Raw genomic sequence first — 72,089 nt, 5'->3', positions numbered from 1 at the left:
TTTAACTTTACTAATGCTTACTTAATTGAATTATTGACGTTTATCTAATGATACTTGAAATCACCACCTATTTTAAGACTTCATCAACATTTATTTGTGGATATTAGCATGTTAAAGTTACTGGCTCCTATGAAAATCACCTAATTCTTCTATGGAATCATTAACTTTTGGCTAAGTTGGTTACTAATAATTATTCAATCGTTATGCATCTACTAACAATTCCAATGATTTATCGACGCTTATTTGTGCAACTTACCAATTAATAAAGGTCAAAAGCTACTAAAACCTTACACAGAATTACTAACTTTTATTTGAGTTTAATTGCCAATGTTTATATGATTTATTTCAAAAGTTGTTATTGTTCAATTGTCAATGTTTATATGATTTATTTCAAAAGTAGTAATTGTTTCAATATTTAATAGATCCATGGAGAGAAAATTGCAAATCAGTTTCAGACTCCCACCATTCTCTAAATCCCTTTCTTTTCTTTCCCATGACTATTCAATTCTCCAAGTCCTGCACTCATGTTTGGCATCAATGAAGGCAACTGGATTCAAGATGAACTTTTTTCTTACGGGATGTGTGCCCATTAAGAAATACTTTTTGTTGTTGGTGAAAAAAAAGAGCTATTTCCAAAGTTGACTTGATGCAGTAATTGAAAAAACGAGATCAGCGTATGAGATGGCACAACAATATCATAAATAAGATCTGATTTTGATATGAGAATGGGATGATCGGTTCATGTGAATAATCCATGAATGCCATCTCTTTGACTCCAAAACCAAACAATGAATTAAATACAATAGATGCCATTAGCTTTTCAAGTCATTGAACCTTTTTACACTCCACGCTAGAATATTTTACTCGCAAAGACTCAATCAGTTCACATCTCTTTAACTTTCTTGTGACATCTCATAAATATCCTGCTGATCTCGCTTAACTTGTCAAGCAATACTTAAAACAAACTAGTCCCAAGTTACTAGTCCTTGCACCGCTACCTTCAGTTTTACATCTTTTGATCAAGATGGCGAGAGATTCATCCCTCTACATTATACTAGTCTCTATCTCCATTTTAGCATGGCTATCGGCTTGTGATGGCAATATCCCCGCTAGGAATTGCTCAGAGTCTGATAAAGAAGCTCTAATTGACTTCAAAAATGGCCTTCAAGATCCTCATTATCTCCTGTCCTCATGGCAAGGAAACGATTGTTGCCGGTGGCAAGGAATAGGCTGCGATGAGAGGACCGGAGGGATAACAAGCATTGATCTTCACGGCGACTCTGGTACGTACGATGGTAGGCTGAGTGGAGAAATTAGACCTTCATTAGCGCGACTCAAGTCTTTGAGATTCTTGGACTTGAGCTCAAATAACTTTGATGGTGTACCAATTCCTGAATTTATTGGTTCTCTAGAGAATCTGCGGTATCTGAACTTGTCAATTGCCGGATTTCATGGTGCAATTCCTCCAAGTCTAGGAAATTTGTCAAACTTGCAGTATCTTGGTCTTTCTTCTGAATTTTCTACCTCAAAGGCTAACAATCTTGGGTGGATATTTGGTCTTGGTTCTCTAAAATATCTTGCGCTTGATGGAGTGGACCTTTCAATGGTCAATTCCATGTGGATCAGTGTGCTAAATGGGTTTCCGTCGTTGTCCATGTTGCATCTGTCCAATTGTCACCTATCTGGTCTGATATCATCACCTGGTTTGGTGAACTTCACTTCACTCGCTGTTCTGGACCTCAGCTCCAACAATTTCAATTCAGAGTTCCCTCAATGGCTTCTGAATGTAAGCAGCCTTGTTAGTGTTGACATGAGTAACAATGGTCTATATGGAAGGATCCCTCTTGGTCTAGGCGAGCTACCACGTTTGCAAATCCTAATTTTATCTGGAAACCATAATCTCTCGGCCAGTTGCACTCAGTTGTTCCAAGGATCATGGAAAAGGATAGAAGTTATGGATTTGGCTTCTAACAAAATACACGGACGACTTCCCACTTCCATTGGGAAAATGACCACTCTTATTAACTTTGACCTTTCTTGGAATTTGGTTGGGGGAGGAATACCGAGCGCCATCGGTTCACTTTGTAGTTTAGTTAAATTCGATTTATCCAGCAATAACTTGACAGGTACTTTGCCAGAAATCTTGCAAAGGGGATCCGAAACTTGTGATTCCCTGAGTTCTCTGCCCAATTTGAGGTACTTGACATTGACCGGCAATCGGCTAAGGGGTTATCTGCCAAGTTGGGTGGGCCAACTTAAACACCTTGAGGAACTTACCCTTGACTATAATTTTCTTGAAGGGCCGATTCCTTCTTCTCTTGGGACTTTGAAGAACCTCACCGTTCTAAAACTTGGTGGGAACCAATTGAATGGGACTCTTCCCCTTGATCTGGGACAGCTTTCTGAGTTGGATGTTCTCGACGTGTCTTTCAATCATTTATCAGGTACACTATCTGAAGAACATTTTGCAAATCTACGCAAAATGAAGACCTTAGATCTCCAATCCAACTCTTTCACTTTAAATGTCAGTGTTGACTGGATGCCTCCATTCCAAGTCTGGGAGCTTGGCATGGGATCGTGCCAAATCGGTCCGTCTTTTCCCGCCTGGCTTAGACATGAAAATGAGATCACCTATCTTGATTTTTCAAATGCCAGCATTTCGGGGCCTGTGCCAAACTGGTTTTGGGACATTTCTTCGAATTTCTCTGTCCTCAACATGTCTCTAAATCTGTTGCAAGGCCAATTACCTAATCCATTGCCAGTAGGTTTTTTTGCACGTGTTGATCTCAGCTCTAACCTTTTTCAGGGACCGCTCCCTCGTCCCATTTCTGAGATTCAATTGTTAGACCTCTCTAAGAACCAATTTTCAGGTGGCATTCCGCAAAGTTTAAGCAAATACATGCCGAATTTGATCTTCCTCTCCCTTTCATCCAACAAAATGACTGGTGGGCTCCCAGAATCTATAGGAAAAATGCTATGGCTTCAGGTCATTGACTTAGCAAACAACAATTTGAGTGGACGCATTCCTCCAAGCATAGGGAACTGCTTATTCCTACAAGTACTCGACCTGCAAAACAATTCTTTATCTGGGTTGATACCCGCATCTTTGGGCCAATTACAATTGCTTCAGTCTCTGCACCTTAGCAATAATAAGCTCTCAGGAGACCTTCCATCTTCATTCAAGAGTCTGTCCAGCTTAGAAATGCTAGATATTGGCAACAACCAATTGAACGGCACCATACCTCGATGGATGGCCGAGGGTTTCATCAAGTTAAGAATTTTAAGTTTGAGGTCCAATGCACTTTCTGGAGAAATTCCTCATGAGCTCTCAAGTTTAAGCTCATTGCAAGTGCTAGATCTTGCAGAAAACAATTTGACAGGTAAAATTCCTTCAAGCTTTGGAGATTTTAAAGAAATGGTGGAAGGGCAAGCTAGAATCAAGTACCTATTTTACGGGAGGATGTTCGCAGACAATTACTATGAAGAGAACTTCCCAGTGACCACGAAAAGCCAGCGCCAATCGTACACCAAGACTCTTTCCCTTGTCACTTGCATAGACATCTCTGGGAATAGTTTAGATGGAGAATTTCCAGAAGAAATGGCAAAGCTGGGTGGATTGCTCATTCTAAACTTATCAAGGAACAGCATTGGTGGTCAGATTCCTAAAGGCATTTCAGGCATGAGCCAACTGTTATCCCTTGATCTTTCAAGCAACAAGCTTTCTGGTGCAATCCCTCAAAGTATGTCGTCGCTGTCGTTTTTGAGTTATTTAAACTTATCCGATAATAATTTCTTGGGCAAGATTCCTTACACACAACAGATGACGACATTCGACCCTTCCTCGTACTATGGAAACCCAGGTCTTTGTGGTGCTCCCCTTAATGTGACATGTCCAGCTGATGAACCGGACAAACCAGGGACAACTGAGGATGGTGGTGGTGTCGATGAGTTCATCGATCAATGGTTTTACTTAAGTGTCGGCCTTGGATATGCTGCCGGTATCTTAGTTCCAGCCGTGGTCTTGCACATCAAAAGTTCTTGGGCAGATGCATACTTTGATTTTATAGATAGAATTGTCCGAAGGTGGTTGCCGATAGGAAACAAGAGGGCGAAGCTTCAGAGAAATAGGCGACGAGGGTGGAGGTAACTGGCTTTCAATCCTTGTGCTGGAAAACACGAACCCTTGATCAGGTCAAGCATCCACTTTAAGGGTCATGCCAAGAAATAATGAACTCGATCACTTGCTGCATTACTATATTTTTTGTAGTTGTCTATACAATTGCATCCGAAGCAATGAAGGTGTGTATGCCAAATATCAACAAAAAGTGCATTTTTGCTTACCTAGTCACATGTTAAAAGAATTAGCAAGCAAGCTTTTGCGCATCTAAGATTCATTCATGAAGTGATAAATTGTCAATCTACGAACATTTATATATATATAGTTTAATAACGTTACGGAAGTCACTGGACCTAATAAAGAAATTATTGACTTTGATTTGATTGGTGCACCAAAGATATATCTATTAAGATTCCAATTAATTTCAGTCATTTACTAAAAGAATTTTATACTTCCAAGATTAGTTTCCTAAATATTGTAAAGATGTTAGTGATTTTGTTCGATTATGATTTACCAAAGCCTTGAAGTCAATGACTTTCGTTCAATATTACTAATCTTAATATGACCGATTTACGGACATTCGTCTCATTAGATATTGACGAATTTTAGTTATATAGATTCAGAAAAGTATCGATATCTCTTTACATTTCGGTGCAATTCACACGTAAGTAAGTTTATAAAGGGCGCGGTAAATTTATTTAACAATCGGATGAGAAGCCGGCTGCAACTAATTTTGATAGGCACCTATAAATGTCTGCAGACTCCAGTTGCACTTGCACTTTGCCAGTAAAAGCGCAGTGCGCATCCTGATGCGATCTCCAGCGTTGATAAATTAACGGTTACCCGCCACAATGAATGAAAAATATCTGTCTCTCTGTCTCTGTGTCTGATCGTGCGTCTTTGTCCGATGGCTCTCTTTCCCTGGGTCTCTGCATCCCGTGTCTCTGTCCGTACGACTGCAAACTCATGGCCGCCCGCCATGGAAACGACGTGGCCTTCTCCATCCCGACTGGGACCGTCTTGTCTTCCGCCAGAGCACCGGACTATGCACCCGCTGGTCCAAACAGCACTCCCTCGTCGGTTTCGTTCAGGCGGCCGAATAGAACATTGAAAAGTGAGCCGAACCGACCCAGTTCCTTAGCTTGTCCGCTAGCTCGATCGTTTGCTCTTCCTTTGAACAATTGTTGCTCCTGAGTTGTTGGAAGTTTGTTTATTGCTCAGCTACGGAGAATTAGAAAGAGCTTCGGTGATTTGGGTTTGGTGGGTTTGGATGTTTGAGAGCCTGTTTTACATACTGAGTGTATATGCTCATTACTGGAGGGTCCTGATGGATCTAAGGTTGTATTTTCAACTGCAAAAGCTATTGCAATGGACTTGTAATGAGCTGTGCTTGATTTTAATTCCTTATTGGACGTGGCTCTTTATTTTCTGCTTTCATGACCGGTGTGTTCTTTCGTATTGATTGCCTTTATTAGTGCATCTATGTTCAAAGAGTAGTCCTCCATTGCTGAGCAGGTGATCTTTGACTTCTGCTTCAGCGCTTTCGGCTAATGGAAGTTCATTGGCTGGTTCGGTTTCGTGCTTCCTAAATGTAAGCCCTCCTGCTACTTTTAATGCCCGTGTTGGTTAAATGTTTTGAACCTTAAAATCACGAATTACCAAATCCTAATACACGTTGTCAGCGATAGTTTTCATTAGAGGTGGCAAATGGGTCATGGACCCATTTTGCACTCATATTTTCATATATGGGTCGAATATGGGTTAATAGCCCATTACAACTATTAACCCACGTTTAACCTGTTTTTAGTTTAATTTTATATGGGTCAAAAATGGGTCAGAGAGTGTGACCCATTTTTGACCCATTTTAAACCCAAAAAACGTCGAGTCTTCATCTTTGGCCTTCACCTTCGAGCGAGTCTTCGACCTTCATCTTCGTCACTCGTCAGTGACTCAGTGACCCATTTTCGACCCACCTATGCTGCTCACCTTCAAGCTGCCTCCGCCACTCATCGCCGCGGCTTGCCTCCGAGTTGCCTCCACCGCCCGCTTCTGAGGCTCGCCTCCGCTGCTCCCTGAAGGTCGACGAGCTTCGTCACCCACCTCCGTCGCCGCCTCCGCAGCTTGCCCACGAAATCGGAGGTGTCCGGCCGACGCCCTGCGGTTCGGCCTCCATGGCGTCAGGCGCGAGATCGTCGGATCTCACCCTCTCGAATCCGCCTACCAATCGGTAACCCCTTTTTTCTCCCTTTCCGTTGGTGCGGGCGAGGGACTTTCTATTCGCTCTTTGTACTGCCCTCTCGTCTCGGGGATGTTGGAATTAAGCGGCATTGGGTTCGCGTAGATGTTGGTATCCTGAATCGTTGCTCATCAAGAAGATGTAGCGACCGATCATCGAGACGAAATGAGGCGTTTTCAGCTGTGTGCGTAGCTGGTTTTTTTTTTTTTTTTTTATCATCATGACTTAGCATGATTTTATCATCATGACTCAGCAAGCGTGCATTAATTATTTTTGTTTGCTATTCTAACGCAGGCAGTAATTGCGGATGGTAATCCAGTAGTTCCCATAGGCAGATGTTATTTGGTTTCTGAAATTTGTTTCCAGTTGCGGTGCCCCTTGAGGCGTCTCCTGTGGTTGCCCTCTTGGTCTTTTTGTATTGCCGTTGCCATTGTTGATATTGATATCACTAATTGGCAAGCTATTTCAAAATTCAAAGGTTAGTCATCGGTACCATAAAGCCACAATCTATGTTAGTTTTGTTACCGAATCAATTCCTGCAAATGTACTTGTCTATGAACAAATAGAGCTTTGACTAATATCGACTGTCATTTAAAGGTGGAATTTCCTAAATTAGCAGTGATACTTTCAGAGTAGTTCTGGTTATTTTTGAAGATCAACATTCTAAATATCATTGCTATAGTCAGAGACTCTAGGATTAGACAGCAAGTAAGTTCGTTGTTTATCTCTTGAAATAATAAATCAGTAGTGGTTGTTGCTTGTGGAAGAATTTCTCCGAGTAGCATCCATAATCTTCTTTGGCTTATCTGAAATGGAGCCATTATTAGACATATGCTACTAATTTCCAGAAGAAGAAACATCATCTCATATGTATTCTACCAAATCAGTAAATGTTTTTGACAATGACAGATTTTTTAAGTATATTTGCCACTTGAGAAAGAGGTTGTGTTACGAGTCTGTTCCTTTGTTCTTGACTAAGTGGTTCTGATTTAGATGATACATTTCTCAGACCCTCAACTGACCGGAGGAATATATCTTTGAACAGAGATGATAATGAAGTGTGCTTGAGTTCCCATGGTGGATGTTGATAAGAATACAGGCATTAGAGATGGCAACACAATCTAGGTAGCCATTCTTAGAGACAGAAAAGATCGTTTTTGACCCAGATTATGATCAGAGTTATGAAGGTATGGTCTTTTCTGTTCCATTAGTATTCTTCTTTTGAGCGTGAGATCCCAATGTGACTGAGTTGATCTCAACCTCGATTTAATCCTTTGATCAGCTGTTTTACTTCTCATTCAAAACAATTTTATCATGAGAAGCACAGCAAAAGTGGTGACATATTTTAGTATTCATCACTTTGTTGTGAAAAGTTGTTAAAGTTATTTACAGGCATATGTTGTCAATTTTCTGTGTAACTGTTACAATGACACTTGTTTTGCTTAGCCTTCTCCCTCGTCCCAAAAGTATGTTTTTGTGTAGCTGCAACATGGCATTATGCAATGCCATCTCAATATTAAAGTTTTGTTTGATGAATTCCTTACTGGAACAGGAATGTTAGGAATGTCCCTGCTGTTCAAAGTTTTGGTTTAGTGCCCTTCAACATGCAAAAGATTCAACATCCTTTTGGGCATTTTGATGCTGGATTTACTCCACTTGGTCAGATGCCGAGGCCTCAAGCTTCACTTAACTATGTGCCTCCTTCTGGTGCTGTTATGAACTCTTTTGAGTGACGGATTTAATCAAAACACAAGTGATGCTGGGTACATGCAGTGGCCTACTGCTGCAATGATGTATGCGTACTCATATGACTCAACTCCGGCATGGTGTTTTCCAGGTGAAAATATCCTGTTAATCTATTTATTTTAGTAGCCATGTAAAGGAAGCTTAGACTGCAAATGAATTTACTGTTTCATAGTCATATAATCGGGATTGAGTTTTGTTTTCAGAGCTTTATCTTTATTTTTATTTTTGGGTTCTCTTGGCAATCTTTCATTTCCTGCATTGATGTTGTTCAACGTCATATTTGTCACTCGGTTGAGTTGGAGATTTTTATGTTGCTGTCTGGATCTTAGCCTATGATTTATGGATTTTCCGTCATGCGACCCAATCTTCAAGATGATGTCTCTTTTGTTCTTGCTTGAATTTGCCTTTTTGAAGACAAGTCTTTTGCTGCATTGGCCTGAAGTTGGCTTCTTACTACTTTTTCTCTTATGTGGCCAACCATTCTTTTTACCAAGGCGTGTTTCCTCCCCTTTCGTTTATGATGTATTCCCCTTATTTTGCAGGCCCGATGCAGCCGTTAGCCACCGAGGAGATTCCCCAAGAGGAGATTCTTTGTTGGTTTAGTTTTTTGTTGTAATTGAAGGTGGATAAAGCAGGGGCGACCATGCTGTTTGAGGAGCCAAAGCCCAAGGGAGCAACAATGTGGGAATGGTGGTGAGTCCATTTCGCCTTGCCAGCCTTGGTAAATTCGGGAGTCCTCGGTTTCGCGGACAAGCTCATACCTGCTGAAAAGTGCAAAGTAGGTGCTACTTCAATCGATTGCTTGGTTTTGTCAGGGAATGTCTTACCAATACTGAATGTCTGAAGCCTCTTATGTTTTGGGGCACCGATTATTTGGTAGATAATTTGGTTCTTGGTAGAGTTGAGAATTGTGTCTTGGAGCTGTCTTATTGAGGGAAACATTGAAGTGAAGTATCTTTTTTGTAGTGCTGAAGAATTATTCCTTCGTATGGTCACATACGAATTTTTACTCAAAAGGCTGAAAATGTTAGCTTCATATCTTAATCAAGATGATGAACTCATTTGTGAGTAAATAATTTGACCTCAATAGTATGCTCACTTTAAATAAGAGAAGCATGCATAGTCTAACTCTTCATAAATATTTCATTTATAGATTTTTTTAATAATTTTTATTTTATTTACTATTTTTTAATTTAATTTGAGGTTTTTATCCAATGAGCATATGTATAAAGTGAGCGTGGTTTTTTTTTTTTTTCAGAATATTAGTAGGTTTTAGCAATACGGGTCGGCCGGGTATGGGTCTGATATGGGTCGGGTCGGTATGGGTCATTATATTTATATATTACAATAATATGGGTCAAAACGGGTTAAATGGGTTTAATATGGGTCGACCCATTGAATTCAATTCACCCATTTGCCAATTTAGTTATGTTGTTCGGAATGAATATCACTGAGGCTGCAAACTAAATACTCACGAAGACTTTGATCCGCCAACCTCTTAACACAGCTGTCCCACTGACAAGTTGGAACAAGAGAGGCAATTCAACACTGAGATAAATATTTAATCACTTTGTGATGTATTAATGTCCATATGCTAGTGCCGTGCTACATGAACAACAAAGAATAACATGAAGTTTTCTTGACTAAATCATACTTCTAATGGGCCTAAGATTAGCGAGGACTTGTAAATTCTGCTTTCAAGCTACTGAAGTATCCTTGGACTTTGCCAAACTGCTGCTGCTCTTACCTGGTGAAGAATTATTTTAAATTTCTTGCAGCTCCCAGGACTGTACAATTAATGTCTGAGAAACTCCCAGGGGAAGCTGATAAAGGAATTGAAGGTAACATCTTTTTTAAAGTTTGTTATACAGATTGCAGGGTCATTGCATGCCTGTCTTCTTCTTCGCCACAAGAGCTTTATATTTATTTGCGCCTTTGGAGTAGCTGCATTCACTCAATCTCTTTGGTTCCAGGAGGCAGTTTGGCACCTAGTGACCTACCCCATACTAATTGGGCATATTATTTAGCCCTGCTATTAGCGATATCATGTCCTTGAATGTTTTCATTGTATAGTTCTTGGGAGATATTGACGTTAAGAATGAAATACCACCATTTTTTGATGTCTCTGAGATATGAATTGCATATTTAGGTTAGAGTTCAGTTTTCATGGCTAGCGTGTTTATGTCTTTTCTTAGTTTCTACTGCCAAGTCTGCATTCTTAATCTAAGTTGCTGCTAGATCCCTCCTTTTTTTCACAGTCATCCTTATTTCTGTAAAATTTTTGTTGTAGGATCATGGACACTGGGTTAACTCCCTGCTCTGAGCACTGAGTATGTTCTTCAAACTGTAGCTTTTGATCACACTGGAAAACACTATTCATCTTCTGAAGAAATGAAGCAAGTAGGTAACTGTTATTATGTGGAATCATCTTTATATCACGAGGCAATAAAATCACACATTTATTTTCTCTGCACATTGATTTGCTCATGCAACTTAGTATGCATTGGTTATTTCTCTCTGGACATTATTTTCTTACAACCTAGTATGCATTAGTCAGCACATGTCTTTTGGCTCTGTGCATGTTCTGCCCTGTGGTGATTCTCTGCCTTTGGGTCTGTGCACATTTGTATTTCTACTTTCTGGTAACTGTTATATGAACTTCTGTATTTTGTTGATGAACATAGGTTGCATTAGAAAGTTATAAGAAAATGAAAGGCAATGCTCCCAAAAAATTGGTCTCTGGATCTGATGATTTTACTATGTTTTTGTGGGAACCTTCGGTCGGTAAGCATACTAAAACACGAATGACCGATCCCCAACTGGTATGTGTGCGCGCGTGTGTGAGGGGAGAGGGAGGAGGGAGGAGGGAGGGAGGGAGGGAGATTGATTTGATAGCTACCTGCTTTTGCTGTGTGATTGATTCCCTAAGTCTTTACTGTAATTAGAAGACTGTTTGTGTACCATTATATACTATCAATTGCCATAATGATGCTAAATAAGGACGTACTCCACATTGTGGTCCTGGTGGCACTGGTTCAATGGATGAGACATCCTCCTAATATTTTCTTGAGGCTAGTACTTTAGATCCTTGTTGAACTGTCTTAGGTGTAAATGCGGGAAATTATGCTTTTTGTTTGCAGCTTGTGGATCGTATCTACTTTTCACTGGATGGGCAATAGGTGGCTAGTGCTTCGTTTGATAGATCTGTGAAGTTGTGGAATGGTATTATTGGGAAGATTGTTGCTGCATTCAGTGGACATGTCCGGCCTGTATATCAGATAAGGTTTGAGATATTTTCAAAATTTGCTCGTCTTATCCATTCAAGAATGATTTCTAATCCTGATTTACATAATGCACAGTTGTTCTGCGGATGGTAGACTCTTTTAAGTGGGAGCAAAGACTACCCTGAAGGTCAATTGCACAACGCATATAGCGTTTGAATGATTTCCATAAAGTACTTACGTGTGTCATGGGCCAGCTTTAAGAGAGATCAAGTGTGGTCACTTAGAATTGTAACAGGAGAGCTTGTAATATTATCAAAAATAATAAGTGTTACAGGAAATTAGTTTATTTATGGTGCAAGCAATAAGGATTTTTCCCCTGGTTGCTGAGTTCTAGTGCAACTTGTTTTCATTGAGATCTCAATGGCCTATTTAAAGTTATTTTTTGAACCATTGGACCATGTTAGGTCTGCTTATTTATGGTAGAGGATATTGATGAGGATATTGTAAAGTGAGTACGTTGCTTGTTATTTCTTACTTGCTTCTGTTGTTTTAACTATTTGTAAATGTCAATAGCATGTGGAGTCCGCCTTTACCCGGTTATGATTATTATGAATTTTTGCTGATTTGAATGCTTAAATGTTTGCTCAATATTTGGCTTACTTTTAGATCTCAGGATATTCGCACGAAGAAGTTGAAACAAGATCTTCCGGGTCATGCGGATGAGGTTTGTTCCCTTAACATGGTCATCACAAGTTTTAAGTTTGTATGTCTATCATGGACTACCACTTGCTTACTTTAGCACATGTTCTCGTGAGAAGGGTTTTGCGGTCGATTGGAATTCGATGGTGAGAATGTTGCCCGATAAGGTGTTGCTATGGATGGGATAATGCATTGGGAGTTATACAAAGGCTCGCTGCACCATTGCATATGCGGATGAAATGAGATGGCTACGCCCGATCCCAGCACGTCCATCCCTATCACTGGCAATAATAATTTGCGACTTCCCAAGATGAGTCGCCCTCTTCCATTTTATTGCACATGCGAAAAGAAACGACAGTAATCATCTCTGAAAAGCGAATAATAGATTCATACACAAACATGCTTTTATATATACACTGAGTCATGAACACAGTCTACCAAAGACTACAAAAGATGTTCCTTTCAAAAGACGGTCCTAATCGACCTATGCTCGATCACATCCTCTCTTCACAGCCTCACTCGACACCACGAAAATGTTGTTGTCTCACAAGGTGAGATATCATCTCACACTAAGCTCTAAACCCCACCTAGGGAAATACGCCAAGAAGCATCCTAAGCACGCAATACACAATCAAGGAGACTTACCTTGTCTCGATCCAGTAGGTCTGCACAATTTATCTCACAGCACAACACGAGAGCATGAGCAACAAATAAGCTCCAATAATTGAAACGCCACACTCAATTAATCATGCGTTCCTAGATTTGATCTCGGCATATAGCACGGCCTACTCTTAGTTCGGCGGTCTTCGCATTACTGCACTGCCTCACCCCATTAAGCACGGCACGTCTCTTTATCGACTGCTTCCGAAGGAGCATGTGTCCGTAATCAATCATGACGGCTCTCTGTCCGCTGCAGGGGTATCCACATTGGGATAACGTCTAGCTCAACAAACCCGGGACGATTTCTCATAACCATCACACGATCACTCAAATATGGCTCAGGACACCGTGCATTGCACTCAAATGCTTCAATTAAACAGAGCCTCGACCTTTTCTTCATATTAGAAATTCACATGAAATTACTCGTGTGTGGGACACGGTCAACTTGATCCAAAAATTGATATTCCTCCTTTTGAAATCCCACTATTTCATATAACTAAAACCATTTTCGGTATCAAAACCCGACACTGGGATTTTGAATAAATATTGGAAATTCACAATTTTGGAATTAAATACAAAAATCCAATCAAGCACTCAATTTGCATAACTTAGCACTCATTGGAAATTAACCACACCATTGCAATCGCACGAAATTCCGGTCACCGGCTATTCCGGCCTAATTTCCTAAAATAATTAATAATTAAATAATTACTGAAATTAATTAAATAAATCAATTTAAATTCTAGAAATAATACCCTAGGCCAAAATCATTAAATTAATAACCAATACGGACCCGGAAAATTTCCGAACCCTTCTAGATAAATAGTACAATTTATTTAGGCCTTAGCTAAACCACGCTAACCACCTAACATGCTCAATTAAATAATTTAATTTCTAATTTAATCTAACTAACCACCTAATTCCTAATAAAATAAATCTAACACCCTTAAACGTCATTAACCTACTAAGCAGTTTAGAGTATAAACTCACCTAAGCATCATGAAACCGGTTCACCGAGCGACGACTCGATGGCCAAAATCGAAATTTTTGGCATGCCGACAAACTTGGGCTTAAACTTAGCCCAACAAATCTCAGCCCAAACTGAGATTTGCTTTTGAAATTGGACTGGGCTTGAGTTCAAGTGGGCCTTAAGCTTGCAATGGAATTGGGCCTGAGCTTGAATCACTTGGGCTTTGCTGGTTGAACAAAATGGGCTTCTCTGCTGGAGATTGGGCTTAAAATCACTGGACTGAAGAATTCGCTAGATCCATGGGCTTCAAAGGCTGGACTGAAATTTCTCTGTAGATGGGCTGAACTGAGCGGGCTTTTAAAAACTTGCGTGGGCTGAATCCAAGGAGCAACAAAGACAGAGAAGCAGCAGCTTCTATAGGCTGGGCTTCTTCGGCTGAGTGGCCGAGTGGATTGCGGGGCCGAGACGCACGCGCAAGAGGAGAAACGGACGAAGCAGTTGCTGGCGTTGGCTGCTGAACTCGAGCTGGGGGAGACGCGGCCACGGATTTGCTGGTCTTCGTGCAAGCCGAAATCCACGAGCTTTGAAGGCAATCGGATGATCGAGCGGTAGAAGGAGCTGGCGGTGGGGACGTGGACTGAGAACAACGGCTGCAGGCGTGATGATCGGGGATGGCCTGCTTCGGTGGCTTCGTGGGCTTTGCTTCTTCGTGGGGGGTGTCCTCGAACTATTGGAGAAGACCACGCTTGGAGATGGACACACAAACGGCCGCTGCACAGATGGCTTCACGCGAGGGGCTTCGGTCAACAAAAGAGTTGAGAAAGACTTGATTATTGACCGGCGTGAGTGGGGGAAAGATGGAAGGAATTTGTTAAGGAAATAAGAGCAACTCAGCCAATGCAGAGGGATTACTCTGCTGTCACAACTTCAACAAAGGAAGATAATGAAAGTGAAAGGGCTGCAGCTATTGTAAAGATCAAAGGAAGTATAGCACAAAGCATAAAGCGAAGCACACAAGTCAGGGAGACTATTTGACTGGGAAAGCCACGTCATGAAGTGAGTCGGTGATGAAGACTTCACCGAAGACTTCAATTTACACGTGTGCTGTCAGTTTCTCTGTTTTAGTTTTGTTTTTCTGTTTTTAAGTTCAGTTTTTGTTTTCCTTTTTTCTTCTTCTCGAAAAAGTCTTCTTAGCAGCTTGCTGAGTTTACGAGTGAGAGAATGTGAAAACAGAGCACGCCATTGAAAATATGCTCTGTGATGTATAGCATATACGTGTAAATACGAGGAAGAAGAAAGTTTCATTTTTTCAGTTCGTTCATCTTATTCATCTTCACATGGTATCGGAGCATGGTCGATCATCCTTATTGGTCCTCCGCCGATCCGGTGCAAATCGAAGGTGTCCGTAGCCGGCAAGTTCTTCTGCTCCGATCCGTCCTCCGATTGCGGATCCGACTCAATCCGGCCGACGGCAACCGCGGTGACGAATCTGGTTTGGCGGATCACCCTTGGAAATCGAAGACTCAAGGTCGGGATCATGAGACTCTCAATCTCTCGGTTCCGGTGGTTGTGAGGGTTTCTGGCGGATCTCTGCTCCATTGGTTGTGAGGGTTTCTCGGTTCCGGTGGTTGTGAGGGTTTCCGGTGGTTGTGAGGGTTCCGTGGTTGTGAAGGCCGTGATCGCTCTGCTTGGGGATCTCTCGGCTTGGGGTGAAGATCGTCGCGGTGACAGCGATTCCCGCCCGTGGCTCGATTCGGCTCTCCACCGGATTTGCTCTCTTCTCTCGATTGCTCTCGAGGATCCGTCACTTGATCGGCGCTCAAAGCGCGAAACTCAGATTCGTGCCAAGTTTGAAGGTCTCGACTCGGCCGAGGTAGAGATTAGCAAAGGGTTATAGTAACTACGGTGGCTTCCATTTCTCCGGTGATTCCTCGTTGAAGGACGTTGGAAGGAAGACTCCCTATTCATCCACAAGTTGAAGGTTGCGATTCAACCGAAGCCACTTCCCCAACACCACCAGCTTCGTAGTCACAGTAAGCGCTATGTTCGTCCCTAATTTGCATGTTCTGCTTCTCTAGGTAGAGACCAAGTGGTCGATTACTCCCCGTATGAAATCCAAAGATGTTCAAGTCTCGTGATAAGTCTCGAACTTCACCGATCACAAAGAATCAAAGTAGCTATTGATCATTCTCGTTTGTTGATTTGGAGATTTCAAAGTGCTTTTAACATCAACATTATCATTGTCTTCTTCAAAGCCGAGAGAACACAAAGATGGCAACAAGAACACGTAAATACCCTTTCCCAATACATGTTAATATTTCCAATTTTGTCACAATCAAACTTGCTGAAGATAATTTTCTGTTATGGCAAGCTCGCCATTGCATTTCTTCAAGCCAAGAACTTTTTGGCTTCATTAATGGTGAAATTCCATCACCTCTCGAATGTTACGATTGAAGTTGAAGGTGTGAAACAGCCGTAACCAGATACTACGTATTGGACAAAAACCGATAAGCTTGTATCATCATGGATTAGTGGAGCTGTATCTCAAAACATTTCGAGCTTGATCATTGGCTTAGAAACATCCTATGAGGTATGGCGTGACACTTCTTAATCGTTTTACGAAGCCGCTGCTAGAGAGTTTGAACCGAGAGGAAAACTACAAGCTCCGCTAAACGGGATCGAGTTTTCGTTTATCTCAGAGAATACAAATCCATATGTGATCGGCTAAATGCTATAGGAAAGCTCTGTAGATGAGATAACCAAAATGTTTGGTGTTTTGGAAGGACTGGGTTCTAAGTATGAAAATTTTCGATCTATTATATCGCTCGAAACCTCAACCGTAATATGATGAGGTAATAGCACAATTAGAAAGATTTGAAACAAGATTGTAACTATTCCAGAACCAATATAATCCCAATCTAGCTTATTTTGGACAAAGACAACTGAAATACAGCAGAAAGGAAACACCGACAGAGAATATATCCTCGAACTGGTTTTGCAGTTCAAAGAAGCAATTACAGAGGGGACGTAATTATGGTCGAGGACGTGCTACTAATGGTAGAGGTCGTGGTTATGGATATTCTTAAAGAAGTCGAACTACAGAATAAACACTTTGATTCAGATCAAGGAGATCAAGAACTTAGACAGAAAAATGACTTCCTGGATCTAGTCGGGTTTCGACCATATGCAAGTTACTCACGAGGTATCGGGACATCAAAACTTATCCATCTTCGACTCTAACCTTCAATAAACATCTGCAGGATGAGAAAATAACAGAAGTACTCGCATCGAGTGTCAAATTTATAAACGTCCAGACATGATGCACTTCTCTCGGGTATAGATTTGATAACTCATATCAAGCTGAAGATATTCCAACAAAGATTGACAGCGATGCATCTTGAGGATCCAAAAGGAAATGAGTGGTATCCAGATATCGGTTACTGACTCACATCGTGCAAATCCTAGTATTCTTCATACACTCTCTAAGGTGGAACCGATATCGTCATGATAGGAAATGGGTCATGTCCGCCATTACTTACATTGGTGATACTGCAATACCGAGGACAACTCATTACCTCTTAATGATGTACTAATTGTTCTAGAAATAAAGAAGATTCTTCTCGCTTCTAAACTAATAGATGACTATCCTTGTTCTTTTGTCTTTGATAAACCGGTGTCTATGTAAAGGACAATCACACCAATACAACAATGAAGCTCGAAAGGAAAATTAAAGGACTTTACCGAGTGGACTCACAAACCATGAAGCATTCTTCACTCAAAGACACAGAGTTGCAGTAGAAGATGTGTGGCACCAGAGATTGGCCCACACAAACTCGAAAATAGTAAAGCATCTACAGAATCAGAAGTTGATTTACTGTAATGCAACAACACAGACTATATGTAGAAGCTATCAAATAGCAAAGAGTACAGCTTTACCTTTTCCTTTATCAGACACTACATCCAATGTTCCTTTAGAAAAGATACACTGTGACATTTAGGGTCCCTCACCAGTTAGTTCTTTTCAGAAATTTAAGTACTATGTCATCTTTGTAGACAATTTTTCCCGCTATAGCTGGCTGTATCCAATGAAGCTAAAGTCAGAATTCTATGATATCTTTGTTGAGTTTCGAAACTAGTCGAGAGGCAATTCAATCATAGAATCAAAATTTTTCATTGTGATGGAGGAGGAGAGTTTATCGTTAAATGCATTCCGAATCATTTAAGGAATAGTGGCATAAATGCTTCATGTCTTGCCCACATACACCGTAACAAAATGGAATATCGAAAGGAAACATCGTCATATAGTTGAACTGGGTTTAGCTATGCTGTATCACTCTAGAGTTCCATTGAAATTTTGGGTAGATGCCTTCATGACAGCTAACTATATTGTAAATATTCTTCCTACACCAAAGTTACAACTGGACTCACCTTACAAAGAAAATTCATCATCATCGCCAAGCTATGAACATCTAAGGGTCTTTGGATGTGCATGTTATCCTTGTCTTAGACCATACACACAACATAATTCGATCCCGGATCTCTTACTTGTGTCTTCCCGGGATACGGGAACGCCGTAAAGGGTATTGCTGCCTTGTACCTACCGATGGTCGTATATATATAAGTAGACATGTTGTGTTTGATGAGAATTTCTTCCCATTCACAAAGAAGTTGACAACTGACTATGAACATTGTACTACTTTGTACAAACAATGGGTGGAAGAAGTTAAACTTCTTGATTCTCATAGTGCAGCACCAGTAAACAATGGCTTCACTGACCATACAACAAATTTCCAGTATAGTCCTACTTTGGAAGATGATCACACTGATACATCATACATTGTAAGTACGCCACAAATTTCATCTTTCACACACATGCAATCTGATTCAGTTGCTGAAGAACAACTGTGTCTTACTTCCACAAGTGTCACACCAATCGACATTGTCATTGATCAAGGTACGCTGTTGTTCATCAAGGTACCGCGTTCATCAAGGTACTCGCTATTCATCATATGCAACTCGACTAAAATCTGGTATTATAAAACCAAATCCTAAGTATGCATGTTTAGCTGAATATAAAGTGCCTCCGAACCACGATCGCTAAATCAGCCTTAGCTGATGAAGGGTGGCAGCGAGCAATGCAAGAAGAAATGAATGCCTCGTATGAAAATCAGACTGGATACTAGTTCCTAGAACTAACCAAATGAATGTTATAGGCTGTAAATGGGTGTTTAAGACCAAATTAGCACCTGATGGTAGTCTTGGAGATTAAAAGCTCGGTTAGTTGCCAAAGGGTTTCATCAAGAAGAGAGAGTTGACTTTACTGAAACATTCATTCCGTTGTTAAACATGCTACCATTCGTATAGTACTTTCGTGGCTATGATGAAAAATTGGCCAATACATCAACTTGATGTTAAAAATGCTTTCCTACATGGAGTCTTAAATGAGACTGTATATGGAGCAGCCACCGGGTTTATACATCCTCAAAAATCTCAGTGTGTTTGTCTTCTCAAGAGGTCTTTATATGGTCTTCGCCAAGCACCACGTGCCTGGTTTGATAAATTTAGTAATTTCTTCTTGAAAATGGCTTCTTCGTAGTGCCAATGACCCATCTCTTTGTTCTTCATAGTGGTTCAGATATAATACATTATTACTCTATGTAGACGACATAATTTTGACTGGCAGCTATTTCAGCTTCTAGCTACATTGATCAAGAAACTAAGCCTTCAATTCCACATGAAAGATCTCGGATATCTTCATTATTTTTAGGAATTGAAGCCAAACGTATTTCTCAAGATCTCTTTCTTTGTCGACCAAGTATGCAATTGATCTACTTACAGAGCTCACATGATGAATGCAAACTGTCTCAACTCCTTTGCCACTTAGATCAAATGATGATATTCTCGCTTGCCGATCCACTTGAGTATAGAAGTATAGTAGGCGGTCTTCAATATTTGACGATCACCCGACCCGATCTTGCCTATGCAACGAATCTGCTATGCCGAAATTGCAGCATCCAACAGTTGCGACTTTCATAAATTGAAAAGAGTCCTTCGCTATGTTAAAGGAACAGCACATCTAGGGATCTTCCTCCATTCTAATAGTTCAACAGCCCTCTATGGATACTCAAATGCTGATTGGGCTGGATGTGCTAACAAACGTTCCACTACTGGTTTTTGCACTTATCTTGGCTCTAATCTTCTCTCTTGGTCAGCCAAGAAACAACCTACCGTATCACGCTCTTCCACCGAAGCTGAATATCGAGCACTTGCATCAACTACCGCTGATCTTACTTGGATTAGCTTTGTCCTACGAGATATTGGTATATCTCTCATATCACCCACACTCTTGTTCGTGATAACAAATCTGTTATTTCTCTTACAGCTAATCCCATCCTACATGCTCGCACTAAGCATATTGAAGTTGATTTTCACTTTGTTTGTGAAAAGTATCCTCAGTTCTATAAATGTTCGATATATTCCAAGTCATCTTCAGCTTGCCGACATCTTTACTAAGTCCTTATCACGTTTTGCTCACTCTACTATTAGAACCAAATTGGGTATGGGATTCTTAACCCTTCCAAATTTGAGGGGGATGTTAAGGAAATAAGAGCAACTCAGCCAATGCAGAGGGATTACTCGCTGTCACAACTTCAACAAAGGAAGATAATGAAAGTGAAAGGGCTACAGCTTAAAGATCAAAGGAAGTATAGCACAAAGCATAAAGCGAAGCACACAAGTCGTGGGAGACTATTTGACTGGGAAAGCCACGTCATGAAGTGAGTCATGATGAAGACTTCACCGAAGACTTCAATTTACACGTGTGCTGTCTCGCTTTTGTTTTAGTTTTGTTTTTCTGTTTTTAAGTTCAGTTTTTGTTTTCCTTTTTTCTTCTTCTGAGAAAAAGTCTTCTTAGCAGCTTGCTGAGTTTTACGAGTGAGAGAATGTGAAAACAGAGCACGCCATTGAAAATATGCTCGTGATGTATAGCATATACCGTGTAAATACAGAGGAAGAAGAAAGTTTCATTTTTTCAGTCTTCGTTCATCTTATTCATCTTCACAGAATTTTGGTGGATGTTGGGCGTGTGAGTGGGGGAAGCATGAGCTGCAAGTGAGGAATTGCAAACTGAGATGGGTGGGAGAAGATGACCGAACAACAGGGCGGAAGAATGAAAAGGAGCTGCGAAAGGGAGAGGTCGGCGAGGAGTCGTGCAAGGAAAGCCAAGAGGGGGGCCCAATTTTGACAAACCTTAGCCATTCCATTTACTCCCTTGTCCCTATTACTTTCTACCAATTTAATTTTCACAAACTAATCCAAAATGAAGCCAAAAATGCTGTCCAAGCATAATTCGAATTTCACACTTTAGTCTTCAATCTCTCCATTCAATTTCTTCACCAATTCTCTAAGTCGAGGTCCAATTTCGCCAAGGAAAATCCCGAACAATTTTCAGTCCCCGACGCTCACATGCTCGCCTAGAAGTCCCAATTTCCATCGATTTAGCCCATCCGAATTCCGCTGATTTTCCACAACGTCCGTATCGATTTTCCGCAAAAACCCAGAATCTCCGAAAGTTCTTCGGAGAGTGAGTCGACATTCCTAAAACAGTTTGTGACACCTCGAACTTTCAATTTCTGAAATCAGGTTCAAATTTGCGGTTATTTTCAATCCGGCGCGCTTAGCGTGACCTAGTCTATCGATTAACTTTTTAGGAATTTTTGGTGCAATTGACCCGTGATCGATTTATCTCGAGTCATAAAGTACATCTTCGACCCATTGGCAACTCTCGGTTGTCGTGAAAATCTCAAGGTTTCAATTACGGATACCGGGTACCAAAACGACAAAAATCAATTTAGTGCCGATCGATGAGAATTTTTCAATCAAGTGGAATCACCCACAATTTGATCACATATCTCGCCGAATCGACCTATCTCTGATTTCTCGATCGATCTCTAACGGTGCCGTAATGCCCTTGCGCATCAACACGGTTGGTTAACATTATTGGTCGAATTCTCAAGTCCAATTGCATTTAGATTCCTAATTGTTTCTCCGGATAGTCCAGCTTATCTCGTGAGTGATCAGCTCGTAGGAATAGCACTATTAGCGTTTCACGAAAGGCCCGATTTATTTAATCGAAAACAAGTTATGAAAATTCAGGCTGTCACAATGGCGTCAGATGCTTTCATCAGAAGTGAAGATTGATTGTTTGATAACACATATTATGTCTGCAGACAGAAAGTGCACGCTCAACTATTAGGTGCTGCGAGTTCAGATGCAATTTGGTCGTGTAAAGCTCTCTTGCATCAGGATGTCAATCGCAGCCAGTATGCATTGTCTACTTATGATCCAGCTATTATTATCAAGGTTTTGTTAAGCTCAGAAACACTGTTCAATGCTCTGTTGATTGAGAGCATCATGAGTCACCAATATTTTGGTCATATAAGTCATTGGCAGAATCAGTCTTTTATATTCATATCCAATTATAGTGAGTCCTTCATTTTTCTATTGGCGTTATACATAATGGCAGTCAAGTATGTTGGCCAGAAAGGAGCCTTCTTGGCTTAACCGCTAGCTTGAGTCATTAACTCAATTTATCTCACAAGTTTTCAACATTGCTTACAAAGTCTTCAAGATTATTACTGATGTTCTATATGATGAGTCGCTTTCGGCAGGCAAATTGGACAGAGAAACTAAACATCAATAACTTAAGATTAGCTGGGAAAACTGGCAGAGTAATCTCTAAAAGTGGGTAATGATACATTATTCAGAACAATTGTACGATTTAGGAGCTGAAAGGCTGAGGACAGACCACAGGTCCACAAGTCATTATTAGCAAGCTTGTGATATGCTGTTCTAAGCAAATGCCTAGATAGAGATGAATCCCTTTTCCTTGAGGCATTCAACGGTATCTCTCAGACTCACCTCCAATGGAGTGAAGTTGACACCCAGAGCTTCTGCCTTCTTTCTTGATATCTCATACTTCGACGAGAAAGGCTTCTCATCTTCGCATCTACACCATCACGAAAACAACCATAATCTCTTGGACGCACAGTAGTCTGACAGAAGATAAGAATTAAGGAAAAATGATAACTTACTTCTCGGGGAGGTGCAAAGTGGGGTAGAGATTTCGGAGAATCTGCAAAGCGTCATGGCAGTGTATGACTTCGCCTACTACACAATATCTTCCATGAGCTGAATGATTTTCAAAAGCTAGGATATGTGCGAGTGCGACGTCTCTGACATCAACAAATCTATAGCATGTATTTGGAAATGTTTGAGCTCCTGCAGGATAAGCCTCAATTACTCCCGTGCAAACGTCAAGACAACTTTCTACCGAATGCTGCTACTGCCAGTAGTTGAAAACCATGTCGCACGGAAATCTACCAGAAATGATTATAATAGTGTGTCTGTGCAGCCAATTAAGCAAACCCTTAAATACATAAAGACAGATTCAGTAGATAGAATGAAAGGGCCTTGGGACCTCATGTTGCCAAATTCAGTTAACTAGCAAAGAAAGATAGCTATTCCATGGACCAATGCAAAAAGACATTCTGAGACACATGCGCCCATAACTCATAAGTATGGTTAAGGGCATACGACTCCACTGAGATCGTCTTCAATCAGATACATGGTTCTATAGTTACTCCTTGAGATTGTCTTTGGGTAATGAGAACAAGCATGCACAAATGTTTGATGAAGACGCTCTGAAATAAAATGGCAAAGATTCAATAACAAACATAATTTATGGCTAGATGATAGTGATACCATTAATGAAGTTCAGTATTGTCTGCACAGTGAGATTAACAGTGGGCTGCAAGATAGGGCCGATCACATATCCTGGGTTTATCGTGACAAGGTCAATTCCATTCTCTTTGGTGAATTCCCAAGCTGCCTTCTCTGCTAAGGTTTTTGAAAGCATATACCAGAGCTGAAGATAGATAAGCCAAAGAGACCGTTAGAATGTTTCGCCTCATTCAACACATATAATAGCCATTGCCATGGCATGGACTTCATTGGATGTCATCCAAGGCATTCGGAGATTACTGGCTAAAAGAAACGAAAGATAAGTAGTTCTCCTCCAGGAAGTAAAGTATAGAGAAACTGTTGTATTCAATAAGCATATGTAGCATCTAACATGGCGCCAGGCCAAATTGCAAGAGTAACACAAACAACTGTAAGTGATGAGACAGGCACTCCTTGGTTTGGGTATCCGTAAAAGTGTCTAGTGAAAGCTATGTGATTTAAGAGAGAAATGTTCCCTGATGTCCCAACTCCTCTCAGAATCAGCATTTTACCAGTTTCACCGTGTAACAGGAACTCTGAATGTAATTCAACAGTAAAATTTCACAAGTAAAAGAAATGAACAGCAATATTGTCAGGAAATTTTGATATACAAACCTTGGATTTCTCACAAAATTCTGGATCTGAATGCCAAGTCTCATCAATGACAACGCCCGAAGTCAGAGGTTTTGCACTGAATAAAACTGCAGTCATAGAGGACGTCACAACTACTCTCTTGATAGAAGAGGCTTTGGCGCATGATCTTAGAACATTAAGGGTGCCTTTTAGGGCAGGATCAATCAATTCAGCCTGAGTCATGCAATAGAAGAAATCATTCGGTAAAATTCTCATAAAGTATCAGAAAACCGAAACTGAACTCATTGTGGCAGAAGAAAAGCAAATCCCCTTCCACATGGAATGGAATGGTTTGTCCATGAGCTATCCACTTATTTAGGAAAACAAGGACAACGTTGGATGATTAACATGGCAAGATTCAAGCACCTGGGGGTCAGCAGCTGAGAACAAAACAGGCGATGCAGTGTGAAAAGCACATTCGCATCCATCGACTACCAAGTCAAAGGACCTTCTTCCAGCAATTCTGCTTTGAATAAATGCAGCCTCTCCTTGCCCCCTCCAGTGCCAGAAGGTGTCCTGTCTTCTTTGGGTCGGCTGTTGCACATGCACAAGAATGAGAAAAATTCTCCATTTAACTGATTGAAATTCTAAAACTTGCAAGCACCCTCACCGACACATCAGTAGCATCTACAGTCAGAAAGGGCATAGGCGGGACAAGAAGAGCCGTATTGTTCCCGGAGAAACTTGCGCAAAAGTGATACTGAAAATAAATAAATCAAGAATCCGGAATCTAGACGATGGTTTGAGCGTGCCCCTTCTTCAACAAAGTCGAACAGGATGCAAAAGATTTGAACTTTATTGGATAGATACATAGATTAGAGGGCAATCTACAACACAAAACTAATGAAGCTACCAAGATCCTTCTATCTCTCAGAGAAAAAAAAATAGCTTTGATGGTTTCACTCTAGCAAAGGGTTTGGACACAACTTCATGTGGGTTATCAGATTTCAACAGCTCTGTTTTTCTTCCGACAGCTTGACAATACCCAAGAAGGTCAAAAGAGCAGAGCAGAGAGAGAGAGAGAGAGAGTATAAAGAAAGGGAACTCTTTTCATGTGGTCTCGACAGTGGCTCGAACAGTGTAGCCACGGAGGAGCAAGAGCTTGACCAGCCAAGAAGCTATGTAACCCGACCCTCCGGATCACGCCCACCACCTTCTCTGCTCCGCTCATCTCTCCGGGGCTCTTGGCACCTGAACCGTGTGGGAGTTTCCGCGCGCGCGCGCTGGTTCCTCTCTGGGGTTCGGGGAGAGAGTGAACGAGTGCTGAGTGCGTGGCGAAGCAGCAGATGGACTCCATATAAAGAGCCCGATGTTCGGGACTGAATCTTTAAAAGTAATCCAAACCCATTTGTTGACTGACAGACGGCTTCTCGCAACTCGCTCATTACGTACGTGAGTGACATTACATGAGAAAATATTGGGTGGGTTTAACCCAACACGTAGGCGGTGGGTTAAACCACTGAGCGATCGACGCGTGGCTCCACGTAGGCGAGGATGTCAGGCGTTTAAAATTTGCGCGCGCCGCTCGTGGGCCCACCACTCTGACGCTCTCTCCCCTCTGCTCTCCTCTGCGACATGTCCACTCGTCCTCTCTCTCCTCTCTTCTCTCTTTCCCTGTTCTCCCTGTTCTCCGTTCCGTTTTGCGAGAGAACAAAATCGCAGGGCTTCTCTCCGAATGCTCTTCCTCCTCTGCTCTCTCTCCTCCGCTGGTTGCCTGCGACGCCGACGCCCTTTCCACCTCCGCCGACGCCGACGCGACTCGACGCTCTCCTCCGCTGGTTGCCCGCGACGCCGACGCCGCCTACGCCGACGCCCTTCATCTCCGCTGACGCGTCTGCTCTCCTCCGCTGGCTGCCCACGTCGCCGACGCCCTCCGTCGGTTGCCTCCGTCGCCCCCAACTCCGATGCGGACGCCGACGCGACGTCGACGTCGACGCCTCCGCCTCCGCCCTCGAGCCGTCGCCGACGCCCTTTCGCCTCCCTCTCGCGATCTCTGCTCTGCTCTCTCCTTTCCTCTGCGGAGCGCCCTTGCTGGCTAACCCTGACGCCGACGAACCCCTGATTGCGTTTTGCTCTCCTCTCTCCGCGAACGAAGGTCGCTCTCTCTTTCCTCCGCGAATCGCCCCTGCTCCTGAACGCGACGCCAATGCCGTCGCCTCCCGCCGTCGCCTTCCCAAGCCCCACCGTAGGCACCCCATTGGCGACTCCCGTACGTCCGAGGTTCGTTTTTTTCTTTTCTTTTGGATTCCACTCAGTAGAATTCATGTTAAGGTTTATAGTCGGATAAGGATGGAGCACATTTGCATTAGATTCCACTCAGTAGAATTCAGAGGAAGATTCAGAAGGAAGCAGTAGACCTTGTTTTTATTCAATAAGCAAATCTGTTGGTTTTCTGACAAAGAACTTGCTGCTAGTGGTTTACTAGAAAAGAGCAAGATGATATGGACAAGGTATAGTGATTCACGATGATTTGCAAATCGTTAACATTGTGTTGTCCAACTGCTTAATTTGGTGTTAGACCTAGTGGCTGACACCATAATTGATTATTCTGGTTCATGCTTGACCACTTAGGAGTGTGCCTATTTAGTCTTATTCCTTCCATGGATTTTACTTTTGTCATTCTTGGCTTCTGTCAGCTCCCTTTCCTCACGATCATCTTCATTCTCTTGCATCTGAAAGCCAAAATAATATCTGGCCAATTGCCTGCATTGTGGTTCCTGGCTTTGCATGTTTGGTCCTTGATTGGAAGTGGAAGTGGAAGTGGAAGTACTTTGGTAGTATTTTAATTTTTGTTTTCTGTTTTCTTGGAAACGTGTGAATGAAAATGAAAATTCTCTAACGGGATGAAAAATGGGAGTATATGCTTGTATTCCATCAAAGCTAAAATAGAATTTTTCTTTTTCCTTCAAAGATCTGTGCTTTTGTTAGAATGAATAAATACTGATACACCAAAAATGTCATTTTCAGCTTTGAACTCTTTTTTCATTCATAACATGCTTTCCATTGTCGTAAGGTTGTAAAATATTTCCAGTGTCTTTCCAAACGTGTTTTGAAGCTGCCGCATTCTGAAAATGTAAATGAAAACAGCATATACAAATTTTCTGGAAACCAATTACATGTTGCTCCTGAGAATTTTTTGTGCAACTAGTTGACACATTAATCGAAAGTTCATCCCTAGCGTGTCATTGATTGAGTATGGGTGTGCATTGTCCATGATGGATATTAACCTTCTTATTGGATTCCTTTGATATAGTTCGTCGAAGAAGAAAAGGACCAGGATATATGTTATGATGATGAAGAAGATAGTGCTGGAAGGGATGAAACAATATGAGTGATGTTGACTTTTTGCATCTGCTGGATCAGGTACTAGTATCAGAGCATTCGCTGTGATAGGCCTGAAAATCAACATTGTTGAAACTTTGTGAAACCTATAACATCAGGGCATGAGATTTCCTCTTTTTTACTGAAGCTATGTTGTTCGCTGTGCTTTATTTTCAAACCGAGCAGATCTTTTAAGACTATTGAGCACTTGAGTGACTTTTTCACCGGATAAGATGAAGTCATGTTTTATATATTCGTTTATGAGAATTTCCTGGTTTGTTTCCTGATGGTTAACTGGAGGATGCAGTATTAGCCTTCTGGCAGTCAGCTGAGATCCCCTTAAAATATATTTTAAAGTCTAATGTGCTGACTCACTCAGTATTATATCCTAATCCTGCTATTTGTAAGGACCAGCCAGGGCACATTGTAGAAGGAAATGAGGAGGAAAATCAAAGAAAATAGACAAAGATGTGAAGGACAACTCAGCAAACCTTGTTGTGAGGGATACAATGAGGTAAGTATATGGTGAAATTTTTTAATTAGATAGCTATGTAGTCTTGGATAGTGGCAGCACTTTTGATTATCAACATAAGCATGAAGGTTGAGTAATATGAATCACATTGAAGACATTCTGGCTTGCAGATATCTGAAGTTGGATCTACCTTTGTTGTGTTCTATGATGCTCAGGCCCATTTTGATAGTTTTGGGCTTGGGTTCCTTTGTTTGAGAACCTCTGACTATACTCAAGTGTTTAGTCTCTGTACTTGTGACAAATTTCATAGACAACGATGATGAATAAGCTTTTGAGAGATGCCAGCTATCTGTGAGATGAACTTATCTCTCTATGTTCTCCTTTTAAAATCCCATTTAATGGCGCCTGATGGAGTGGCTAATTCAAGTAAGTTTCTGGCTTGAGGTCTTTTGAATTTAGCAGCTCAAAATTTGGTCTTGTTTGAACTACAAAAATGAGCTATTCGTAAATTTGCTTCTCGAAATTTTTGCTGATAAATACAGGCAATTTTAGTTGAGTAATTGTGTTGCTGTCAACTGTTTTTTTTTCGAGGGGATAATGGACTAGCATAGTGTTTACTAATTGTTGTGATTGGTGCTTTTTCACATGTTTATCAGTGAGTCATGACTCACTGTAGTTTATTGAAAATGAAAAGTGACTTAAATTTTTAAAGAAGTTTTCCATAGTCATCACTTATCGTTGTTTATTGCTCTTTCTCGTTAGCTTCAGTAATGAGAGTTTCTTTTCCACCTAGTGCAGGATGAAAGTGAAGAGAATGCGAATGATGCTGAGTTGGTAAAGCGCCTGAACAAGCAGAGACGGCGAGCAATTGCTGCTGTTCATAGAGGAGGGAAGACCATTGCTTCTAGAAATTCTTACAAGGGACAAAGGTGGAAGGTCATCTCACAATTCCAAAATTCAAAAAACAATTAAGCTCCCGGTAGTGCACTTGGAAGAATTCAGCAGCATGTAGGGGCTGGAGGAAGGTGTGAGTTAAGACTTCGTATTATAGCATATTTCGCTAGGGAAGATAAAGGAGATTTTTGTGTATTGGAAGTATAGATAGGTGGCTATTTTGCTGCAGAATATGTAATAGTCAGTTACTGTAATGATGTTTATGTAATAGTCAGTTACCATATCAAAAGAAAAGCCACACATGCAATTTTGTACAAAAAGAGGAACTCTTCTAATATGTTGGTCATTACTTGTCATATGGAGATTGTGTGCAATTAATTTGTTATTTGCTGCTATTTCCTTGATGTAGTCATCTTCCAAAGGTTTCAATCTTTTTGAAGAGTTGTGCTGACTGTTAAGGATATGTAAGCTTTGTGGAGAAAACTTTGGCATGTACTGATTATCCTGTATTTTTCTATTGCAGTCTGAGGAACGAATGAGGAAAGAGATGGAAAGATTTGATCGTGAAAGAAGGAAGGAAGAAGAAAGGTTGATGCGTGAACAGCAGAGAGAGGAGGAGAGATTGCTACGTGAGCAAAGGCGAGAATCAGAGCGACGGGAGAAGTATTTACAGAAAATCTATTAAGGTAAGTATTTGAGCTTGATATTGCATTTTAACTAGTTAGTTTCTTTTGCTTTATTTGATTGGTTAAGCAGCATCTCTTCTTTTCTCTTTTCTTTACCAACTCTCTGGTTTTTTGTTTGGAAGGAGAAAAAGAGACAAAAGAAGAGCTTCATCGAGAAAAAGAAGCAGAGAGACGAAAAGCTACAGTGGAGAAGGCCACTGCTCGCAGAATTGCCAAGGAATCCATGGAGCTTATGGAGGATGAACAGCTGGAGCTGATGGAATTGGCCGCTGCAAGCAAGGGTTGCCTTCAATTTAATCTGAAACGTTTAGAAGTGAGGATCTGGTTTATATTTCCTTGCACTTGAATTTGCTTCATGCTGTCATTTTGTCGTAAAGGAGCTGATTTTGACATCTTGAAATTATAGCCAATAGATGCATAGATATGTATCTCCTGTTACTGTTTCTTATTTCTGTAGTTACACGGAAAAAAAAGAGTTTCTGGTTTGTTGTACGGTGCTATTATGGTAATTGAGTATACATGCGTATGTACATAAGCAGGCGCATGCCTCCATGTGTATGCGCGCACGCTTTCATTTTCATACATAAGCAGGCGCATGCCTCCATGTGTATGCGTGCACACTTTCATTTCATTTCCAGACCACGCGAAAAGCCTTATATTACCTTTGGCATACAACTCTACATAAGAGCGAAATGCAGGATCTTTCGACAATGCCTCGTCAGTCGGCAGTTTCAGCAGCCCCTCTTATTCCCATTCAACAATTACCTTCGACTAAAGCCAAACTAGGGCGCTCCTTTTCCCAGATGTGTTGAACTAGATAGTGCGTGCTTTTCATTTTGGTTTGCCAATTCATTACCCCTTTTCATGTTAATCTCCACAGTTCACTTGCAGAATAATTAGTTTTCAAATCAGAAGCAATGTCCAAATTACCAGAGCCATTGTGTCAATGAGAGGCGCACACGTCCCATACGACATCACGAGAGGTCGAAACCTCGCCTCTGACTTGATTTCCCGTTAGCAGATGAAACAATGCAGCCATCTACAAGCTGAGAGGAGAGAAAGATGAAATGGCGAGACTGGATCTTCAACCAAAGTTAGACCCCAGTGCAATGAGGAGGCTCCTCCTTGCTCGAATACTGGCTTTTAACCCAGAGGAATCCTAGCGCGCTCCTTCTTCCCCAGATGTGTTGAACCGATAGTGTATGCTTTTCATTTTAATTTGAAAGTTCGTTATTCTTTTTTCATGTTAATCTTCTTAATTCACTGACAGAATTATTTGTTTTCAAATCAGAAGCGATGTCCAAATTACCAGAGCCATTGTGTCAATTAAGAGGTTCAGTGTCCCATACTTCTTCACGAGAGGTCGAAACCACGTCTCTGACTTGATTCCCCGTTGAAGCAAGACGAAACAATACAGCCATCCACAAGCTGAGAGGAGAATTCGAAAAAGATGGAAAGGGCTAGAGTGGTTCTTCAACCAAAGTTAAAACACTACTGTGCGTTGAAGAACAAACCACCAATGAAAGATTCCAAGTGGTGAAAATGTTCTCTGTTCAATGACGGAAAAGGTGCATCACACGTCCCAGATTCTTAATAATCATCTCCTGCACATGGGAAGAAATCTTGATCCAGCTAAACATTTTTCTTAGGTTGAGAAATTTGCTCGAAGGATTGAAGTTGGGCAAGCATCGCATAAATGCATATTACCAGGCGTCATACGCATATTGCAACTCACTCAAAGCAGCATGTTTAACTACTAACCAACTGGAAAAGGTAGTATCACGCAACAAAAGATGTGTTGAAAATGGGCATAGATTTTTCCTGTGACTTTCAAAGAGTTTGCTGGTTTGTTCCATCCAAGCACCGGCAATGATTTGACCATTATTGTGATGAAGATATATGGGTGGCAGCACTAAGCGCCAAAATATATGCTAGGTACAAAGGGAAATCAGAGAACAGCATTCGCTTCATTTTCTTGCGCTAGCTCAAGATCACCACAGCCGCAGCCACTGCCACTCCAACAGCACCTTCTGCCAATATGGCACCATTCGCTACTGTCTTGCTGCCTGAAGAACTTGGCGTGAACCCCAGTTCAGAGAGTTTATGCAAGATTGCATAATCTCTGAAAATTGCATCCTCATCCTACCACATGCTTGACAACATTAGGGAAAGAAGAGCATAGCAAAAGAAAACGAGGAGGAAAAGAAGCACGGTATCAAATTGTCCGTTTGTCTCTTTTCAAGGTCGTGCCAACCACTATGAGAGAGTGCCAGGGAACAACAACCAATTCAAATATCAAATCAGGTGTTCCCAGTAGCACAAAGATGATGCTCTAGCCTAGAGGTTTCAGGGAACCACATAATATATCCATCCCAACACATGTATGTATCTACCCAACATTTGATGTGCGATCTCATCATGAATATTTCCTGGTCTCTACATAGAAGATAGTGATGGAAGAGACTGAATGCTTACTTTTAAGCATCACAAGCCTACACAGCATAAATTCCATGAAAACACTTTTCCATCTCTTTTTCATTCTCGGCAAAACCAAGACAGTAGCATCAAAGGGTTATAGACCATGAGCATAAGGAAACGAAATAGTGGTGTGGGCGGGGTAGTTTCATCAAAAACAAATTTACAAAAGGAAACCATATAACTGCAATTCAATTTTATAGATTTATCGATGGAGTCACAGACCACTCGAAAAGCTTATTTACCTTCGCATACAACTCAACATAAGGGCGAAATGCAGGATTTTCCAGCAATGCCTTGTCAGTTGGCAGTTTCAGCAGCCCCTCTGCTTCCCTTTCAACAACTCGCTGTATCAAAATGATCAATTAGTATCTGGCTCTATAATGCTCCAGCCGAAACTTAGAAATGCATCCAGTGAAAAGATGAAATCTTACACAAAATAGGAATTATCAAACTTAAGGGGTTCCTGAGTCCAAGGACCATCAAATCCAGATCTTTCCTAGTGTGCCCTTCCCTAGACACAAGAATAAAAAAATAACAAGTGTGGTTACGCATCCCCAGCTGACCTTGAATGTAAATCCAAGCAGAAATAGAAATTACCAGTGTATGAGCCCCTGATAAGGCCACTATGTCCTGTCCGAGAGACCCATCCTGTAAAAGATGTCCCTTAGATGTGAGGACCTACATCCAGCAATGACAAGTTTAGAAAAATTTCGAATACCCTTTAAGCAAAATGTGTGTATTTCACCAATAAGAGAATTATAACGCATGAAATATCTCCTATGGATTTAGAGCTATGGTAAGGTATGGATAGGCAGTGGATTGTTAAACGTGAATATCACAAATCGATAAGCTAACCAAGCGGTTGAAGGCCTCCTTTCATTTGAGCCTCCTTTCCATCAGCTACAGTGAGTTGCAGATATAAAATATCATGTGAAAGCATGAGTAGTAATATTGTTTTTAATATAATCAAACATCCCCTGAAAACATGGTCATAATGAGTCTCATACACATATAGTCTCTCACCTAATGGCTCAGTTTTTCTTTATATACATGTTGTCTCTGTCCACATCACAGCTTAAACTTTTAGGCTGGATATTCTAGCACTGTTTCATATGACAGATCAAGAGTTCAAATCCCAGCACTTCTCTCTCAAGTCATTCTTTGTAGTGAGTTCACAACAGCTGACTCATGCGAAATAGGCACCGTGCCCATTTTGCTTTGTGCAGTTCTTAATCTGAAAACTTACTGACATTTAGATGGGATGTACAACATTTGAATGTCAGTTAGCTCCGATACCTCTTTTTCCACTGCGCTTCTTATCTCATTCAAATCATTCCTCTGGAAACTTACTAATTGATATTCAGATTAGATGGACATACATTTCAAAACTAACAGGCCACAACCAAGAAAAATACCAGTTGAACTAGACAGAGTGGAGATTTCCTATAAGCAACTGAGAACTAAATTCCCAGAGAACTAAAAATAAGATAGATAAAGATTTGCTCCTAAAGCATCTGAAAATAGAGAATTTGTGGTTATGCCAATAAGGGCTTCACCATGCATGCATACAGCTTTTGAAGATGTTGCATGCTGAGGGCAGAAAACATCAAAGTTACATGGCAAAAAATAGTAAGTCTTTTTTCAAACTAAGCTTGTTATATCAACAATGATTTTGTCCGCCATTTGGGGAGCCAACTGTGATATGTAAAGACAGAAGAACCAATCCTTTTTACACAGTCTTTTCACCTGGTATAGATCTGCATGTGTAATCCCCTAGCATTTGGACTTCACCTCCTCTGTATCCAACAGAAAAGCAAATGTAAATATACTGACTGAAGTTATATCTCAACCGCATTCGTAAAAAACTCTACTCATCAAACCTATGACCTTATCCATGATGGGTTCCTAAACTTGTATGGCTTGAAACTATCAGAAACATAACATATCTACAGGTTGACTCATGTAAAACATATGCAACAGTCTTAGGATTTCCTTGTTCAACAATCATGGAAGCATTAGACAGAATACTAAACCACCCATGTTAAGTGTGCTCTCGTAAACTGAACATAGGATAATACATATACCTCAACTTTATGAGAACTGTAGGGATTTCTTTTTAAAAGAACAATGTCTTGAGTAATAATTATCTTCATGCATTCTATCCTGATGAATATTGCAAATATATCTAAACTTGGTTAAATGAACCTAGCAAGTAACAAAAGTAAATCAGAGTATGCAGATTAATTTCCACTGATAAGTTCACAGGATACAGTTAGCCAACTATAATGGCAAACGCACTGCTTGGCCTTTCAAGAACTTGTGAGCACATAGCATCATGATACAATAAAATGGAGTGCAAACATACTTGCTAGAATGCTGCAGCAGAACATGGTAGATGGGATCTTGTGAAGACTCTTGAGGTGAGAGCTTGAGAAATTGCAAAGAATGTGAAGCACGCTAGACACTGAGATAAGAATCACATCATAATGCACATAAATGTCAGCTGAGAAATCAATCAAAGCATTTTTCCTGTTAAACAACTTAAAGTGGCTTTTGTGCCACTTGCACTACAAAAGAAGAAGCCAAAATCCTGTTGAGAGAATTTAAGTCATACCTGCCTAGGTAGATAAGAAGCAATGTCCAAAGTAAAGCGCTAAAAAGTTCAATTCCTTTTACCAAACCCAAGCCTGAAGACATATTAATTGTAAGCATGCACTGCAAATTCTTCATAGAAGTCCATATAAAAAACTTCAACAACAAATGAAATATATCATCTTGCATTGACCGACGCAATTATTTATTCACTTCTATATTGTGACAAAATCACCACAGGGCGGACCTACAATATCTGCAGATGCTCAACAGCAAGAAAAATTGAGAAAAACAGCACCATTTGAAGGCAAGATGGCCTACAAATGGCCCAAGATACTTGCCACAAACGACGTACAAGAGATAAAGCAATACCTGCTGCAGATGTATCTATAAACTTAAACATCAGAAGTGTCATTTCTAACCCTAGCAGCAACAGATGCCATTCCCTGACTCACCTAAACTACCACCAAGAAATTCATCGAAGCATGACGAGAACGCTCCGAGAGAATACTAAAATAGCCCCCCATCACAGTTCTCACCAAAAAATATCGTATTTCCCGCTTCTTTCTCACCTCATAAATAAAAACACGCATTTTCGAAGGCTCCATTAGCTCCTTCAAAATTTCACCCCACAAATGCAATCTACAGATTTCTGTACAAGTCTGCAATATAAGATTATTGCATAGAACAGTCCCCCGACAACCCATTCTAGAGTTTTTCTTATCCAAAGTGCCATGCTACATGACAGAATTAACTGAGAGCCTTGTTGATGTAGAGAAACGGCACAAAAGGTTCATTTTCCTGAATTCCACTTGACACGTTCTTGAGCTCACATAGTACATGGTTAACCAGCAACAGTAAGCAACCTAGAAAAAGTTCCAGTTTCTCCATCTTCGACAATGGAAAGCATGTTATGAATGAAAAAAGAGTTCAAAGCTGAAAATGACATTTTGGTATCCAGTATTTATTCATTCTAACAAAAGCACAGATCTTTGGAAGGAAAAAGAAAATTTATTTACAGCTTTGATGGAATACAAGCATATACTCCCATTTTTCATCTCGTTAGAGAATTTTCATTTTCATTCACACGCTTCCAAGAAAACAGAAAACAAAAAAATTAAAATACTACCAAAGTACTTCCACTTCCACTTCCACTTCCAATCAAGGACCAAACATGCAAAGCCAGGAACCACAATGCAGGCAATTGGCCAGATATTATTTTGGCTTTCAGATGCAAGAGAATGAAGATGATCGTGAGAAAAGGAGCTGACAGAAGCCAAGAATGACAAAGAGTAAAATCCATGGAAGGAATAAGACTAAATAGGCACACTCCTAAGGGTCCAAGCATGAACCAGAATAATCAATTATGGTGTCAGCCACTAGGTCTAACACCAAATTAAGCAGTTGGACAACACAATGTTAACGATTTGCAAATCATCGTGAATCACTATACCTTGTCCATATCATCTTGCTCTTTTCTAGTAAACCCACTAGCAGCAAGTTCTTTGTCCAGAAAACCAACAGATTTGCTTATTGAATAAAACAAGGTCTACTGCTTCCTTCTGAATCTTCCTCTGAATTCTACTGAGTGGAATCCCAATGCAAATGTGCTCCATCCTTATCCGACTATAAACCTTAACATGAATTCTACTGTGGAATCCAAAAAAAAAAAAAAAGAACCTTCCGACGTACGGGAGTCGCTAATGGGGTGCCTATCGGTGGGGCTTGGGAAGGCGACGGCGGGAGGCAACGGCGTCCGCGTTCAGAGCAGGGGCGATTCGCGGAGGAAAAGAGAGGAGAGAGCGACCTTCGTTCGCGGAGAGGGAGGCCAAAACGCGATCAGGGGTTCGTCGGCGTCGGGGTTAGCCAGCGGGTGCCCGCAGAGGAAAGAGGGAGAGAGCGGAGCAGAGGTCGCGAGAGGGAGGCGCAGCGCGTCGGCGACGGCCTCGGGGGCGGAGGCGGAGGGTGGACGGAGGCGTCGACGGACGTCGGCGTCGGCGTCCGCATCGGAGTTGGGGGCGACGGAGGCAACCGACGAAGGGCGTCGGCGACGGAGGCAACCAGCGGAGGAGAGCAGACGCGTCAGCGGGAGGTGGAAAGGGCGCCGGCGAGGCGTCAGCGTCGGCGTCGCGGGCAACCAGCGGAGGAGAGAGCGTCGGCGTCGGCGTCGCGGGCAACCAGCAGAGGAGAGAGAGCAGAGGTGTCGGCGGGGAGGTGGAAAGGGCGTCGGCGTCGCAGGCAACCAGCGGAGGAGAGAGAGCAGAGGAGGGGAAGAGCATTCGGAGAGAAGCCCTGCGATTTTGTTCTCTCGCAAAACGGAACGGAGAACGGGAGAACGGGGAAAGAGAGAAAGAGAGAAGAGAGAGAGGACGAGTGGACATGTCGCAGAGGAGAGCAGAGGGGAGAGAGCGTCAGAGTGGTGGGCCCACGAGCGGCGCGCGCAAATTTTAAACGCCTGACATCCTCGCCTACGTGGAGCCACGCGTCGATTGCTCAGTGGTTTAACCCACTGCCTACGTGTTGGGTTAAACCCACCCAATATTTTCTCGACATTACTGCACAATTACATTTCGTTTCGACTTTTCTTTGAGCCAAAAGGTTCGTATTGCTTCAGTAATCCTAAGCAGCGCCCAAGTTCAAGAGGAACTCTTCCAGCTCCTCATGAGTAGCTTTACTTTTTTTTTTTTTTGGACAATATGAGTAGCTTTACTTTAAGCTTTGAGATATTAATTTAAAATTTTCTTTTATATTTATAGGAAGTATCAACTAGTTGTACTTATCTAATTCTTAATTTGGGATAAACGATATTTGATCCCTTAATTTATGTTTTTTTTTTTGCTGGACCTTTTCTTGGATATATTGAGCCCTTCAATTCTCTTGATTTTTCCAATAAAATATTTTCAATATTATCACACTCAATTATCATGCTATTGTTATTGAATATTAAAACAAATTTGCATACAATGACTATAAGATAGACATTCAGCATTGCATCATCTCGTCAAGTTTAGAGATGGAAAGCTTTATTCAACAAGAGTACAAGAGACCATATATGGTTCGACCATGATAACTAGATGAAATATACAATACATTATCAATAACCTTTTAAGTATGCTATGAGGCCGTCATCAATCAAGAAAGCTAGCTCAAATAGAGATTCCGCCTTCGACCTTAAGGCTCCCAACGATGTCGCTTAGGCCGACCTTGAAGAAAAAGCTCAAAAGAGAGGAAACCTTTCTCCTTGACAACAGTTTCTTTTATGCTAACCTCCAGAGGTATGAAATTCACACCCAAACCTTCTACTTTTTCCCTAGATATCCGATGAGCCACCACAGCAGGCTTGTCGTCTTCACATATGTGTTCAAAACACATGATTCGTGCATCGGTTAACAATAGTGTATATGCTCGACATAAGAACATTTCTCGACTTGCTCTTAAGAGAAAAAAGTCAACTTTTAATCTATGGAGTTGAACAAAAACGGGAACTTACTTTTTGGGAGGCGCAATGTGGGATAGAGATGGTGCAAGATCTTTGACATGTCAGGACGGTGCATTACTCCTCCAACTATGCAATATCTGCCGCTGGCTGAAGAGTTTTCAAGAGCTTGAATATGTGCTCGCGACGTCTCGGACATCAACAAATCCGTAGGATGCATTGGGAAATTCTTTAGTTCCTACATCATACGTCTCGATTAGTCCCATTGCTGGCACTATTTTTGATGGAAAATCAATTTCCTTGAGCAACCGTGTTTCTTCTTGCACATGGAAATGGATTGCATCTAATTATGCAATTATGACATTGAATCAATCCTCCCTGGTCAATCTCAGAATTTAAAAGAGATGCCAAATGCTGACATGATGTGTGAAGAAAGAATCATTTCATGGAAAATAGTTCGTGTGACATAGAAACCATCAAGTAATACCGTTGACAAAGTTCAATATCAATTCCACCGACAGATTGACTGTAGGCTGCAAAGAGGGCCAATCACATGTCCTGGGTTCATCACGACCAGGTCGATCCTCTTCTCTTTAGCAAATTCCCAAGCAGCCTTCTCCGCCAAGGTTTTGAGAGCATATACCAAAGCTGAAAATATCAGAGCCACAACAATGTGATGAACGAACTGACAGACAACGGACCAAGCAAAGAGACCAACAATATCAAGAAAAACCATCTTACTACCTTGATTCCTCGCAGAAAACCGGATCCGAGAACCATGTTTCATCAACCACCACACCAGAGGTCAGAGGTTTTCCATTGAGCACTACTGCAGCCATGGAGGAGGTCACAACCACCCGCTTGATAGAAGGGACTTTTGCACATGATTTGAGAACGTTTAAGGTGCCTCTGACTGCTGGATCCACTATTTCAGCCTGCAACATGAAGGAGGTCATCAGTACGATTTGCCAAATCATCCGAGTAATATCGGATCACCTATCATATGAATCTACAGTACAAAGCGGAAGGAACTGATATGTGCAGACACCTGGGGATCCGAAGCTGAGAAAACCACAGGTGATGCTGTATGAAAACAGCTCCGCACCCATCGACTATCGAGTCAAAGGACCCTTCTTCTAGCAAATCTGCTTTAAACAAATGCAGCTCTCCTTGGCCCCTTCAAGTGCCAGAAGATGTTGTGCCTCCGTGAATCATCTGCTTATATGCACATACCAGAATGAATTAGATCTGATAGATCACAATCTAAGTCCCTTCATATAGAATGAAATCAAGTTATGAATCATGAAACATGCTAGTACTTGATCTTGACTTGAGTTGCAACATATCCACATCTATAAAAACCAGGATTAAGAAATAATGGATTCAAATATTGCAAGGGATTAATTCTTTAGGCAGTGAACTCAACATGTTAAATTGCCAGAGCTCCAAAAGCACATAGACAAATCAGTATATGCGTACAAATGCAGTTATGCACTTCCAAATACATACACGCATATGCGAGTGAATCCAAATGGGAAGAGACGATTAGAAAAGCACACTTTCTGATAAAAACGGAATCTGGTAGAAAGTCTATGCATCGGAATGATTCAACTAAGAAACTGTATCATACTCTAAGAATAGAGTGCACCACCCGAGAATCCCAAAAAAAAAATTAAGAACAAGACATGAAGATGAAACGATGAACTTACTGGTGTCGCGGATGGTCGCTTTGACTGTATAGCCCCTTTAAGTGAAGCTATAAAGTTGATGAGCCATGATGCTACGTAACCAGCCCCTCCGGTTACACAAACCACCTTCTCTGTTGTGTCTATTTTCCTCTCCTCTCCTATCCTTGGAGCTGAATCTTCTACTGGTCCTTGATGGTCTATAACATTTGCATTCTATATTTAAGGAAGAAAAAAAATCATCTATGATTGCTTTCAGATAATGTTCAACTTGAATAATTTTCAACACTCACATGTCTCGCCAACTTAAACTTCTTCAATCAGAGAAGATAGATGGAGAAACTTTGAATCATCACCTATTTTAGACCACAAGAGTTAAGCACTGGGACAAATTTATCCGATCCCTTAATCAAGCTCATGATTTATGATTAATTGGTCCGAACAATTTATAGTTATGCTATATAGTGAGTGCTTCATTTGCATTAAACACTTATTTTAAGTAATTTTATGTGGTTTTATTGAACACTTTTGCATTTCCAGAAATCATCTCAGCTGTTTTATTCTGTTAATTTAAACAAGGTTTAATTCTCACGATATTGTGTTTTTGCATTTTTTTTTTTCAGAAGACTCTGGCTTCTTACAAATCCGCCCATCCACTGGACGTTTCTTTCCTAGACTATTACTTTGGCAAAATGCTTTAATTTTCGTTGTGGGTTTATGTGTATTTCTTTGTTAAAAAGTTGTATTCTCTGGATATTTGAATTTTTCAGTTACCGTGTGGAAGAAATAGTTTGTACTTTACGTGTCTTTAATTTGTGAGGTTTTGCAAGTTTTCCTCTTAACTTGGTTACCGATCATGCATTGCATTGGTATGCAACCCCATGGTTCGTATTGCTTTTTCAGCTGGAAAGGAGGCACAGAGTCGGTCTCCAAGAATTGATTGAGCAGTTAAATGCCTCAATTGGAATTCTTACAAAATCGGGTTCAGATAATGGTGTTTTTCACTAAAATAATCTTGGGATTCGTGCGTATCCCCTGCTCACTGATGTCGATGCTAAGACTTCCCATTTGAGGTCATTCCAAAATGGTCATCAACCATGAAGCGTTTCGACTCGTTTCTCTCTTGCTGCATCCTCCCGGGGATTTCCAGCATAATCCGCTCTTGAGACTCTTGTTCGGCACCTAGCCTTATCCTTCGTGGGGCCTAGATCTATAAAAAACTAGTTGGATTCTAAGGGCTGGGTCCGGTTTTCTCTGTTTCACTTCCCTCTCGTCCGAAGGTTTTATACACTACTCCTCGGTTCCATTTCTGAAACTTGATCTTCATTGAAGAGGACCTGCACACATTCCACGTCATGCTAGCCTGGAAACTGCGGATGTGACAAGAATTGAACATCCGTGAATGATACTATAAGCAGTTAAAGAACATAGGAAGCTTTCCCTCTGATCACTGGATAGTAGTGATCATTAATTTTGCTTTGCAGCTAATTTTCAGTGCACACGAAACGCATAACTAAACTTTCCATCAGAACTCATCATTCACCAATACCAGCTGCCAGCCATTGAGATGTAAATCCACAAAAATGCTGAGTGTCATGCAAAACAGAGCACAACAATCTGAAGGGCTCTCACTATGTTTGTGCTGCTGGTATGCATAGCAAAACTCAGACATACCCACCTCGTTTTTCCTTTGTTTTCTAGACGAGGGAAGTCGTGAGATTAAAGTCATGTGTAATTAGACAGATTCATTAAACTTCCTGAAAAGAATGTACTTAACTTGCGATGAACCAAGTCAAAGATCGTGACCGCTTTGTTTCGTTTGATCCGCTCAGCTTCCTCGATCTCCTCTTTCTTCTTTTCCCAGATCTCCTTCTCCTGTGAGGACGAGAACATTTCCAGACAAGGCCTCTCGAGTAACGAAGTAAAATCTATCAGCTCGTCGAGATCTTAAGACGAAAATAACTCCTTCGATAACCAGCTGTTGCCTGCTATTTCGAAGAACAAATCATTCATAAACTAGTTGTCCAACTCACCGTGGATATCCAACCTCTTCCTACAAATAAAACAAGTGCACATGCGTAGATGCTCCATATGATATTCGATTTTAGAAAATCAAAAAGCGAGAATCCCAATTGACAATAACACCGTACGATCGCGAGTGACTGAAAAAAGGCACAAAAGGCAACAAAGGCACAAAAGCACAAGAAAGATGAGAGATTTACGTCGAGGTACCCTTTGGCGTCGGAGGGCCGAGCGAGTCGCAACAGGAGACAGACGGATTACGTCTTTGAGACCCCGAGATTGCGTCCTTTGTCCAAGTCCAGACCCCGACTCTGCTCCGCTGCAGAGCTCCAGAAACACCGTTCACCATCCGGCAGCCCACTGCCCCGCGATTCCATCGCTCTGCAATTTCAAAGACAATCAAAGCTGGACTTCATGGAAGGGCGAGGAAAGGGCCGTCGGACTCAATAGGACGGCAGAAAGTTTGTCTTTTTGTTTAAAATAACGGGAACTTATGAGAGCGCGCATAATAAAATTTTGTTTTTCTATTTCTTTGTTCTTCTATTTTAGGAGCATGTTTGAAATATAAATTCGTTTAAAAACGCAATTTCATTTTCTAATTTTAGAATAGAAATTTGTTTCAAAAATAGATTTGGAACAAAAATTAGAAGCTAATATATTTCTAGAACAAAATAAGAAATGGAAACTCTTCTCACCGTTCATTATTGTCACTGCTCGCCACCCGCCCCATAAGAGAGAGTAGATATTTTTAAGTAAAAATAACTATTGTATAAAAAAAAAAAAAATGGGAACTTTAAACAAATAGTAAACAGTACGTACGTTCTTCCTCTTTTTGACGACAGTGAATTCTTTTTCAAGAACGCAACTCCAAGGCTTCAATCAATCTCTCTAAGACTACAATAGATCTGTGGCAAATAAGATATGTCAATTTCCTGATGTCCTGTATCTTCAAGCCCGTTTCTGCCTTTTAGAATTCGATACTTCATGGATATGTTATCCGTTTCCTTCACCCAAAGAACACAAAACTATTTTTCATTCAACCTCTCCCTATTGCTCAGAAACTATCCGGAGCATCAAGATTTGGTTGTGGAGCCTGTTGATCAACTAGCATAGTCACATCATTGCTCATTCAAGAACCTTTAATTGAAGTGCCTTGATTCCCACAAAGATGTCAATGTCTTTTCTGAGTTGAAAACGTTGTTTCCTTGTTTTTTCTGACTCGTGCAAAAAAGTCTCCCCACCTTACCCACCTTCCATTTGCACGGCCTGTGGTTTGTTTTGCCCCGATAACATTTGTAATTTACCAATTTTCATCACTCTTCAAATAAAGAAAAGGGCCTTCAATTAATATATATATTTGGTACGTTACCAACCTTTTTAATTTTAGGGGCCACAGACCATTCAAACCGTGTCCTTGTATTAGCATTTAGAATTTGGATCTCATAAGCCATTTATGCCATTTTGCGTTGAGGGGTGTCGATTCGGGGACTACTCTATTCATAGCACATTATGATCGGGCTCATAAGAGATCTCTTGTTCGCATAGCATCGTGTTCGAGACAAGTCCGAAATTTACTACCTCCTTCACTTGTAAGTTACCATAGCGGATCAGATATGAGAAAAACATGTGCGCAGGAGAGGGAGCCTATCTGACCAAAGGAGGGAAGGAGTGAGGGAGGAATCAATAGTGACCATATAGGAAGACAAATAAGGTTTGAAAAAATTCGAATTCACAATTTCGTGCAATCGATATCATGTGAGATATTGTGAGATCACTTTGTTAAAAGTTTAAATTTTCGTAATAATGTGTGGTGTAACATTTAAGTATTTAATCAATAAAGTGACAATGTTTATATTAAGAAGACTCTCTCTCTCTCTCTCTCTCTGCTCCTATGAAGCGAGACCCAGACCCAGCATGGAGTTCGGTGGCTCTGTACGAAGAGGCTAAAAATGGAGGCCAATGGCTAACCCAACTAGGCGGAGTGGCTCTTCTCCTATCACCGTTTTTCTACCTCCCTAATTAACATTTTCAATTGAAGTCGTGCATATACTGAAGAAATATTATCCACATAAATAACTAATTAATCAATAATAATCAAATCCATATATGACTATAAAGACCAATGTGGCACCCCCGAACGGCCCCGATCCGTTGGGGTCGCCACATATCACTTGCTTTCTCTCGAACTAAAGGTCTATTGCTCGATACCATTCACTGTGGCACCCCTCAACGACCCCCAATCTGTTAAGGTCACACATCGTTTCCTCTACCTAGATATCCCTTTTCTTTATCAATGGACTTCCGAGAAGTCATATGGGGGTTCTTTCATACACTTGATTGGTCCCTACGCAAAAGTATGGTGAAAGCGTATCCAACAACTCCCTTCTCTATATTCAGAAATGATGCACACCAACTAAACATTTTATAAGTTAAACTCGAACACTTTTATTTACTTAAACTAGATGGACATTTTCGGTCGATTCACCAAAAGCCGTAGTTTTCTATACCTGGCTATACTTCAAAATATAACGGACGTCTTTTCCAACAGTCATATACATAAAGTCCATCGATTAGTGTCGGCGTTCAAAAAATTCCTTCATCTGCTGTCCTCCCCATTGTGGTCACTCCCACACCACTTGTTTCCCCATCGTCGTCTTCGGGTGGTGGTGGTGGGGCCCTAGAGTACGTCCATTCTCCGAACATACAAGACAACGAACTCGATGCACGGGCCCCAAGGGTAGGCTAGTGTCGATAGTCAATATCACCCTCACCAGGATGAATGTCAGTCCAGCGGTGTGACCATGATACTCTGGCTCCCACCGCAAATCGATAGGGATCCCATAGAAAGTACGAGGAGGTGTGGGCGGTAGAGGCATCTTGTCTAAGTACGAAATGTTAGTTCCCAAAATGGGTGAGTACAACCACCAACGAGTTGAAGATCTACCAAGCTATACTATGCAAGCAATCACAATCCAAGTCCAAGCAAGATAGATAGAACAGGTAATCAAAGAATGAGTGTGCATCAGATCGATAAGACTTTTGAAAAGCAATGGCAATGCAGTTTCAAAACCAGAATGTATCATTTTAGTCACACAAGTCGATTATAGGACCAAACTGTTATGACACGTCCCATTCCATGCCACACAATTTAGTCCTATAATCGGACACACACACACACTTAGTAGAGCCATCAGTTTAATATTCAAAGGTTTCATCCCGAAAGGATCAATATTTGCGTCCTTTCGGGATTTCGCACCCAACCTAGCGTCGCGAAAGCCTTTGACATTCAGCCACTAGGCCACCAGGCATCCGGGCGTGTTTCGTTACATCTCTTAAGCATCTCGCACCCCACCTCGGTGTCACGAGGAATCTCCGGGCACGCCATGAAAATGGTTACCCCTACCCTCTAGAATTACGTATCGACATACCATCGGGCATCCCGATGCTCCTGGGAAAACCTCGGGCACTACGGACCCCGTGCATCCAAAGGACATCGACTAATTTGAGCCTTCAGACCTCCCGACTCCTGAGGCATCATTGACCCGAGAGTCCAACGGCAACATTAACATCTTAAATTATTTCAATACCAAAACACTTTCAATGTAACAACGGCAAGCTTTGAAATCATATGCCACTTCTATGTCAATAAAACCAATGAACAAAACTCGGCAATAAAGTATTAAGCCCATAGGTCCACTCCCACGGCTAAACTTCCAATGCATTTAAAAAAAAAAGAAGAAAAATCATAAATCGTGTTTGCAACTCTCGTCCAAAATTGAAAAGAGTTATCAAAACAAATAAATTTGAATTCGGCACATTGGCAAGTCTAAACCTCACTCCCGACTTAGTAGTTTATAAAAATTGGTTCACATCAAAGTTTGAGATTTCGAGAATGCCAAAAGCTTTTTTTTTCTTTTCTTTTTGAAACGTTGATGGACGGCACCTCAGTATATAAAGAATTTCAGCAAGGTCGGAGGTTTTCCAAATCAATTTATGACCAAATTTTGTTCAAAAGCAATAACCAAATTTAAAAACTCGTAAAGTAAACCGAGATATCAACCCGACCTTCAATGGTTTGGACAAATCGATACAAAACTCGAAAATTTGGAAAGCACCGTGCAGTTTCTAAAATACTTGGAACCGGTGCCATAGTAAATAGAGTTTCAAACACAAGTCAGGAGGTTTTCTTTTCCAAACCGAAACACTGGCCGAATTCCTCAAGATTTTATAGTCGCCAAAAATCTGTTTTGGTTGAAATTCAAAGAAATCAAACACATGTCTGAGAAATCCAAACATTTCATCAATCCTTCAACCTCAAAACAATCTCAATTGCTCAATAAACCATCACTCAACATCAAAATCCAACAAATCCAGCCTATCAATACACTTCCTAAGACAACAACAGCATTACACTATATAGATTAGTAGACTTCAACTTGCCTCAAGTCCTACGATGTTAACGGTGAAGAGTTCAGTGCGGTGGTGTGGCAGCTGCAGCTCGAGTGAAACAGCGGACGGAACGGCATCAAGCACACGGCGGAGGGGCGGTCCCTCTCCTCTTCCCCCGCTGCTCCCTCTCGCGCACTCGCTCGTTCACTCTCTCTCTTTCGCTCGCTCGCCCGCTCGTTCTCTCTCTCGGTTAATTCTTTCCGTCACTGGTTTGGTTGACAAAAACCAGTCAACAAAAAAAGCTTCGGCGGCAGAAGGAGAAAACGACGGGTGGAAGGGACGTGGTTGTCTTTGCTCACGTCTTCATTGTGCTGGTCGAAGGAGAGAAGGAGGCGATGACTGGTGGAGACTTCGTGGCCTTCATTCGGCCTTCCTTTGCCAGCGCACGATGAGCTGTCGTGGGCTCTCTCTCGGTCAATTTCTCTCTCTTCCGTTGACTAGCAGAAGAGGGACGTGGCTTCCACCGAACTCTGGCCATCGATTTCCCTTCCCCATGCACAAACGTGTCCTTATTTGTTGCATGGGTCAACCATCCTTTCCATCAATTGCTTTTAATGGGATTAAGCAATTGATAGGTATAACCTACTTTTTTATAAGTTAGGGAGGGACCTAATAAAACCTAAGCGTGTCAACGGGGCCTCTCTCATTATAGGCTTTGTTAAACACAATTACTTACACTTTACTCCTCAACTAGGCCCGTTATTAATAGATATCAAAACGTAATTCAATAAGATCACTTAACAGTTTAACAAATATTGGAATATCCATTAACCTGATTATTTAAAATAGAAAATAAATTAATTAATGTAAGCCCATATTTTAAGAAATTTCAACATTCTCCCACTTGGGCTATATTAATTAACTTATTTTCATTTTGAAAAAGATTTTATATTGAAAAAGACATTATCGGATTAATAACTGAAAATTTTGTTTTATGTGGCCACAACTTTAAAAAATAATATTCCAATAATGGCATCTCAAAACCAATCTAACATTATATAACCTCAATATAGAACTATGGGGATCAATGTGTTAAGAACATACCGCAACACATGACCTTCCATAATCACATAGAATAAGTATTATATTTTCATAGATCATGGGCCTAGTAGTGTAGTAAGATATAGTGCTAACATGTGATTAAAATATACACTATTTCTTATCGGTCCTCAATGCAATTTCTCAACGACATGAATTTATATTAGTGCAATTTCTAAACAACATGAAATTGCACGATTATGTCACAATCCAATATGAGATCTCATAATAAGTGACATCCAGTCTTCTTTAAACTTAAATTTGTTTAAAGATACTTGTTTTATACTTCTATTTCTCGAGTCAATAAGAGAAAAGATAACAATAGAATCAACAATAATGATCGTTGAAAATAAATAATTTAATAGACATCATGAAAGCATTATCAGTTTGCATATAACTATAATATTTAGAAATACAAATTATATAACTCTCACTAACAAAATAAATTGAAAGAATTTAAACACCAATATTCTTTACATGTTCTTTAAACAAATGAGTTGTAAACATTTTGTTAGAGGATTGGCCAACATGGACTCGGTGTCGATATTCTCGATCACAATATCTCCTTTTTGACCAAGTCTTTAATAGTATAATATTTGATCTCTATGTGTTTGAACGCATTACTTGATCTTGTCATTCTTGGAATAAAACACAACTGCAGTGTTGTCACGGTAGATCACCATAGGTCTAGCAATAGAGTCCACAATTTGCAATTTTGAGATCAAATTTCTGAGCCAAATAACTTGAATTGACACACCATAACATGCTACAAACTCGGCATACATTGTAGAGTTCGTAATCAAGGTTTGCTTTGTGCTCTTCCAAAAAATAACACCTCTAGCCATCATAAAATTATATCCATAAATTGATTTTCTGTCATCCAAACAACTAGCAAAATCAGCATTTGAATATCTAATCACCTTTAGGTTCTCTACTCTATTATACACGAGCATGAAATCTTTTGTTCCTTGTAGATATCTCATCACATTTTTAGCGCAACCCAATGTTCACGACTGGATTCGACAAATATCTCCCAAAAGTATTCACAACAAAAATAATATCAGATTCGGTATATACTTGTACATACATAAGACTACCAATTGCATTAGCATATGGAACATTTTTCATTACTTTTTTTTCAACATCATTCTTGTGGTATTGTTCTATACTCAATTTATCTCCTTTCACAACAGGAGCTTCACTTGACTTGCAGGTTTATTTATTGAATCTTTTCAAAACACGAGTTATATAATTTTTCTAAGATAACGCCAGAACTTTCTTAAATATGTTACGATGAATCTCAATGCCTATAACAAAAGAGGCTTCCCTAATATCTTTCATTAAACTTTGTAAATAGAAAACTTTTTGTGTCATTCAATAGATCAACATCTCTACTAGTAAGTAAAATGTCATATACATAAAGTATTAATAAAATCTATTTACTCTCACTTACTTTCATGTAGATGTATTGATCAAACTTGTTTTCTTCAAAACCAAATGATCTCACAATGTTGTGAAATTTCAAGTACCAGTGACATAATGTTTGTTTGAGACCATAGATAGACTTCTAAAGTTTGCACATCATATACTCATTTCCGGCTTCTTTAAACCATTTAGGTTGCTGCATATATACTTCTTCATCCAGATCTACATTTATAAAAGTTATTTTAACATCCATTTGGTGAAACTCTAAATCAAAATGAGCCACCAATGCCATGGTTATCCGAAAAGAGTATTTAGTGGACAATGGAAAAAAATTTTCATTATAATGAATGCGTTCTCTTTATGTGTACCCTTTGCAACTAACTTTGCCTTGAATCTCTCTATGTTGCCTTTATTAACTCTCTAGGTTTTGAATACCCATTTGTAGCCGATCAATTTATGCCCATAAGGTAATCAATAAGTTCCCATACTTGATTAGTTAACATGGAAATAATCTCATCCTTTATCGCTCCTAACCATTTATCCGCCCGATCACTATTAAGAGCTTCTTTGAACTTCTTTGGATCAACTATGATTCTAATGTCAAAATCAGCTTCTCTAAGATAGACATGATAATCATTTAGAGGCATTGGTCTTCTTTGTCGCTGTGATCTTCACATAGGCATTTTTGGAGCTGCATCATTTGTTTTGGGAATTTCGTTTGTAATAAAAGGATTTACCATCATATCTCCAATATCTACTTCTTACTGAATTTCCACTCTACAAGGCTCTCGCATAGAGTTATCATTCAAGATGGGTAATGTAATAGAGATCGTTATGTTTGGTTCTCCCCTTTTGAAAGATTGAGAAGAACTCTTTTTAGCAATATCTAATTACAGGAATTTGGCAGTTTGGGATTCAACAATTCTAGCGTCATGAGTAGGACAATACTATACCTTTTGGAATGGTCGGGATATCCAATAAAGTAACATCTAATAGTCTTGGGTTCGGTCTTCTTCTAAGAAGGATCATAAATTTTCACCTCGCAAAACAACCTCAAACTCAAAAATTATTCATACTTGGTTTCCTCCCGTCCGTAATTCAAAAAGGTGTTTTCGGCACTAATTTACTAGGTACACGGTTCAATATATAAGTTGTTGTTTTTATTACATCACCCTATAAGTATTCAGGCAAATTAGAACTGTCCATCATACTTCGTTTCATCTCCATGAATGTGCGTGTGCCATTCAGCTACACTATTATGTTTAGGACTTCCAAGCATTGTATACTAAGTGACAATACCATAGTCCTGCAAATATTTAGCAAACGGTCCCATTTGTTGTCTAGTCTCGATATATTGCCCATAATACTCACCATCGCGATCAGATCTGACTATCTTGATAATTCTTCCCAATTGTTTCTCAACTTTAGTGCGAAATACTTTGAATATTTCAAAAGCATCAGTCTTCTCCTTAATTTGATAAATATAACAATAAACGGAAGAAATCGTCAATGAATGTGATGAAGTATTTATTTCCACACAAGGTGGTTGTGTATGGCCCATTAATATCCATATGAATTATCTCTAATAGATTTTGACTACGAGTAGTGCCTTTCTTCTTGGTTTTAGTCAATTTTCCCCTCATACAATCAATACAAGTCTCGGTATCATTTGAGTCAAGATGAGGAAAAATATCAGCCTTGATGAGTTGATTTACCCTTTCTTTGGAGATATGCCATAATCGCTTATGCCATAGTAATGAAGATCTTTTTTAATTAATGATCTCTTAGCAACATTATTTTCGACATTGAAAAAAATAATATGGTCTATCGAGACATAAGGATAATTGATATAGTCCATTAGACAAAAATGCAATTCCCAATAATTCTGGAATCATAACTCAAATCCACTATTTTATTCGCAAAATAAAGATAATATCTAGTTTTGTCAAGCGAAGAAAGAGATATCAAGTTTTTCCTAAAACCAGGCAAATAAAAGACATTATTCTAAATAAGCTAAAAACCAGAGTCTAAATTCAAAACAATTGTCTCTGTGCGTTCCACATTAACTCCAATATTGTTTCCAACTTTAAGTTTTGACTCCCTCGGACTTGAATTCCTTAGATTTGTGAGACCCTATGAGGTAGTAATCACATGAACAATAGCACCATAATCAAGCCACCAAGAATCCAAAGAACATTAACTAGATTTGATTCAAAACAAACCAACAACTCACTTTGGTGACTTTCTTTTCTTACTTTTAGCCAAGCTTGGAACTTGTAGCAATTAGCTCTCTTATGACCTTGTTTTTTTTTTTTTTTTTTTTTTTTTTTGGTAAAGGTAATGAATCTTATGACCTTGCTTCTTATAATGAAAACACTTGAAATCCTTATCTCCATTTCTCTCATGATTCCCATTTCCTTGAAGTCTTGGTCTTTCTTTGGACCATGAGCATTCGACCTTTTAGGCTTCCATTTTCCTCTAAATGAACTCAACTTGGCATTGACAATTAAGTGGACAGACTCATACTTCTCATTCTTTAACTTTTCCTCAATTACACATTTGGTAATCAAGGCATTGACGCTTCATGTCTCACTTCATGTCTCATTATGAGTGTTATAAGCAGTCTTAATCTGGCTAAATTCAGCTAGCAAAACAGTTAAGGCATGATGCACAATGTAATTTTCAGAAATGACAATTTAATGGGCCTTAAGTTTGGACTGAATGTGGACCATCTTCAGTGTAAATTCTTTAACACTCATAGTAGCATCATACCTCATGTTCGTTAACTCACTCAGTAAGTTTCCAACTTCAGCCTTATCTGAGACTCTATATATTTCTCCCACTGCTTTAAGGAACTATCTCGCATTCGTTATCTTCCGGCAAACCACTAATGAGATGCTTAGTAATGGACCTCTTTATAGCAATGAGGCTTAGTCGGTTAGATTTTTCCCATCTAGCATAATGGGCCTTTTGATTTGTAGTACTTTGATCATTAGGCTTGGAAAGTTTGTCCTCACATAGAGATAAGTCCATATCCACAATTCCCAGTGCAAACTCAAAATCTTGCTTCCATCTCTTGAAGTTTGATCCAGTTAACATTTCAACCGTGGCATTATTGTTTTTTTTTTACAGCAAATGTAACTTTTTGTCACACATAATGCAATAAGATCAATTTTGGGCAATAAGCAATTCAACAAAAATAATTAGTACATTATAAACTCCCCTTTGGGCAAAGTATATAATGCACAATTATTTTCAGCAGCATGAAGTTTGTAAAGCAACAATAAGGAGAATTACATATAATTGTCAAGAATCTATCCCATTTGGGCAGATAAATCATTTAAATTATACATCTCAATGATATCAATATATAGAGACGATAAAGAGAATTACATATAATCATTAATGGCTTATTCGCTTTATATAAATAAGACATTTAAATTATGCATCTCCATTATCACAACATAGAGGGGAATTACATATACTTTAAAAAAAAATTATCCCATTTGGGCAAATAATATTTTTCAATTATACATCCCAATCTTTTAAAATGGGAATTAATTTTCATGCAATTTTCCAAATTAACACACAACAATCCCCTTTGGGCAAGTTATTGTATATACTAATTTTTATTAATAGGAACTCCAAAAAAATTATACTCAAAATTCATCAAACAATATGAAGCACTTTACAACATGTGTTTCTTAAGATCATATTGCATTTATCAAACAACAATTTTTGCCATAATTTCTAAATTTTTTTAATTTTTTTAAGTGTTGGACCTTCTCACGAGGCCTAGGCACTTGCCCGGCCCACATTCCATTACTTGGGTCCCTCGCTCGAGCAACAAGCCTGAGTTGCTAAGCTTGGTGGAAAAATTTGGGCGCAAGAGGTGTTTTTGCTTCTGGGCGCGAGCCCAGAACTGTTATGTTAAAAAAAAAAAATAGTCTTGAATTAACATAATTACTAAGGGAAGTTTGAAGAGCCCATGAAGGACTTCATTACAAAGAAGAGCCTAAAGGGTAGGAGGTGAAAAATAAAGCAATTGGAGGTATTTTTGAAAACATGGAAATGCTAGAGATAGATTTTCTATTTTTTTTTAACGGGTTTTTAGTAAAGATATGCATTTAATAACAACACAAAATTTTTATTTTTGGAATAAAAGTTCATTTGATAGGCCTTTTTAAGTATCTCTGAAGAAATGATGAGAAAAGATTTTATTTTTGTTATTGTTCTAGAAATAGAAAAATAGAAAATATTTATTTTTTTATTTTATTCCAAATTTATTTTTAAGATAAAAATTTATTATAGAAATAAAAAAATAAAATTGAGTTATCAAATGGATTTTATTCTGAATTTTTTTAGGAATAAAAAAAAAGGAAAATATAAAATCAGAATCATCATCACTAAGGCCAGCCAGCAGAAAATATCTATTGGAAAATTATAAAATTATAATAACTCTATCATTTTAGAAAACATTAAATCACCCTGGCGCGGCCGACAAAAAGTCAGACAGCAGTGAGACAGCACGGCCTTTTCTCGCTTTTGTGTGGCTGACAAAGGAAATTTCCAGGCGCGGCTGTTCTGTAGGAGCATCTGTTATATTCTCTCTTGTAGGAGTCCAATATGGAGTCAAACGAGGATATTTGAGGTGTAGGTGTGACCATGTGTCCTCATTTGGAAAATGGGGAACGAAACAAGTACATCACGTGTGTTTTCTCTTCAATTTACGGTTCTCTCCCCAATCGAAATTTTCTCATCGCTTTTTCAAGAAACCTTATTCTGGCTAGGTCACTTAATTCAAGAGTTCTAGGATAAAAACACATTAGTAATCCCTAAAGTTATAAGACAATAACTTTCAGGCTCTCTCAAAAGCGACGAGAGAAGAAAATAGGAGGATATGCCTATCGCACGAATTGGCATTTAAGTGAAAATTTTTGGAGTCAATCTTATTTGTCTAGGTGTAAGTGTCATGAAACCAAAGCTGTCTCAAAACACACGCTCCATTATTTGAACTCACGATTTTGAAGGACATCGGTGGAATACCTTAAAAAAGTCCTAAAACAAATGCTTCGACAAAATAGAGAATATTACTTCAGAAGACTTTTCGACACACTAATTTATATATTTATGTGTTTAAAATAATGGCACATTTCAAAAGTTTAATTACTTCCAAATATTATGAAGGTGCATGATAGCAAGAAGATCTCTTTAATCTTATAAGTATATTAGAAATCCTAAAATTCGTCATGAAAGTGCAATTAATTTATAAAATATACAAAAAATACAATCAAGGGCTAAAAAGTTATCAAATTGGTGTAATTAGGTCATTTTGTTAACTCCATCCAATTTGACTAATAAAAAATGCTGATATGACTTTTTTTAAGTAAGGTTGAGAAAGGGCCTTTTTCTCACATCCTTTTCGAGTAAGAATGGAAATCTAACCGGAAAAAAGAAAAACAAAAACAAAACTTAAGCACAAAAAAAGTATCATTGAAGCTCATCTGATATAAATTAACCTACATATAGGTAGGGGAAAATTAGAGATCAAAATGAAGCTCATTGGCTGAAACATTAAGTTTTGTGCATTCTTTCACAACTTTATTCCTCATCAATGACATATGGTGGTCTTCTCTTTATTTATCCTCTCTCTGCATGGTATGTAGCTAAAATAATTGATCATGCATTGTATCATGAAGAGATACAAATGTCTTGTATACCTATCAAACACTTTAAACTTTTGAAATTATAAAGTCTTTTAACATCTTGCAAATGAGGATCTAAAGTTAAAATTGTGTTTATGGTTCATTTTATTTAGGGTAAAAGTTATCAAAAACTCGAATTGTTTTTTATGACACAAAAAATTAAATTTATACATTTGTGATACCAAAATCCTACACTTATATTCGTGCAATATATTTACTCCAAAAAAATTTATGTCAAAAAAAAAGTTTGAAATTTTTGTATTATAAAAAAATATGAATAAATATGTCATATAAATATAAATTTGGAATTTTGATGTCATTTTGGAAGTAAATCTATAGTAGAGGTAAACTTTACATTTTTCTTTTTTTGTGATTTTTCTTTGAAGATCTTTGGAGATGCGGGATTCGTACAAGCTGCCGCGGCCTGAGTTGGCGGAGCAAGCACATGGAACGATTAGCTCTAGTGGACATTGAACTTTTGTTTTCATTAGTGAAGGCCCCACCCCAACCCACCCGCTTTCTCTCTCCCCCCTCCCCTCTTCTCTCTCTTGCTGGGACTGCAAAAGAAAAAAAACAAGAACCCTCACCCTCTCTCTCTCTTTCTCTCTCTCCCTCTATCTCGATGTTATTCCAAAAAGAAAGTCTCTCGTGCAATGTGACTGAAAGTCTCTCGTGCAATGTGACTGAAAATCCCTCGATGCGGATTGCAAAAAGAAAAACTCTCGTGCAATGTGACTGAAAGTTTCTCGTGCAATGTGACTGAAAGTCTCTCGTGCAATGTGTCTCTCGTGCAGTGTGACTGACTGAAAGTCTCTCGTGCAATGTGACTGAAACTATCTCGTGCAATGTGACTGAAAATCTCTCGATGCGGATTGCAAAAAGAAAAACTCTTTTGGGCTACGACTGCAAAGAAACAAGACCCCCCTGTCTCTTGCGTGATGCAAAAACAAAGAACATCCCTCCCCCGCCCCTCTCTCTCGTGACTGCAAAAAAAGAAAAAGAAAAAAGAACCCCCCTCTCTCTCCTTCTGTCTCTCTCTGTACTGCATGTCTTTTGGGTCTGTGATCAAAAGTGAAGACTCTCTCTCCCTCGTCGGTTTTCTACACGCAGGTTTGAGTCTATCTCTTTGGTTTTCTGACTCTCTCTCTCTCCCCCCCTCTCTCTCGCGCCGGTTTTCGACCGCAGGTTTGAGTCTCTCTCTTTGGTTTTCTACACACAGGTTTGAGAAAACATAAGGTTTGAGGGAGGAAAAACACATTAGATAAATACTGAAATGATATCTCAATTAATTTACATCACATATATATACTCCTATGAGTCAAAATTGTATTTGAATGATTAATTTGGGTGAAAGCGGTTAAGGAGCGAAATAACAACGTTGAAGAGTCTAACTTTTTTTTATTCCTCATTGGATTTGATATGATCAAGAACAGTTTTGCTTCACTTTTCCAAATGCCCAGACATTGGCAAAAATATAAACTTCGTAAAAACCTGGCCAAGGGATCGCATTGTTCTTTTAATCTATATAGTATTCCTCTTAAGTTTTTAGACAGAGAAAAATTAAATTTGGCAATAATAGGGTTAAAGTTTATGGGTTTTTGAAAATAAACTAAGAATTCTAGAAATGAAAAATTATCAAAAGGACACGTGGGTTTCTGCCGATTCATTGATCATCCCCCTCGGAAAGCGCCGGTTTATTGGCTAAGCGAAATCCTCAAGAAAAGGCCAGCGCTACGGACAGAATGGAAAGCCACTGTAATAAATGAAATATCCCTGTCCCTAGCAAAAAATAAAAAATAAAAAACGAAATATCCCGGCACAGATTTCCATCGTACGCACGACACCACTAATATTGAACAGAATCGAGGTCGCCGCTCATAAATTCCTCCCCCTCAAAAAATTCCTATCCTCCCTGCCCACTACACCGTGTGATAGAGAGACATAACGCACAGGATCCAAGTCCCCCTTATAAATTCTGCGCGCTCCTCAAAAACTTCACAAACAAAGTTTTCAGGAGAAAAAGAACCCCCAAATGACAGACCTCCCCGCCACCCCACCCCCTCCAGATAATAATCCGGCATCACCAGGGCTGCCACGGTCCGATCAATACAAGCAATTCATCCTCCACTGCATCTCATATGCCATACCCGCTCCTCTCGGCCTCGGCATGATTGTCTTCCTGGCAATACCTGCTTTTATGTCCCCAGAATTCAGGCTCAACCCAGTCTCTTCCCTCTTATCTCCCAACATCTCCACCTCCCACGTCACCGCCCAATGGAACATCGCTCTGTCTGTCAAGAATCCCAGCAAACTCATTGCCGTCAAGTACACTCGCATGAAACTCCTCTTAAGTTTTGATGGCCTGCTCCCTCTCTCTCGTCCCTGCCTCATTCCTACCTTCATTCAGGGCCCCCACAACGTGACCACTGTCCGAGCCGAGGCCCTGTCAATGATCGCGGTTATCAATGACTTGGGCGTGAAGGGCCTGGTGAGCTCGTTGAAGGGCGGCGAGGTGACCATTGACGTGGTCACGAAGGCCAAGCGGAGGCTACGCTTGGGTCTGTGGTGGGTGCCCGTGTTCGACGTGTACGCCTCTTGCATGGGCGTGACCTTCACCGCTCCAACCGACGGCAAGCGTGGTAGCGATTGGATGATCCTCGGAGGCACCCTGAGCTGCACGGCCGGCATCTTCACTCAACTCTGGTAAGTATATAAGTTCCTGCTTAGTTTTTTTGTTACAATCGTCGTATCGGGGCAGTTGTTTGTTCCCCCAGTGAAGTTGATGCGCAAAATAAAACAAATGAGAAGCTGTCGATGCTTAAGCTAGGGGTGTGGACCACGTCCGGTTCCGCCAGGAACCGGATCAAACCCTCCTGGACTATTCAGGATCCGGGGGCGCTTGAGGAAGCTAAGCCGCATAGACTCGAAGGCATTGGGGAGCTCGGACGGAGAGAGGACACTGTCGTTATTGAGGTCTAGGGCGGCGAACCGCTCGGCCACGGCCACGCTCTTCTTGAGCTGCTTCTCGTTGCACAGGAGCCGTCCATTATCACCACCCCCGTCTCTCTTTCTCTCTCTCTCCCTCTCTTTGGTTATGCGACTTGCGTTAAAGCTTGAAATTGGTAGGCGTGGAGAAACATTGAAATGACATTTCACCCAGGAATTTGAAAAATGAGTTGGAAATTAATTTTCATTGTTTGAAAAGAAAACCTTATATTTATTTTTTTAATAGGTATGCACTATTCATGATATGAGATCTAGACGTGCCATACCATCAGATTTTAAATAAACATTTTGTCAAATTGAAGTTCCATGAAATAAATATATTTCTGATTGTAAGGGCCTGCATGGTTTGCACCGCATTCTGTTCCAGGAACAGAAATTTCTGTTTTTTTCGCGGGAACAAAAAGTAAGCAAACGCGTTTGTGTGCGTTTCGTTTCCTTTTTTGTTCTTTTGTTCCTAGGAACAAAAAACAAACGAGAAACACCAATTTTGTGTTTCTCGTTTAACACAAATGAGAAATACTTTTTTTCTTTTTCTTTTTCTCTTATTTTCTTGTTCTTCTTTCTTTTGGCTGGGTCGCCGGCCTGGCCATGGCGGCGCGGCCGACGAGGGCCGGCGGCCTCGCCCGCCCACGGCGAGGCTCGCCGGCCCGGCGAGAGCCGACGCTCGCCGTCCCCGGCGAGGCCGCGCTCGCCGAGGCGGGCGAGGCCGACCTCGCGCCGGCAGGTGAGCTCGATCTCGCCCGTGATCCGGCGAGGCCGGGCCTCGCCCGCCCGGGCGAGCTCGGCCTCGCCGGATCAAAGCGAGGCCGACCTCGCGCCGCCCGGGCGAGCTCGATCTCGCCAGATCCGGCCTCGAGCTCGCCAAGGCGGCGAGGCCGAGCTCGCCCAACGGCGGCGAGCCTCGGCCTCGCGCGGCGGTGGCCCGGCGAGGCCGCGCCTCGCCCGCCGCTGGGCGAGCTCGGCCCTCGCCGGCGACCGGCCAAAAGAAAAAAAAAAATGAAAAAGAAAAAAGAAAAAAAGGAAAAATAAGAAAAAAAATATAAAAATAAAAGAAATAAAAAATTATCCAAATTTACCAAACATGTTTCTGTTTATTTTTATTCCCTAACAAGTTTACCAAACGCGTATTTTGTTCAAAAATTGTTCCCCGGGAAGAAACACTTTTTCTATTTCATTGGAACAATTTTTAAACAACACAACCAAACGCGCCCTAAATAACTTTTTTTTCTCTCCTTATTCTTTTTGCCAGCATTTATATTATTTTCTTAGTAGTTAAAACGGGCACCCTATTTTATTTTTAAGTCATATTTACGCGATATTAACTAAAACTCACCTCATCCAATGGAATAAACAAATAAAAAGACGAACTCCCAAAATTAAGGAAGTCGTCATCAAAAGTCATGTCGGGTTCTGGAACCTCGTAGTGCAGAGACCAAGAAGGGCCCCGCAAAAATGGCATATTTACTGAGGATACCCTTGTCTCTCTCTTCTCTCTTTTCCTCATTCCTGCCCTCAGCCGCCTCCATGCCCGCCCGCTGCACGTCGGCATCACCACCGTCGAAGCCGCCGACGCCACGCTCAGCACCGGCCGCTGCCGCATCTTAGGATGGGCATCCCCCAATTGCTGTCACTGCTCCGCCTTCTTCCCCATGTTGCCCTCTTATATTCTTTCCTTTTCTATTTTTGCCGATCAGAGACGTCCCCCGGTAATGTTCGAGTCGCCGCCACCATATCTGGAGGTGTTGCTTGGCGTCTATCGACGAGACCTAGCTCGACTCCGAGCTTAAACAGAAAAAAACATAGGCGGCTTAGCCCAATGCATGAGGCATAGGCTCAGCTCGACGGCACGTGAAGCTTCGCCATCGGAAACGAGGCAGCAGAACGTAGTTTTTCTTATTTTGCGACATGGACTTTCCGGTTCGAAGAAGAGAAATCTTTCATAATCGACGAATTTTTCAGTCCCAAATATCGAAAATTGATGAAGAAAATATTCCTAAAATTCATTTTTTCACACTGACAGTAATTATCTTGTCTACTTTATTCTGTTGATATAAACAAGGTTTGATTCTGTTCTAATGTCTTTTTTTTTTTCCAGATTCTAGAGACTCCGATGGCTTCTCCAAATTTGGGCATCCGTTGGAGTTGTCTTTCCTAGCCTTTTTACTTCAAATGCTGTTTCTTTTTTTTGCTGTACTTCTTTAAAAATGTGCATTTCTCTTAGTCGCTCAAATGCTGTTACTTAGGACTCTGTCCTTTTAGCTTAGTATATCGGGTCATGCCTCAGCATACGATACTCCACAACTATAAAAAAAGAAATACGGACTCGATGAGAAAAGACCGACAAACGAACCGCCGTACGGGTCTTGTCTATGGCATCGTACAATAATGATGGTTTCCAAGACTTTCCATTTGAGGTCGTTTTCACATGGTCATCAACCATCGAGTGTTTCCACGCTGATTCAATCTTGCTGCACCCTTCTGGCGATTTCCAAGTATAATCTGCACTCGAGACTCTTGTCCGGTACTTCAGACTTGTACGGCTTCTTCATCGGGCTTGGATCCATAAAAATTGGTCAAGTTCTAAGGGTTGGGTTCGGTTTTATCCGGGTCACTTCCCCTTTGTCCTGTGGGATTCCATTTCTGAAACTCTATCTTCATCGAAGAGGACCTGTACCCATTCCACATCATGCTAGCTTATCAGAAACGAACTGAAATTACGAATTGGAAAAAAACTCATTGAACATCCATTGATAATACTATTAGCTGTAAAAAGAAGATGTAGGAAGCTTTCCCTCTGATTGCAAAGGAGCGACCATTGGTTTTGCTCTCTGTAACAACAGCTAATTTGGACTGAAGACACATTACTAGCCTTGCCATCACAACTCATCATTCATCAATTCCACTTCCAGGGTTTAACCATCAAGATGAAAAAGCCACAAAATTGCGACAGTGTCGTTCGAAATCTTTAAAAACCAGAGTACTACAATCTGAAGGACTCTTACAATATGATTGGCTACTACGGAACCGGAAAAGAATAGCAGATGCATAGCAAAATTAGACATACTCACTCGTTTTTCGTTATTTTTTGGAGAAAGCTGGCGAGATTAAAGTCATGAGGAATTAAATCGGACAATAATATCGCACGATCGCAAATAACTGAAAAAGACGCAGAAAACACAAGAAAGATAAGAAAATTTGATTAAATCGGACAGTATTGCATGTCTAGCGTGGAGAGATACCTTCTTTATTATGTAAGCGAGGCGCCTCGTGCGTATTTCTATCTGTCACTTTTGGTTTGTGTCGCCACTTGCACGTATTCCTATTTTATTACTTTTGGCTCGCAAGTCGCACGTGTTCAGGTCCCCCTTCGCATCACCAGCCTAAGCGTCTATAATTGCATACTTGTCCCCTAATATTCAACTAGTGGATCGCATCATGTCCATTGGCATCGACTCCTACCAAATTTTGTTTGGAATTCCAGCTACGTAGACTTGTCGAAATGGATATCAAACCCATTTATTAATCCAAAGTTATTGAAATGAGTCATAAATAGGTCACCTCAAATTTAAGGTATCTAGTCATAAGAGGTTATAAATTAAAAAGCTCAAAATTAATGGGTCTAAATAGCAAGAGTGAGTAGTTTCGGTTTCCAAATATTGATCAAAACAGGTTCCTTAATTTTTGGAATTTCAAATCTACCTTACATACCCAACAATTTACACTATTATAGATTTCAAGGTTTACCAAAATTTCAAATGTACTCTAAATTGAATAATTGTAGTGAATTATCAAATCTAATGACCATAATTTGCTATAATCCATTTATTACAACTCATATTTAGACATACGAAAATTATACACTATTAATAAAATCAAAGTTGCAGTCATGGATATTACTAAAAGTGAAAGCTTAGATTAGTGGTTTTAGATTATATACTTATCATCGGACGTCATAAAATACTGTAGGATCGCATGAAGATATAGAACAGAAAAAACATAAAAATTTGTTCCATGTTTTCAGCTTCCAATTCCATTTGAAACTTGAAACCTATCATTCGGAATATGTTCCCCAAATTTTGAACTTAAAACCTACCTTGCATATTTAAGAACTTGAAACCGAATCGGTAGGTTCTTGATTCTACCATGAAATCATGCTCATCCTTACTAAATAGGTAATATTATGAAGCCATTTCCAACCCACAAAATCGGGCCACTAACTCTTAATGGACACCCGACGTTCGTCTTCGCTATCGAACTCTTCTCTCCCCTATGACGTCGCTCGACAGCTTCTGTTGGATGAAGGACGAGCTCAGCTTCACGGGGATTGCGGTTGAGTGGAGGGACTTGAGGAGACCAGAGTGAAGGAGATGAGGGTCAGGAGGACGAGGGTGAACAGAGACGATGACAGCGATTACGGCTGCTTCTGTGCCACTGACATCGCCGATCGAAGCGATTGGAGATTCGAAATTTTGGCTAGAACCGGGAGGAGAATTTTCGGCTAGAAAACCAGAAAGTGCGTCAGGTCTTTAAGGACGAGGAAAGGAAAGCCGTCGCCAAAACAAATCGTTTACCGGCCGCTTCCCTACGTGCCTCCCGCGTCCCAGGAATTGGAGGCGTTGTGGCCCATCTAAATCTGTCCAGACCAGCACTAATTAACTGGTGTCTTTTGCGGTAATCTTTTGCCACATAAAATGCGACCAAAGAAGCTATGCAGGGAGTGAATTAGGATTAAAAGAAAGAAAATTCATATTGTATGGATTTAGTCTCAATTTTTTTTTCTTATAACTCGGAGACATGGGTATGGAGACTCGGCTACTTGGAAGTATATGAAAGTTTACAAACTGGTTGAGTTCAAACCTTTGACTTATAAGAGTGATCCAAAATATTTTACATGGGTATGGAGACTCGGCTACTTGGAAGTATATGAAAGTTTACAAACTGGTTGAGTTCAAACCTTTGACTTATAAGAGTGATCCAAAATATTTTGCATAGAATTAGTGGGATTTAAAATATATATCTTTTTTTCTTTGGCAAAAACGAAAAAGAAAAACTAATGTGATAAATGTTCTATACACAAGTCTAGTTGGTTCCACTTTTTTGCCAAGAGCGAGCGCAACAATGAAGGTGATGACAACATCACATGTACATAGAGATCTATAAACCAATCATCTAGAAGATGAAGTAAATATCGTGATAAAAAATTTATTAAAAATAACGGTAATATTTGAAATAAAATAAAACTAGGATATAACCCCACGGGAACAAAAAACTTCACGAAAGCATGATGAAATCATGCTCTCGTGATTCAGATTGAAGTTGGATTATATCTTCATTTATTGAACGTGATTGAGCTTGATAGATAGCATTTAGAATGAAGAAATGAATTGTCACGCTCTTTGGTACTAAAAAATTGTTTAGATTTGTCAAGCTCGCACATAACCCGTCAAATTGTCGAAATTGTAATATTCTTTGCTACTTGTCCCCTGAATTTACAAATCAGTTGCAGTGCGTCCCTTGGCATTGGTGCCGAACAAAGTTTGCTTGGAATTTGATTACGCGACAGCACTTTACCGATTACGGAGGGCAAGTTCATTGTATAAGTGTGAACCTATAAAAGAAAAGGAACGATTCGGAAATTACATTGTATGTGAAAGCATGTGAGTAAAGTATCAGCGAGAGAAAGGCTCGAGACCTTCCTAGGGTAGGCAAAGTGTTATAGTGGCGAGAGATTCAATTAGAGCGAAAGCTGGATGGGCTGTTGGGAATGGAAAAAGGTATCAAGATCCGTGAAGACAAATGGCTGTCTATTGGAGTGTTAGGGGGACCAGCAAAGTGAGAGGAACCCACTCTATTAGCAGGGTTAATTGAGACAGGAACGAGCAGAAGGAATGAACAAAAATCACGAGAGCTTTCCTAGAGAATGTTCTTCAAGAAATACTAAGCACCCCTATCAGTCCATGTCTAGAAGGTGACAGGTTTATTTGGACCGGTAATAACTGGCTTTGAAAGCCCCCTGCGTTTAGCAATCAAGATAAAATTCAGAATAAAATAAAATTTATTCTAAACTGTGTTTGGTATTACTTAAGACAAGATAAAGTTGGATATAATAAGAATATAGATAGGATATAATTATCCGATGGGAGGGTGGGATAAATATTGATAACATTTTTAACATTCATAATAGGAAAGTTATTTTCTTGAATGACAATCTTCTTAAATTACAAAATTTAAAATTATAGTTGACATAAATAATATTTGAATTCTAATATAAGAAATTCAAAATAACAAAAAAATTAGTTATTTTGATTTAATCTTATTTTTATTTATATATTCGAATTCAATTCTATTTTATAATATAAATTCAAAATATATGTTTATATTTAATACATGTTTTAGGTATTTTGGGCGTATTAGTATAGTTTACTATTTAATAAAATTTTTGATAGAGAATGATGGAAGGGGAAGAAAGAAAAAAAAATTAATTTAAAAAGAGAAAAAGATATTATAAAAAAATTAGGTATGAATGTTGCGGGGAGATTTTTCACCATCTCTGTTTGTAAAATTTTGGTTCACTTATATTAATATGCTGTTTATTCCAAACAATATATATAATTTGATGGGAATATATCCATTTTTATTATTGTAATCACCAAACTGTAGATAAAATCTAGCAAAATCCCTAATTTTATATCCTATTCCATTCAATCCTATCCTAATTAGAAATTTAAATGACCAAACGTAGCCTTTGGGATTTGCTATGTTTTAAGTCTTGTTATTGCCATTCTCGTAGTACGTCAATTTATTGAATGAAATTCACCTTTTTTGACAAAAAAATAAAAATCAAGTATTGGCAATAATTTAAATGGAATTAATGCAAATGCACGATGGTACATAGTTTTGAAATATATTTTTGAGCAATCTCTATATTTCTTCTTATAACTAGTCACGTGGTTAGATATGTGAAAAAAATGAAGTGACAGTCATCAGTTTATGATACATTTCAACTGATTTGAAAAAGTCAGGATAAATTGTAAAATTGAAATGTTAGGTCTAGATAACCTATACAGAGAATAGTAAAGATGTTTTGGACATTCAACCATGTCTTCAAGCTATTTCAATTTAATGATTTGGACATCATTGCATTAGCCAAAATCCATGGATGAGTTGGTGATAATCGACATAGGGTGGTTTAAACTTAGATGGGCATTTATGATATAAAGTGTTCGATTGTGATTTCATGCTGTCTAATAATTAAAAAAAAAAATACATTACATTTAAATTTGCGTGAATATAGTGCAAAAGTCATATGTTTGGTATACAGATAATAATTGACACATTACATTATTAATCCACCAATGAAAAAATGCGAAATGAGTAAAAAATTAAATTATTATTTACATACGTACACACTCATAAATGAATTATTCGTTTTACAATTAAGGATCGATGTCCATCGCTCAATTTTTTAAAAATTAATCCCTCTCTAGATGTCCAGTTTTTAAAATATGTAGAGCATGAAAATGTTCTGTCATGATATATGAGCCCTTTAGATAAAAACCGAGGGAACCGAAGGAGTACCTTACCCGAGCAATGGAGGCCGCTGGAGAAGGGTTCTTAGAAAATTAACGTCGATGGGTCGATGGTCGAAGGGGAAAGGGAAGGAGCTGTGGATGGAATTTGTCATGATTCCTCTGGCTGAACTATCACGGGGTTCGCTGGATTGGAGGTCGCCTCGTCCCCGCTGGAGATTGAAGCCCTAGCCTTGCGTTCCGCACTGGTGTACTCAGAAGCTAACTCCGATCTGTGGGAAGAACGCGATCTGCGAGCGAAGTTAGTCGCTGATAGCTTATCAGTGTTCCAGCCAGTCGAGGGCTCTGACCCAAGCCTCATTGAAGTGGCTGATAGCCTATGAGGTACAAGTTAAGTTCTAGATTGGTTAGCCAAAGCCCAACGTTAAATGACCTTCCCTAATGATTGGATGTCTAACCCACCCAATATGTCGTTATGGGGCTTTTTTTTTTTTTTTGGTAAAGGTAAATAAATCGTTATGGGCTTTTTATATTTTGAAACTCAAAATCCTTGTTATTCTTTTAGGGAAAAATTACTAGAAGGATCATAATATATGATTGAAGATCCTAATTACAATGCCGATCTTGATTATGGATTAATTGATTTAGTCAAGTCGATGATCGGTTTAGTAAAAAGGAAAGTTGTAATTCTAACATATTGTTTCCTCTTTTCCTTTCATTCTTTACATTATAAAATGTCCAATGTTTTTGTATACAGAAGATACACAAAATATTTTTCCTCCATTCTTCCTTTCAATTTCTATCATGGTATCAAAGTTGTCTTTCATGGCTAGCTTCCGCATCTTTCGAATTGCCTTCGCTTCCCTTTTTCCCGAGCTTATTGCACCTGCAAAATAATCAGTAAACCGAATAGAATTCCATTTTTCTTGATATCATGGCAAAGAACAAGAATTCCTAGAACCCGCTGGTGGAGGAAACACCTGCCTTACCCATGAGAATCAAACCCAACATCTTGAGCAAATCAATCAGCATGAATAGGAGCGAATTCCTATTCAACATTCGATGATGCCCAAAACTTAGTCGGGTCTGTTTCGCACGATTGAAATTCTGGCCCAAATTATGATTCTAATCTTGATTACGGATTAATTGATTTAGTCAATCGTGATTAGTGTAGTAAATGGGAAAGTTGTAATTCTAGTATATTGCTTCCTCTTTTCCTTTCATTCTTTACATTATAAAGTGTCTAATGTACTTGTATGTCTAAAATATTTTTCCAACATTCTTCCTTTCAATTTCTATCGTAGATATATTGTATTTATGTTAATTGATTCCTAAATCCATAAATAAGTTTTCAATGTTCGATCACGAATACATAGAAATTACTTATCGGCTTCGTTATTAATCTGTCGGCTCACAAATTGGATTTTTCTGATTTTCCAGCGAAGCCGCATGAACGAAATTCAATTCTTAAATTCTCTTTTTAAGTCATAGACGTTCTCTTTCCTCGAGCACTATCTTTAACTCAAGATTGAAAAGTCAATCGAATGATGGCCAAATTTCAATCGTCGGAAGTCGGTGGCCCCATGATGCTTTGCACATATCTTTATTTATTGTTACTCGAGTAGCAACTCGCACGTGTGGGGCTTGCCTGCGGGCGTGTTGGTGTGGCTTCCTGTTGATTGCTCGAAATTCTGTCGCCTTTTACTTGGTCGATGCAGAGAAACGACGGGCTTCGCACGTATTTCTATGTGTTATTCTTGGCTAGCAACTCGCACGTGGCGTGGCTTCGGATTGATTGCCTGACATTTAGATTCCTCACTTGCACGTGTGGGGCTTCCCCATGGAAAAGACGATGCGTCTTCCTCCTGAATGCTCGAAATTATGTCGCCTTCCTCGCACGTGCGGGGCGGCCCTGGGACATGTTAGCTCGTCTTCCCATTGACTACTCGAAATTCTGTCGCCATACTCGTCCGATGCATGGAAAAGGTGGTGCTTCCCACATAATTATATTTAAGAATAAATGCAATGAAAATCCTAAAATTTATCATAAAAATATAATTGAGATCTAAAACTTGTAAGAAGTGCAATCAAGCTCTAAAACTTATAATAAAAATATAATTAACTTCTAAAATTTTCAAAACATGCAATTAAATTTTAAAATTTATCATGAAAGCATAATTAAGTCATAAAACATTTCAAATGTGCTTAAAAACTTGATCGGATTAATTTGACAAGTTTTGGACTATAGGATCCATATATACTTTCATGACAAATTTTAGAATTAAATTATATTTTTGAAAATTTAAAAGTAAATTATATTTTCATGACAAGTTTTAGGATTTTTATTCCCTTTTATTTGTTATTCTTGATTAGCAACCCGCACGTGTGGGTTCCCTGCAAAAACGATGGTGCTTCGCACATACTTTTATCTGTTATTCTTAGTTAGCAACTCACACGTGTGAGGCTTTCCTGGGCGCGTGTTGGCTCAGCTTCCTATTTGTCGCTCGAAATTCAGTCGCCCTACTCGCATGTGTGCGCTTTCCTGCTGGAACGATCATGCTTTGCACAATTTTTTGTTTAGCTATCCTTGGTTAGCAACTCGCACGTGCGGGGATTTCCTGCGGACATGTTGGCTTGGCTTCCTATTGGTTGCTCGAAACTCAGTCGCCCCACTAGCACGCGTGGACTTCCCTGCTTTTTTTTTGGTCGGAGTGGACTTCCCTGCTGAGATCGCGATGTTTCGCATCTATTTTTGTTTCGTTAGTCTTGCTAAGCAACTCGTACGTGTGGGGGCGTTCCCGCGGACATGTCGGCTGGGCCTCCGATTGGTTGTGCGAAATTCATTCGCCCCACTCGCACGTGTGGGCTTCCTGCTGACGCATTGATGCTTCGTACCTATTTTTTTTCGTTAGTCTTGCTAAGCAACTCGTACGCGTGGGGCGTTCCCGCGGACATGTTGGCTCGGCCTCCGATTGGTTGCTCGAAATTCAGTCGCCCCACTCGCACGTGTGGGCTTATCTGCTGGGACGATGATGCTTCGCACCTATTTTTTCGTTAGCCTTGCTAAGCAACTCGTACGTGTGGGGCGTTCCTGCGGACATGTTGGCTCGGCCTCCGATTGGTTGCGCGAAATTCGGGCTTTCCTGCTGGGACGATGATGCTTCGCACATATTTATTCTTAGTTAGCAACTCGCACGTGTGGGGCGTTCCTGCGGCCTCGTTGGTTCGGTTCCCTTATTTATTGCTCAAACTTCAATCGCCATACTCGTTTCTCGGTCCTCTCAAAAACTTAGACAAAAATACCAAATGAGAGCAGATCCCATCCAACCCCGTGCGGCGGATGATGATCCAGCTTCACCGCCAGCAGCTCCACCGTGGTCCTGCTGGTACAAGCTGATCATCGGCCGCTGTATCGCATTTGCCAGGCCCTCTATTCTTGGCCTCCTCATGGTCGTCTTCCTTGCAATTCCTGGGAACGCCACCAGAGCTTGAGCTCAACCCAGGCTCTTCCTTTTGGTCCCTCAACATCTCCACTTCCTACAGTAAGCTTATCACCGTCAAGTACACTCACACGAAGCTCCTCTTCAGTTTTGATGGCCAACTTGCTCTCTCTCGTCCCTCCATCCATCGTGTGCACCTTCACTCAGGGCCCCGGCTGCGTGACCTCAGTCGAGCAAGGTCCAGTCAACGCTGGCGATCGTCACTGACTTGGGCGTGAACAGCCCGATGAGCACGTTGAAGGGCGGAGAGGTGAATATATACGTGGCGGCAAAAGCCGAGCGGAGGCTGTGCTTGGGTCCATGGTGGGTGGCCGTGTTCGACGTGGACGTTTCGTGCACGGGGTTGAACTTCACAGCTCCCACCGACGGTGGGGGCGACAGCGATTCGATGGTCCTCGGAGGCACCCTGAGCTGCTCGCTCGACATCATCCCTCAACTCTGGTAAGAAAGATTTACATCCTGCATGGTTTGGTGTTTCTATTATCGTGGCAGTTGTTTGCTCACCATCTCGTTATAACCAACTCCTCGGAGCTGTCACCGCCTGGTTGCGGTGGCGATGACTGGTCGAGTAGTGCTGGTCGAGAACGACGCGGCCCCGGCATGGTGTGCAGCACGGTGGCAGTGATGCTGTTCTCGACCCTCCGCCGATTTCTCCGGCCTGGTTGGCGGGACCGTCAAAGAAGAGGCCGGGCTTTCGGCCCTGTATGGCTGGAGGAAGTATATGATGAGAACGTGGTCCGCGCGCAGGCCCATTTGATTCGGCGGGTACCGGGCCTGTTTGGTTGATCGTGGCCCGTTTGATTCAGCGGTGCTTGCCTTGCTTGATCCAGCGCGTGGCCTTTTTGATTGAGCGCGGTGCTTGGCCTTTTCATTGTTAATTATTAAACGATTTCCTGTTGTTTCTATTTTTCAGATGCTAGCGGAGACCGTGGCTTCTATCTATGCATTTGGGCATCACTTTGGGAGGTTTCTTTTTTCTACCTATTATTTTGGCAAATTCCTCATATGCTGAGGACTCTCCGTCTGATTTGTTGTTGTTGTTGGTTTATGTAATACTTGTTTTGAAAATATGTATTCTCAGAATATTTTAAATCTTCGAGTCAAGCCCAAGAAGCATGTTTTTATGTCATTAAAGATCAAGGTTTTGCAAGTTTTGTACTTTTAACTTTTGGTTGCAAAGGAGGTAATAGACTCAGCCTCAAATAATTAACCGAGTAATTAAGTGCTTTGATTTGAATGCTTGCAAATCATGTGTTTAGATTACCCGTTTTCCACTCAAAGTAATGTTGGGATTCGTGAACATCACCCTATGGAGAAGTAGAACCCTTGTGCGAAATCCATGGACATGAGTTTTTATGTTAATTCGTGGGGATTAGTTCAGCAAAAATATGTTCAATGAAGCGATGATGCTTAAATTAAGGAGACTGTCCGTTCCTTTGAAGCTAGACCAGGACTGAGCTTGGAGTTAAGTGCTTCTCCTAGCACTTTGCTCGTCATTACCCACCTTTTGAACATACTTCGCTTCCAAAGGCGTGGCTATTCCGGACCTAAACAAACCCACTTAAAACAAAACACTTGTCTTTTGTCATTCCGGCTTATGAGAGGACTTGATGAGAAAAAAGTCAAGAAAATATTGGGTAGGCGTATTTCCATCAGCGATGGGTCACTTCATTAATGATCAACTTATGACATTGTGGGTCTCACTTGTCGAATGACTTCCTCTCTTCTCTCTCTCTTAGCTCCCAACCACTGCCTCCGACACCGTCACCTCTCCAATTTGTTGTCTGCCCTCTCCGTTACTCTCTCCCAAGATGAGCGAGGAGGAGATCATGGCCCTCGGGGCCAGTCCAAGATTACCACGTCGTCCTCCCCCAAACCTGTATTCAATCAGCTATGCCCGGAACTTTGATCGCGGCAGGAGATTGCCGACATTCGTCAATGCTTATTGATTGATTGATGTAATGCCGTACCGAGAGATCATGTGACGGAGATCGTAGAAGAATGAGAACGACGAGAAGAGATCCAGAATCGATGGAATAAGAAATCCCAAGATCTAGACCCCAACGGACTGAATTTCCTGTTCTATTATTTTCTTTTTCTCTTTTCATGTTCGTATAAGAATGCAGCATATTCCTTCATATAGGAATGACGAGTTTTAAGGCTTTCTTACCAACGGCGCTAGCAGTAACTACCCAATTGACGCTATCATGCTAGAGACATTCTAGAGAACATTCGGCTCCGTCTTCTAAATGCAATCCCCTGCTCACTAATGGTCCATGCCAACACTTTCCATTTGAGGCTGTTTCCAGATGGTCATCGACCGTGAAACTGTATCGATTTGTTTCCCTCGTGCTGCACCCTTCCGGTGATTCCCAAGCATAATCCGCTCTTGAAACTCTTGTTTGGCACTTTTAAAAAATCAAACTATTTTAATTACAATATTTTTAAATATTGTATCTGAGAACTAGGTCATGTCATTTAATGATGAATCAAAACAATATTGTATTTTGCTTGTGTGAATGGGATATGATGTCATACAAGATGCGTGTGGAAAGTGGCGGTCCCTCTCTAGAAAAGCCTTCGCAGACACAAAGTCAAGTTTGGCCGCTTTCTAATAAGTTTGCGTGCTCTCTCATGTGTTTGATGATTTCTAGTGGTTCAACTTGGGTTTTCTGGGAACACAGCATCTTTTTTCACAGGTCTTCCCTTTCATAATCAACAGCAAACTTTAGCAATGCCACCCACCTCCCATGGCGATGCAACTATCATCCGCTCGGCTCAACGTTTTTGCATCCGACAGAGATTATCTCAAGTCGGCCAATTTCTTTCCCGGCGAAACAGGCAATTCTCTCTCGCGTTTGTTTTCTTGTTTTGCCAAGAAAGGAAGTCTATGCTCAGTTTCTTGGAAAATCGTTCCTACGTTGATAAAAGAAGAACTGGAAACAGAGGGGAAATGAAGGAAAGATCTATGCACCCGCTGCTGCCATTCTTTTCAATGTGTGGAGAAGTCCCAAATGCTGTGCTTGAATCACGAGAATGATCAGTTGAGTATGTCGATTTTCCATGGCATTCACTTTCTTGTTTCATCCTTTTAATTGCATAAAACAAATGATCGGACGATAGAATAAACATGACAATGCCGGATTTACTTGGCTCGATCGATGTAACCAACTCCTTGGAAAGAACGGCACAGATCCCATGTTGCAATGAATACTACACTAAATACTCAAAATGTTTTTCACCTTAATTACATCCAATTACGCACACGATTTTTAGCCTTCATAATTACTCGCAAAACAATGTTTCAGAGTGGATTCGTGGGATTTTCACGCCCGCGAACCCTTCATGCCATGGGGGGACCAGAAAGCACACAGAAACCACCGGGGGTGAGAACTGGGACCACTTCGACCATGTAGATTTCCATCTGCAAAAGGAAGATCAGAAAAAATAAAGGGAATATGACAATGCATGAGTTCTTTTCTCACGCAATTGTTTCAAGAAAGATCCTAAATTATGTGATAAGGGTCAAAATCCAATGCCAAATTTCTTCCAGCACCCATCTGACCCTTCCTCAACCGGCCACTAAATGACGTTTTCACATCGACATTGCAATTCATTGGTATATCTCAATTTATCGAACTAAAATTAACTATGCTTTATAGTTGGCGTTTAAAAGAAGAGATATACTGTCGTGCCCTTCGGTTCTAGAAAATGGTTTTTGATTTGTCACGTGATGCCAGAACACTAACAACTAATTATACAATATCGCCTTGATTAATGCATCAT

The 72,089-nt window shown here is 40.4% G+C and overlaps 2 protein-coding genes, 2 long non-coding RNA genes and 1 pseudogene across 4 annotated transcripts; 2 read left to right on the top strand and 3 right to left on the bottom strand.

Moving 5' to 3' along the window:
* The first annotated feature begins 920 nt into the window (after window positions 1-920).
* LOC104455968 (receptor-like protein EIX2) lies at window positions 921-4,307 on the top strand. The gene has a single exon (XM_010070664.3). The coding sequence runs from the start codon at window positions 1,025-1,027 to the stop codon at window positions 4,145-4,147; it is 3,123 nt and encodes a 1,040-aa protein (XP_010068966.2). The 5' UTR covers window positions 921-1,024; the 3' UTR covers window positions 4,148-4,307.
* Window positions 4,308-6,232: 1,925 nt separating this feature from the next.
* LOC120289919 lies at window positions 6,233-6,689 on the top strand. Its single transcript, XR_005547779.1, has 3 exons — window positions 6,233-6,344; window positions 6,459-6,537; window positions 6,648-6,689. It is a non-coding gene; the product is annotated as an uncharacterized LOC120289919 (long non-coding RNA).
* A 15,677-nt stretch (window positions 6,690-22,366) lies between these two features.
* On the bottom strand, window positions 22,367-24,651 carry LOC120290962 (annotated as a pseudogene).
* A 6,890-nt stretch (window positions 24,652-31,541) lies between these two features.
* Window positions 31,542-32,548, bottom strand: LOC120290963. Its single transcript, XR_005548763.1, has 4 exons — window positions 32,514-32,548; window positions 32,348-32,427; window positions 32,159-32,260; window positions 31,542-31,580 (listed from the first exon to the last, which is right to left on the bottom strand). It is a non-coding gene; the product is annotated as an uncharacterized LOC120290963 (long non-coding RNA).
* A 5,131-nt stretch (window positions 32,549-37,679) lies between these two features.
* On the bottom strand, window positions 37,680-42,000 carry LOC104454633 (phenylacetaldehyde reductase). Its single transcript, XM_039306711.1, is given in 14 exon segments — window positions 37,680-37,863; window positions 37,998-38,126; window positions 38,128-38,182; window positions 38,432-38,485; window positions 38,488-38,592; window positions 38,678-38,879; window positions 38,993-39,045; window positions 39,048-39,110; window positions 39,113-39,162; window positions 39,650-39,693; window positions 39,696-39,845; window positions 41,418-41,504; window positions 41,663-41,682; window positions 41,862-42,000. Coding segments are annotated over 14 exon segments (1,335 nt in total).
* Window positions 42,001-72,089: the final 30,089 nt, after the last annotated feature.

Source organism: Eucalyptus grandis, chromosome 2 (assembly GCF_016545825.1).
Source record: "Eucalyptus grandis isolate ANBG69807.140 chromosome 2, ASM1654582v1, whole genome shotgun sequence".
NCBI lineage: Eukaryota > Viridiplantae > Streptophyta > Magnoliopsida > Myrtales > Myrtaceae > Eucalyptus > Eucalyptus grandis.
Note: the sequence above shows the minus strand (reverse complement) of the source record. Positions and strands in the feature narration are given on the sequence as shown.

Coding starts and splice junctions, on each gene's coding strand:
- LOC104455968 (XM_010070664.3), top strand. CDS start 1,025: ATGGCGAGAGATTCATCCCTCTACATTATACTAGTCTCTATCTCCATT.